The sequence below is a fragment of the Strongylocentrotus purpuratus genome, unplaced genomic scaffold (assembly GCF_000002235.5).
Source record: "Strongylocentrotus purpuratus isolate Spur 01 unplaced genomic scaffold, Spur_5.0 spur5_scaffold_14, whole genome shotgun sequence".
In the NCBI taxonomy this organism is placed as follows: domain Eukaryota; kingdom Metazoa; phylum Echinodermata; class Echinoidea; order Camarodonta; family Strongylocentrotidae; genus Strongylocentrotus; species Strongylocentrotus purpuratus.
Window position 1 is genome coordinate 20,257,235 of NW_022145599.1, and position 72,089 is coordinate 20,329,323.

Below are 72,089 nucleotides of genomic sequence, written 5' to 3' on the forward strand. Positions count from 1 at the left end.
AATATATATTTTTTTAAATAAAAACATTTAATCTCAGCAATGTGACAGTCACAAGCGTTATGTTTTCAGGAAAATATCATCAAATCGAGTCCATCGCAACGACTTCGGGGGGGGGGGCAAGGTCACTTTTTTTTTAAAATTAAAAAATAAAATTTAGAGAGGGGGGGGGGGGGGTTCCATCAAAAATCACACACATACAAAAATTTGACGGGGTGTTCGACCCCCCCCCCCCCCCCCCGCGGCGTATGCGCCTGGGTACGTGTATTGCGTTATTTAGTCTACATTACAGGCGAAGCAAATGAAAGTCTTAAAAATTGTTTTAAAAATTAACAAAAACTAAAATAGATCATTCTTTATTTACTGTATATCTGCATGATTAAACTGTTCATAATTATGTACAATGTAAATTCAACAGATCAAAAGTATAAGGAAAATTTGCAGTTATTAAGTGTATCAGATGCGAGCTATTATCAATTTCTGCATCCTCGTTGGGAATCCATTACCTTTGATGTAAGGATATGCAATTACTTTTGACGTATGTACAATGACCCGAGACCTTTGACATATATACAGTGTCAACTAAACAGAGCCTAAGACAAGAAATCACGTAATTTTGTGAGTGATGAGTGGGTATAAATGATTATGTATGAGGGGGTGCGGTAATAACATGTATTATATAATATATCAGATGCCGTATATTATCAAATTTCGCGTCCGCGTAATGACCTTTGACGCCCTGTCACCATCTGGAACTGCTGGAAGAAACTAGGTTTCGAATCCGGTACCTTTTGTAGGCAGACCAGAGACCAGACCATTGGACCAACTTATTTACCTACATGAAAAAATTTAGTCCTAAACCTACTTTAAATGAGGTAACCCGACTTCGTTTTTCGCTTACTTATCTAAAACATAAGATTTTTCTACCTTCTACCTTCAATTCCTTGGTGGTTTCTTATGATAATTCCTTGACAATGTTTACTAAGAACCTTTTGAATAATTCATGTTCAAAATTTTTCTCTTTGGGTTCAAGTCGCGCTTCTTCAAAGAAGAGTGTAAGTCGTGTCATATCTTCATCTCTCATTTCGATTTTGCCAGGGACCACCAGGCTTCCGCATATGATCACGGTGTCGACAAGTTCAAATGTCAAAGGTTGTGACCTCCTGAGCGATTCCATCCTGGCATCAAGGGTTTTAGTTTTGCAGTCGCTAAAATCGTGAACAATTACGGCCAGCTTCTTCTTTCCTAAAATTGTGAAGGAACAAAGAGGTAGATATGGATTATGATCCATGACCGTTTCACTGATAACTTTAATCTCTGGCCATTGATTTCTTTTCAGCCAATTTCGGTTTCCTGATAATTAAATTTGAGGTCTCCAGCAACTCTTAAACGAAGATAAGCTGATTAGAGTTTGGACAAATTAAATGAACGTTAAAGGTTACAGTATCAACTTTCATGAGTGAATGCAAATGAACATTATTTACAAGAAAGAATCCTAGAACTATAGGTAAACCAGTCCTGAGGGAAGTTCGTCTTTATTATTAGCATGGCCCCAATAGCACTCATGATAAAGTTTGAATTATCCATATCATGACTGCGTATCGAATGAAATTTAAATTGTAAAAAGAAAAGTTAACAGACAAGATAAGAAATTTTGATGAAACATGCATAAACATGGGAAAGAACAATCATGAAATCTGTCTAAATTGATGGAGCTAGAACTGATAACAAAATTACAACGTCATAATTTAAAAGTATTAACTTACCAACTACATCACGGCAATATTTCAGGTGTTTTTCGTAGAGAGCGTTCAGAACATTGGTGATTGAAAACCCTCGATTTTGGATCGAATGGCAGAGGACCATCACATCAACGGGGTCGTTTGACGGAAACTTGAATGAATCAATGTCGTTGTACGGTAGGCTACGGAAACGGACATCGGCGATCATATGAGGCTGTGCGGCTCGCAACTCGGTAAGCTTGGACATGAACCCTTCGACGTTGTACTCGTTTGCGGAAGAACAGACTGAGATTGAGATACGACGAGGCGATGGTGAACTATGGGTGTGTGCCGCTGCCGCCATGTTTGATGTGCCTGGTCTTTGCTGTCCTATGGGAGATGCTTCCCTCGATGAATTTAGTTTTCGCTCATCCACGCTAGCTTGTAGTGTCTGGTGAGAACCACCGAACGGGACTTTCTTCGTTAGACCTACACAACAGATATTAAGAAGAACAAAATCTAAATAGCTTGGTTCTATATTAGCATTTTAGGTAGCATAAAGCCCATCGCACACTCTGCAAAATGACTGTGATCCGACTTTGAAAGAACATGCAATAGTATTTGTGTTAACCAGTCAACCATGTACATTTTTAATCACTGAGAACGTAATACCCATATGCTTATTAGCGTTATGTACTGAATCCTTCAAGGTTATTCGAGGAGCGTATATACCATAACAACCAGCAGGAAAACAAAAGTCTTCTGAAATAATATGTATTATTATTTATCTATTTTACTGCGAAACATGATGATGATGATTATACGATAAGAGGACACAACTTTTACGCAGCTGTCTTATATCTAGAGGTAAATACGCAAAATATTATATGTATAACGTCACGTCACACAAATAACAACGTAAGAATATAACGTTTTGGTGTGTCTACTCACCCGTTACTTTTGCACGCTCAGTCGAATGAATCTAATGACGACTGTGGCCTCCCATTCTCCGCCTCGTATATAAAGATAAGTAAGAAAACCTATTTACCAGTTGCATGCACACACCTTAAACCATGCACATACACAATCGAGGGATGGCTTCGTGTGTGTGCCCGCTCTGCGCGAGAGTCATATCGATGACCTAATGTGGGATTCCCCTACGACGAAAGGTCACTGGGAATTCCCAAATACGCATAGCCTTCGTTCAGTCTGCAATGTTGTATTTCTCGCAGTTGTTGCTGTTTCATCACTGGCGTACTGGTGGTGGGGGGGGGGGGGGGGGGCTTGGAGGGGGCGCTTGTGCCCACAAATAACATTAAAACAATGACTTATTTTCAATTCCATACAAGTGATTTATAAATGTTCAACAAAATGCGCGCCATTTCTGTTGCAAACTGACACATTCCCAAATAGCCCGGAAGAGCATATTCTTTTTAAAGTCACTAATGGGCCAATTAGTGGCCACTATTAAACAGTAAAACTAGTAGAAAATTCCTTTCCAGAAGCTACTGCGACAAGTACTGCCGGGAGGCATTATTCTTTTCGGCGGCACAGATTGGGGTTAGGTGCGTGTTGAGTCTATGGGAAAGTTTAGGGTTGGGGTTAGGATTAGGGTCAAATCAAAACCTCTTTTTTTTAAAGCCCCAATCTGTGCTGCAGAAAAAAATGACGCCGGAGAAACAAGCTACCGGCTTATGCCGAACTGGTGGGTAGCGTCGCGTCGCGTTGATTTGGACGCGACCATTCGTCCAAAGCCCCCACCCCCCGGGTTTGGCCAAAAGGGTGCGTTGACTTGTCTTCCACATCAGTCGTTTATAAAAGAATTTAAGGAATATAAATTTAAGTCATTTAAATTCAAATAATCAATATACAATCAAATTAAAAATTAAATAAAACTATTTTCATATTTTATTGAATAATAATTTGCCAGTGTTTGTTTTGCGTGACTGCTAAAGCATGTGTATGCTACTACGCTTATTAACTAGGGTACCTACGCCATTAAGTCAATAAATGACAGTAATGAGGATTAATGCCCCACAAAAGGGCACTTATAAATCACATCGACACTGTCTTGCAGATCAGGCGTTTATAATAATTGAAATAATAAATAACAAGAAGCACAATCAAATAATTTACTTTGATATTTAAAAAGTCAAATGAAGGTGTTTACCCAGTCTTGCATATCAGTCGTTTATTTTTTAAATGAACAAACAAAAATATCCATTTCTTTCTATGTATGGAATTCAGAAAGCCCCCCCCCCCCCCTCCCCCAATTACGCCCGTTTATCCCGAAAGGGTGCATTAAGGCGGTAGGCTTGCTCCGTAATTTATTTATGTTATTTCATTTGTAAAGAATATTATGCATGACTAATTTAAATCAAAAAGTGGATTCTATACATAGAAAGAAATGGATATTATTTTTATTTGACAGTTTTAGATATTTATTGAATTTATTAATGATTTAATTCTTATTAATCTGCTTTGGACGAATGGTAGCGTTCAAGTCAACGCGACGCGACACTACCCATCCATTCGGCATAAGCCCATGCTACCCATCACCCGGGCTGTGCGTGCACAGATTTGCGAACGAACGTACATCATGTAACACTCCACGTGGACCGTTAAGTGGCCCAGTGGGGAAACTGAATTCAGACAAGGATTAACAGTAGAGAAGGTACAACGAATCGTCTTCTTTCTCTAATAATTTAATGAAAAGGCAAAGTTTACGCCCTTCGCGCGGGTTTGGGGCAACTGATTTCAGACTATATAAAGAGTAATAATTAAATGAAACGTCAATGCTTCCGCGTTTCGCGCGGTAGGGGGGGAAACTGAATTCAGACAAGGACACGATACAACGAATCGTCTTCTTTCTCTTATAGTTTAATGACACGTGAAAGCTTCCGCGCTTCGCGCGGGATGGGCGAAAATGAATTCAGAAAAGGATTAGGCCTAAGAAAATTAATTATTGAAACGTCAAAGCTTCCGGGGGGAACTGAATTCAGACAAAGATTAAGAGTCGAGAACGGTACAATGAATCATCTTCTTTCTCTAATAATTAAATGAACCGTCATAACTTCTGTGCTTCGCGCGGGAGGGGCGAAACAAGATATAAGAGTCGAGAACGGTACAACGGATCGTCTTCTTTCACTAATAATTTAATGAAGTGTCAATGCTTCCGCGCTTCGCGCGGGAGGGGAAAACTGAAAAAAAATAACTTACTTCCTGTCCCCGAGCTTATAGGGTTAAATTTGTGGACATTGGGACATTGGCATTAATATATTTGTCGGTAATTGGTGGCTAGTTTTGTCTGTAGTCAGTGGCCTCTACACCCCCTCCCCTAATAAAAAAAGGTCTAGCGACGCCCCTGATAACAACACAGTTTATACACTCGAGATAATTTTTAGAAGTACTACTGGTGAAGAACCGGACCACCGTCTTTGTACATTGTGCAGCAACAATGCATATACAACGTCTCACGATTTGACTGATCACTTTTGTATAACTTCTAACCAATCAAAAGGCCTCGTTTTTTTCCAGAAAGTGCCGGTAGACATTAAAGCGCCAAATGTGGTCATCAAATTGCAAAAGATCCCTACTCTTGGAGAAAGTAGGAGAAAGCAAGTTTACGTCATATTACTCTAGGAAGTGCCTGAAAATACGTCTAATGTGGTTCTAAAATTGAAGATGGTTCCTACACTGGGAGGGGGTCAGAACCCCCTCCCAGACCCACCCCGCTTGGTCGCTCTGCTCCCTCGACGCTAAAAGCCTCGCTCTGTCGCTTCATCGTTTTACATATATTTCACCCCCTGCCATTTTGTGTCCCCGGTAAGTTCCTGGATCCGCCACTGATCCCAATATCACATGAGCTTCGACGGCTCCGCCCCTTGACCCCCGCCGGGGCTTTGCCCTAGACCCCACTTTGAAAACGTTCAGCGGGGCCTGCATGTAAGAACGGTTTGCTCATTACGCCACTGTGTTTCATGTTTCATGTTTAATCTTAAATCTTAAATGGGAGACTACAGCTTGTTTTTCCAATATAAATGCAGGCTAAATATAGTATGATGATGATATAGGGGAGGGTGTTAGATAGGAATGTGTAGACAAATAGATGACCATGATATATATTCGTGTAATGAGTGTCATGTAAACTGAAAATTCCGTATGACGATCGTTGCACGAATATATCTGACTTCAAAAGCTAATTTCATATGAGCCTATTCTAATATTCAAACATCAACTTTACTATTCTGTACTTGTACTACTGAACATGATACTTCTACTTATACACTGTTGGTCATAATGGTGGAATAATTTTTTTACCCCAATTTATTGAATGATTTTGACATTGATTTATTCATAATAGATCTAGATAATAGTATACATTCTCAGATTTTATTGGATGACAATTGGGGAGTGTTTGTTTTGCGTGACTGCTAAAGCATGTGTGTGATACTATGCTAATCAACTAGGGGACCTACGTCCTCAAGTCATAACTGACAGTAATGGGGATTAATGCCTCATAAAAGGGCCCTAATATAGCACATCGACACGGTTTTGATCCTGGGGGCTCACAGTTACGAGGCCATTGCTTAGCCAATGAATCATGACTGTATGCAGCGGGCGCCAGGGTACGTCGAAGCCCCCACAAAAACAAAAAAAACAAAGAAAATGCAATAAATTTTCAATAATTCATTGCATTTTCCCCCAGTCCCCAACAGGAAGAATTCCTCTGTAGGGCCATGCATTATGGTTCAAGGCATGCCCACATAGAAGATTTTTTTATGTTGGGGGTCGGGGCAAAATGCAATGAATTATTGAAAGTTTATTGCATTTCCTTTGTTTTTTTGTTTATGTTGGGGCGTCGACGTACCCTAGCGCCCGCTGCGCACAGTCATGAATTATCGAGAAAAAAAGAAAGAATACAAATCAACGTGCAGCTACACGTTGATTTGTATTCTTTTTTTTAAAATACAATAAATGGCATTTATGATGTGAATATTTTAAAGTGAAAGTACAAATAACCTGTGCTGATACAATACTTGTAGTGATAAGATGTTTATAATCATATATGACAATGGATAAAGTAAGAATAAACCAATGTGAAAATCGAGATATTGCTAAAAATGTTATCATACCGCAAAAGCAAACTTCTTTCTCGTTCGATTTGAGTACAAGAGTGGTGCAGTATTTCATGTTGTAATTAAATTGTATTTAAATTTAACATAAATATATGCTCAACAAGCACATTTACGTTTTCTAGTTGGAATTTGTTTTACCTACCTAACATAAAAAAAACATTTACAAATAGGTATATAGGCCGACAAATACATAGTGCAAATTGAATGGAATGATTTCAGATAAAGTCTACACCCCAGTTCGGCATGGGACAGAATATGCTAATTAACGTTATTTAATGATTCCTTGAACATTCCAGTGACTGTCATCATACGCTAAATGAAATGACTGGCAATAAATCGTAACATCAAACTCTAGCTTGCTGAAAGTACCCAAACACGGTTTTTCAGGATTCGTTATGTCGTCGGTGGATGAGGGTTTAGGCTGAATAACGATTAAATTAGTTTTTATAAATCTTTGACATTTCATGGGCTATTTTTGTTAGCGTTCGTCTTTGAATTACATATACAGAACTAAAAGAAAATCACAGCAGAAAAATTGATTTTGTCCATAGTTTACTTACAGTAAGACGTCCTTTTTCCATAATTACCAATCCCTTTCCTTGTAGCTGTAGATAAGCTTGGATCGTCATTCAATTCTTCCATCGATTCTTCGGGAAATTTTGACGCATTCTTCAGGAACTCCCAGGCTGTTGCCTCCCTCCCCCCCCCCCCCAATCAAAAAATAAGAGAGAAGGAAGGAAATGGAAAGAAATAAGGAAAAGAGTGGATAAAGGGAAGGAAAATTGAGAAAGAAGAAAAGAAAAGAAGGGGGTATCAGTTGCAATTATGACGCCAAGAAGTTGTGGATCGGGGTGGGGTGGGACAAAAGTCCCTTGCATTCCCCGCCCCCGCTTAAAAAAAAGAGAGAAGGAAGGAAAAGGAAAAAAGGAGAGGTAAAATGGACCGAAAGAGAGGAAGAGGAAAAAAAGGGTAAAAAGAAGGGGAAATAGATCATTTGCGGTTAACAACAACGTATGGAGAAGGCTGGGGGCCTAAAGGACCTTGCCTCCCGCCCCCAGCAAACCTAAAAGAGACAGAGAAGGAAGGGAAGGGAAAGAGGAGAGAAAGGGAAAGAAAAAAGAGAAAGAAGCAAGGTAGAGGAGATCAGTTGCGATTTTTCCGCCAACAAAGTGTAGATCAGGGAGGGGGCGGGGCACTGGCGTACTGATCGGGGAGGGGGCTCGGGAGAAATAACATTTAAACATGGTTTATTTCTAATTCCTTAACGGTGGTTTACACATAATGCTGAAATGACATAATTTTCAGAGCTTTTTCCTCACTTTTTAGTAAATTATACTTTTTTATACGTTTGTTGTAAAATGAAAAATGCTTAAATTTACAGCCAGGCAAGAAATATGCTTCTTGAGATGCCTACATGTCAAGGACCGCGGAACGGCGGGGATCGGGAGCCTCCAGCTCCCTCCCCCCCCCCCACACTTTTTTGAAAAAGAAATATTAAAAGAGAAATAGAAAGAAAGAGAGCAAGAAAGAAAGAATAGTTAACTGCCCGTGTCACAACAAAAGAAGGTATCAAAAATGCTCATCTGACGGTAATTAAACGCCTAGAACCTGCCTCCGGGACCAAACCAAGGGCCCTAAGGCGGGCCCCTTGATACTCACCTGACCGTAACCCTCGAGCTTCTGGGGGCTCCGCCCGTTGGACCTTACGCCAATCAGTGTCCTGCTAGTGTCACAAATAAAGTATAAAAATATGTTCATCTGACCATAATCAAATGCCTAAACCCCTGAGCTTCTGTGGGCCCCGCCCGCTGGACCTCACGCCAATCAGTGTCCTGCCAGTGTCACAAATAAGGTATAAAAATATGTTCATCTGACCGTAATCAAATGCCTAAAACCCCTGAGATTCAGGGGTTTTCGCACCCTCGACCCAACCAGGGGTCCTAAGGCGGGCCCCTGAATGCTAATCTGACCGTAATTTATAGCCTTAAACCCCCGAGTTTCCGGGGGCGTCAAGGTATCAAAATATGTTCATCTGACCGCAGGCGCCTAGCCAGGGGGCGGTGGGGGCGGCCCCCCCCCCCAAAAAAAAACGCCGGCCAAAAAAAGAAAGGAAAGAAAAAGAAGAGGACGTAGGAAGAAAAAGAAGCAGACAAAAAAAGTTTGAAATTCAGACAAGGATTAAGAGTCAAAAACGGTACAACGAATCGTCTTCTTTCTCTGATAATTTAATGAAATATTAAAGCTTCCGCGCTTTGCGCGAGAGGGGGAAACTGAATTCAAACGAGGATAAAGAGTCTAGAACGGTACAACAAATCGTCATCTTTCTCTAATGATTTAATGAAAAGTAAAAACTTCCGCGCTTCGCGCGGGAGGGGTGGGTAAACCGAATTCAGATCTTATTTTCGAAATTATTTTCGAGAACGGTACAACGAACCGTCTTGTTTCTCTAATAATTAAATGAAATGTCAAAGCTTCCGTGCTTCGGGGAAAACTAATGCAGACGAGGATTAAGAGTCGAGAACGGTACAACAAATCGCTTTCTTTCCCCAATGATTTGATGTAAGGTAAAAGCTTTCGCACTTCGTGCGGGAGGGGGGAAACTGAAATCGAGGAGGATTATTTTCGAGAACGGTAAAACGAATCGTCTTGTTTCTCTAATAACTAAATGAAATGTCAAAGCTTTCGCGCTTCGCGCGGGAGGGGGTAGGGAACTGAATTCAGACGAGGATTAAGAGTCGAGAACGGTACAACGAATCGTCTTGTTTCTCTAATAACTAAATGAGGGTGTCAAAGCTACCGACGATTCAGACGAGGATTATTTTCGAGAATGGTACAACGAATCGTCTACTTTCTCTAATAATTTAATGAAACTTCAAAGCTTCGGCGCTTTGCGGAGGAGGGAGGGGGAAATCGCCCCTCCCTGCACCCCCTCCATTACGTCAATGCTGGTCACCATTACGTACCAATATTTGGTTCGCATAATTTCAAATTTGTCCCCCCCCCCCCCTAAGAAATCCTGGATCCGCGCCTGCCTGAATGAACCCATGCGAGATGGCTGAGCTGTTTTTCTCATATCATAAAAGTCATGGACGATTACCCGTATTTTGTTCTTTCCTAGAAATTCAGAAAACATTTTTTTGTTCTCTAATAAAGCATGAAATACTGCAGCATTAAACAAAATAGGATTGATTTTATTCAAATTATGTCGTAAATTTGCCCAATATTTGTAAACATGATCGTAAACAAAGCCCCTTTTCAGACCTATCGAATTACACAGAATCACAAAATGTCTTATCAATAAAGAACGAAGGCAAAACCACCAATGTCAAGGGTGTCGGCCGAAGGGTATATTGACATGTATACCTTCCCCCTCGCCCAGCCGCAAAATCTCTGTCGACAAGTTTTTGAGTTTGATATTTTCAGTAAATTAATCTGATGCCGGATTGGATGCACCATGGACTGACAGCTAATGGAGTGTTATGGAAAAAAATATCGCCCATGATTTGATTACATTTGGACGGTTAGAAAAGCAATATCACGATAGCTGGGAACTTTACACAAGAAGTAACTTGCCCCTACACCCCCACCCCCGCCCACACTAGAACCCCGTGGAGAATGATTTTACAATGATAGAATAACCCATTTTAAAACAATGTAATAAAATTGCCAACAATGAATTTAAAGACGAGACCATATTTCTATTGATTGGCTGAAATTTTGATTGATCCATTTGCCGATATCCACATCATTCACAGGGTGTGCAAGACGTAGAAGATATTACAGAAGGTTTTCTAAACAATGGGTCAACAAGCAGTAAACCCAAAAGGGTATGCTTTGATTAAACCGATATAAACCACAATGTGTATTTCACGAATTGAGAGCAGAATAAGTTGAACAAATTTAATTAGAAACTAGACTTGAATTTGTCACTTGACAAATAAGGTGATACGTATTCTAATTTATATAATGAAAAACATATTGACCATGATGGTCTATCTACAGAGTGAGTCACAAAAAAGTTTACACCTAGAAAATTGCTAATTATTCAAAAAATCATCGATGAACATTAAACTGTTATATGTCTTATGAAAGAGTGTTTTATCCCAAATCATTTGGATGAACAGGAGACAATGTTTGCGAGAGTGCAAAAATCGAATTGCGCCAAAGTTGCCTGTGTGATGTTTGAATAAAACAATTGGGATTTGGGTATTAATTCGGTCTTTGCAGATCCAAATAACACCCCTAACAAAATTAATCATGCCACACATATCAAATATCGAATATCAAATATCAATGAACATTTATGCGCGTGTGTGTGGGTGTGTGTGACTTTGCCCTTTGCAAAAAACATAAGCAATGCATTTCATTTGATACATTCAATCCATTCTCTCACTCCGCTAATCCCAACATAATACATACTGAAGGCATCACTTTGGCGCAAGTCGATTTTTGCACTCTCGCAAACAATGCCACCTGTTCATCCAAGCATGAACACATACCACACAAAAATGGTACCAAATGATTTGGGATTAAACACTCTTTCATAAGCTGTATAACAGTTTAATGTTCATCTATGATTTTTTAAATAATTCACAATTTTCTAGGTGTAAACTTTTTTTTGACTCACTCTGTATATGCCAAGTTTTGAAGCATTGATCATTATGGATCTAAGGAATATGGATTAAGACAACATAACCATTGATTCTGTACAATAGGCAGTTACACCTTTGACCCTAATTGACATAATAAAGAATGCATTTACACAATTTCATCTTATTTCATGAAATGCTCTACCCGTCATGTTCTACCTAATTTAAGGTAAATTAATAAAATGGATTTACCCTAAATATAAATCTTGACGAAATCAAGAAGTGATACGTACAGTTTGTATCACCTATCAACAAAACGCAAGTTAGAGGCACAACGTGCACCACTACAAATACCAAAGGCTGATCAAACTAAGCAACCTCAAACACATCCATGAACACATCATTTGATTATATTAAAATTAGGCGGTCAAGAATGGATTATTAAGCATTATCCTAACATCAAAGTATCTTTTATGGACAATGATAAAGTCTCGAAGTAAAATTACTGATATTTTTATAACACTTCTACTTACACTATTTCTTGTATTATTAATTGATATTGGCATTGAGGAAAAAAATTACTGATTAGTAATATGGAAGGAACAACAATTACAGTCGGATAATTCTCAACATCACTGTGATAATCAAACGTAAATGACTACTCTTTGCAGCAGCATTTGAAAGAATAATTTCCATGTAATAATTTAATTTTATGCTCCATATTTGATGACTAAAACGCGTTCTATGTTCTTACGGTATTGTATTGTATTTGTACACTGCAAAAACAAGGGTGTGAAATTTAACACCATGGGTGTTAATTTTAACACTTTCCTGGTATCTATATCGGAAAACACCAGCTGGTGTTATTTAACACCAAGGTTTGTAAGTAAACAGTTCAATTCCACTCTTGGTGTTGAAGTAATCCCGCTATTGGTGTTAAAATCTAACACCATTATTTCAACTTGGTGTTAAAGTTCAATCTTAGTTTTGGTGTTAAAAAATCCAACACCATTTCTTTCAACATCAGTGGTGTGTAGAATTTAATCCTGATTTTTTTTTGTTAAACTCAATACCAATGATATAAAACTCAATTCAAAAGTCTGAAGACTAAATAAGTCAGTTTACAATATAAAATGCATAACAAAAAAATATAACAAGGTAAAAAACACGTGGATAAATTAAATCATTAATAAGTAAAAAAAAAAAAAAAAAAAAAAAAAAAAAAAAAAAACAGAGACTTAATATATACCCTACTAAATCAAATTACAATGTTAAAAACATAAGAAGTTCAGCAAGAAATAGCACATTATATCCTTGACATCTAAACGTACTATAAATAACAATTACATATCAAAATCAACAGAGGTGAGTTAATAAATAATAAATAAACCGTCCAAAGTCTGAGCAAGAGCAAAATACTATGAAGAATATAACGTTTTTATAGAATACAGCAAAAATAATTATATATAATTCTATCATTGCTAGTGAAAACACAATAAGATTTAATTTAACACTAAATAATAATATATTAATGGATTCTAGTATAAAAGGTTATCACATGAAACGTGAAAGAGCTAATTGGTTGATGGACTTAAAATTCAAATTCAAAACAAATTAAATTAGTACTAAATAAAATAAACAGGGTTCTACCAATTCAAAGTGATAAAAGTATGTAAAGTAGTACAATGTATTTAAAGTTTAAACCATCAGTACTAACTGGGGTGAAGGGTATAATTATACATTAGTAATTACAAATCAAAAGCCAAAGAGGTGATTTCATGAAACATAAACCGTCCAAAATTTGAGCACGAACAAAATACTGAGAAGTACACAACGTTTTTAAAATATACCATAAATAATTATATACAATTACCATAATAATTACATATAATTCTATCACTGCTAGTGAAAGGACTTGGAATTCAAATTAAAAACAAATAAAAAACAGCTTTGAGAGATCACAATACTATTACTTGACATAATCATTATGTATTAATCAATTAACATTTAAAAATTCAAAATGGTATACAGGATACAAACGGTACAAGCAAGGGCAAACATATGAGGGCATAACTAAAGAAGTTGAATTCAGAAGTTGTATGAAGTAAGAATGGAGAAAGCATGCGTCTTTTCAGTTCGTATACGAGGTAATGTCATGTGTGTAGAGTTCCGAAGATTGCGACCAGTGATTGATTCTCTACTTTGTGGCAAGAGATGGCGATGGTCAGGAGAGGTTAAAACTGATTTGGCAAATTTAGTTGCTAGTTCGAGACGCCTATTACTAAGGGATTCTGGTTTTAAAGTTTTTAGGAGTTCACTATATGGCAGTAAATTTGGGTAAACGATTATCCTCAAGGCTCGCTTTTGAATACGTTCGATGGTTTCAGCCTGAGCCTTCGTTATACCAGTCCAAACGGGGGCCGCAAACTCCAGTACCGGGCGAATGTAGAGCTGATAGATTGTCACCAAATCTTGTGTGTTGACCCCATTCCTTTTTAACTAATTGATGATGAACAATCTCCTCGACGCGTTTGAGATGATGCGATCGAATTGTTGATCCCACTTGAGGTTAGATTGGATGATGACCTCGAACAACTTAATCGCGGAAACAATCTCCAGGCTAGCTGAGTCGATGAGCAGATCAGGAGGATGCTGTGGAGTTCGGAGAAAGGAGACTTGCATAGCCTTGCACATAGCGGCATTCGGGATAACATCATTTTCCTGACACCAACTAGTAAGGCAATCGACGTGACACTGTAATTGGGACGGTTGAAATTTGTTAATGACCTCCAACAAAGTTAGGTCATCTACGTACTTCCAGCAGTTCTCAGTCATCTGTGCAGCATCGTTGGCCAATACCAAAAAAAGTACCGGGCCCAAACGTGTTCCCTGCGGCACTCCACAAGTGATGGATCTCTCCTGGGAGGTTGTTCCATGGTAGCGGACAGTTTGCGTTCTCTAAAACAACAAGCTACATAAAGTAGGGATGATAGAGCGATCTACTCCTAACCCAATCAGCTTCTGGATCACAATCGCGTGATTAACGTGGTCAAACGCCTTACTGAAGTCTATTGTGAAAAAAGGTGAAAAAGGCAACGGAAAACCACTTCACTATTATTCCAAGAACAATCATGATGAACCACAACTCTAAAGCAAAAGGCAAAGGCGTGAAGGGGGCTCGTCTACCTCAAGGGACAAGCACCTCGCCCGGTAGGGTGTCCCATGGGCGACAGGTGGGCCCCGACCGTCAGCCAGCTACTGTTCGCAATAGGAATACCATCAGAGTTGGAACATGGAATGTGAGAACACCGTATCAGAGCGGCAAGCTGGAAAATGTTAAACAAGAGATGATGAGGCTAAATGTCAACATATTGGGACTAAATGAAGCAAGATGGCTGAATAACGGCGACTTTGTGATAGATGAGTACAGATTGATTTATGCAGGCGGTGAAAAGCATGAAAGAGATGTTGGGTTACTGATGGATCCAGATATCTCAAATAGTGTGTTGGGACACTGGTGTGTAAGTAATAGGGTGCTCCTTGTGAAATTACAGGGACACCTTTTTAACATCTCAATCATAGTGGTTTATGCACCAGCGGCAGATAGTGCTGACGAAGTTATTGAAACCTTTTATGATTCCTTAGATAAAGCTAAATCTCAGTGCAAATCGAATGACATTGTCATTGTCCTGGGAGACCCGAACGCTAAAGTCGGTCATGGTACAGAGGGCAAAGCAGTATGTCCGCATGGAATTGGTGAACGAAATGAACGAGGGGACAGATGGGTTCAATGGTGTGAGGGGAGAACATGGTCATCACTAATACTTGGTTCAAAGAATGAAAGAACACCCTAGACGAGTTAACACTTGGAAGAGTCCTGGCGACATCGTCAGAAACCAGATGGACTATATTACCATAAATAGTAGATTTAAAAGAGCAGTGAAACAATCAAAAACATATCCAGGGCCTGACTGCGGGAGTGATCATGTGCCGGTGATATATACACTTCAGTGCAAATTAAAGAAACTCAAGAGACCAAAAGTTGTGAAAATATTGGATTTTAAACAGCTGAGTAAACCGGACATACGTCAAGAATATACTGTACAAGTAAAGAATAGGTTTAAGTTGCTCATAGATGAAGGTGAAGAAAGCACGTGGGAGACGATGAGAAATATTCTGGTAGAAACAGCGGGAGAGTATGTGCCGAAAAAAGAAAGAAAAAGAAGGAACAAATGGATGACAGAGGAGATTCTTTTAATGATGGAAGTTAGACAGAAAATTGGAAATAGACAATGCAAGAAATATAGGGACACTTTTTCTGACTCACTCTGTATTTCAAGAAACGGGGAATTTCCGCGGTCAACCAGAGCGTTCCAAAATTAGTCTCCTACTCAGCCTGTGACTGTTATCATTGTTTCTAATAAGAAAATAAAAATTATCCGCCTATTATTAAAACTTTTGGTATAAATTGTTTTACATACTTTGAGATCATCATTATAGAAGCATAATAACATGGCTTTAGATGAAATGCATTTTTCATACATCATCTGATGTTATGCCTGGCTCGTCTCTGGCAAGACCTAGCCAGCTTGGCCCTGGAAACTGAGATTTTATCAATCATATGACTATCCAGATCCTCGCTAATTCAGATTTTACAAGCTTATATATTCATATCAAATGCTATTGCAAATTCTTCCCAAATCTGATCACATATCGTGTAGTGTGCGCCGGGCCTTCATTGTTTTTTGTTTATTGGTCTGTATGTTATGTAAGCAATTTTGCTGGTAAGCACTTTTGACACTGTACCCCCCCCCCCTCCCCCTCTTTAGCGGAGAACCTTTATTCGCCAGCATTTAAACTGTATTAGCCGCTCGTGATCATTTTTTTAAATTAAATTACAAAATTATATACACAAAGTGAGTCTGAACAAGAGAACAATGTTACCTGGACAACGTATGATGTTGACAACACAGTCACACATTTACTCCAGCAAAGCATCGTCTGGGCAGGCATGCATGACTCACAACTTCGCGGGGTACGAAATGTGCTATTCAGCACTTCTCATGTGAGCACATCCTATGGTACCAAGCAAGTACATGTTTATTTGTGCCATGTGTATATTTATGTTTTCCTTAAAAATACCTGAACAAAATAAATTGGTAAGTCCCATTTTGTGATACAGTTGGTCTGCACAGCCGATCCAAAGTGTTGTCTCGGAGACATCGATTTCTCTCTCGCTATCTCTATCTATCCCCTCACCTAAATATCTATTATATCAACCTATCTATCCACTTATCTATCCCTTTTTTTCTATCTCTCTCCCCCACTGTAACATGTTGTATTTTGTTTCATTTATCTTTATGTCTCAGCCTAGCGTATGTATATTCTTTTTCTTTTTTTCCTGTATATAAGTCAGTAGTGTAATTCAGTGAACCTACACGCATTAAGCCTTAAACTTTTAAGAAGGTTCACTTGCAATTTTTTATATTTAAAGATATAGACCGGTATTGTTAAAATTGCGGTTCAAGGGTTTTGGATGCAAAATATCCATTCAATATTGTTTTAATATTGCCTTCAGAGGTTTAGATGGCAATACTTCAACCTAAGTACGCAAAAAAAAATCAGAAATATATGCCCAAATGTTCAATGTGGAAGTGCATTCGCGATATCTATCCAGGTCGGATCGATATGATAATTTACCAAATATCTCAATTAGTAGGCGATTTCCCGGCAAAATATGTATCATCACGTATTAGTCAAAACATATTCTTTCACACGATTGGTAATAAGAGCTTCCATTTCATTTTTTGAGAGGGAAGCGTTTCCAAAACTGGTCTATACCTTTAATGATCTATAGAACGTTTTTTCATGTTATTAATTAATACGATTCAGTATTATTTATTTCTATATTACTTAAAGATATGTAAATGTTTTGTAAAATGTATTACGCTTTGTTATTTTTTCCTGAAATATGAATAAAAGCAACCACGCAATCAAATCAATCGATTGTGAGAATGGAATGTATCATGCGGTGTGTTGTCGGTCTCGTATCGGTCTCGTCGGTATCATTGCATGGGAATCTGCATTTTATTGCAAGCCTTAACCTTCGCATCTTCGGTAAATGTCAACAATCAGTGTTTACACTCACAACTTCAACAGCCACTGATATGTCAGACAGGTTCCAGTATCGGCCGACAAGAAATAGTGTTAGATGATATTGTATAAAAGCCTGTGACGTCGCTATTGCAAGTGCACCTATGTACGGTAAAATGCACAATCCTTTGAGTATTATGCTCATTTCAGCTTGCTGTGATATCAAAAGAGGCATGCACAAAAAGATTTGGGGATTTGTATAGGCGGGGCTTATCAGGCTGTGGTAAAATATGAGATAATTCTAAAATATATATATATTTATTTTGATCAAACAGTCGACAGTTTTGCTGATACAGATCTGCACAATGTACATGAGCATTGCATGGGTCACCTTTAAATAAACCTTGTGTCACCTTTCACATATATTTGATACTCCTACATCACGTTGGAAAGATAAACACGCTACAAGAATGAAGTGCGAGGGTTTTGTCACATTTTTATTTCACCAAAAAAGAGGAGCTGAAATCATGACTTTTGAAAGTACGCAATTGAATATTATCTAGAGAATAGAAACATGTGAATTTCAACAGAGTAACATTCGGCTGTTTTCACCGATAGCTGAGTGCTGATAGAGATAGTTGTACTGAACACATCGCTTTGTCATTCATGATACATGTACTCGTACTTTTTTCCTTGTATGATCATTGAGATTCCAATTTTCCGAGAACATGAAATTCCCGTCTTCCTATGAGGCGGAATAGACAAAAACATATTGATCCCTTATCACAGCGGTATACTGAATTTAAGCAATACATACAAGCCAAATAAGATAAAATGAACATTCTATGAGATAATAAAGTGACAACTCGTACCCTTTTATCCTTATATGAGCATTTAGATACAAACTTTCAGAGAACAAATCCCCGTTTGGCTATTATACGGCATTAACAGAAGATACACTAACTACCATCGCGGTATACCAAATTTAAGTACATGTAATATAAGCAAAATAAAGGCAACTTAACATTATATAAAACAATATCATATATAGCAACAACACCAAAAGAAAGAAAAACAATCCTGAATATATGTATTATTTATTGTATTGATATCGCATTATATGCATTTAAGCAGTTGAGTAGCTATAATTGTTCCCCCCCCCCCTCTTTATTTTTTAACACCACTCTTTTGATGAAGGACTTGTGATAAACATGTATATTCATCATATAACAATAATAATGAGATCTACGTGTAATTTTGTCACATTCGAAACAATAACCGGGAATCTGTACAATTGATAGACCACTTATTGACACAACATAATGTTAAATTGTTATACTTTTTATATACTTATACAGTAGAATGTACGCGTGTGTAGATTGAGTCATTACCATGGAAATCAACCACGGATAGAATTTAGATTAGTTCAATCGAAAGGAAGAATTTATAATCCATCCACTTTTTCTGAACTGAATGAAATGTACAATGCCGTTATAAAGTTACACATTTCTATACATCACAGGGAAATACCACTGTTTTTGCATACTCTTCATACGCCATTTACATCTACATATAACTCCGTCAACTTCAAGAAATAATGTAAATATTAAAAGGCACACAAGTTCTTTTTTTTTCCCTTTAGTGTAGTCAGTATAATCATAATGGTTAGTGATAAAATCCTGTTTCCCCAAAATGTATTCCATCAAGAGAGAAAGTATATTCCACTGTTTTTTTTTTAGCAACAGGACATGGAGAATCGATTCATTTATTGATCATGAAGTATACAAAAACGCGTAAAAGAAACGAGTTATTTCAACGCAAAGCATTCAATGAATCTTTTGGCACATTACGCTTACTAAATGCTTAGGTTTCAAATGGGCGAAATACAGTATCACTATTATTATAAAGTCGATATAAGTATGTCGTGAAAATGTTACATCATCGGTAGTTGTATGCTTTACGCTCACGGTACAGTTCTTATTGTAACGTTTCCATACTCTAATGAGAAGCCAATATACGCATTTTATGCAAAGCAGTTCCTAGTACACGATCAACAGTGAAATAATACACGAATATATATATATATTTACATTTACTCTCAGCAATGCGGCAGTCACAAGCGTTATGTTTTCAGGAAAATATCATCAAATCGAGTCAAGAGGTACATGTATTGAGTTTTATAGTCTACATTACACTAATTTATTGTAATGTAGACAAAAGCAAATGAAAGCCCTCCAAAAGTTGTTTAAAAAATGGAGGAAAAAGATTGCACTAGGCTGTTCTTTATAATGGCAAGGATAACGATTTGGTTAACCATAAGGATAAGACGTCACATAAAATAGTGTGTGTTGAGTGGGAAGGAAAAACGTTGATATATAAAGAATGACCTTAGGCGAAAGTAAAATGACCTTTGATGTATGCACGATGGCCTTTGATGTATTCACAATGACCTTTGACATATGTACAGTGTCATGTAAACAGGGTATAATGATAACAAATCACGTAATTTTGTGAGTGATGAGTGGGGAGAAATGATTATGTGTGCGTGGGGGGGGGGGTCAGGGGTTGCAGTAATTACTTGTAACAGATGTGAAATATTATCCATTTCTGCGCCCTCGTCGATTTTACCTCTTCTTCTCCTACTTTCGATTCCTTTTTAGTTTCTGCTGGTTATTACTTGAACATTCCTCGGAGGCTTTTCATTAATGACCGAACGTCGGCAGTATTGTTTTTGGGCTCAAACCGCGCTCTTTCGAAGAAGATGGCAAGTCGTGTCATATCTTCATCTCTCATTTCTATTTTTCCTGGGACCTCCAGGCTACCGCATCCGATCACGGTGTCAACGAGCTCAAATGTCAAAGGTTGTAACCTCCTGAACGATTCTATCCTGGCATTAAGGATCTTTGGTTTGCAGTCGCTAAAATCATGGACAATCAAAGCCAGCTTCTTCTTTCCTAAAATATTAAAGAAGAAGAAAAGGGTAGATTTTTTATTATCACCCACTATCGTTTCAAAGACAACTTCAAACTCTGAACATTGATTTGTGTTTATATTCAATCCAATTTCGGTGTCCTGATTATTAAATTTGACGTCTTCAGCGATTCGCGAACGAAGGTAAGTTGATTAGAGTGTGGAAAGATTATATGGAAGCTAAAGGTTACAGTATCAACTTTCATGAGCTAATGCATGAACCATATTCTGGAGAAAGATCCCTTGAACTGGTAAACTAGTCGTGAAAAAAGTTCGTCTCTATTATGTGCGCGGTCCCAACAACACTTATGTCAGAATTTGAATTATACATAATCATGACTGTGTACCAATTGAAATTGTCAAAATAAACATATACAGATTTTTAAAAAGATAACACTTTGCATAAAACAAGCTTAAACATTGGAAACAAGAAACAAGAAATCTATTACGACGTCATTTAAAAAAAGTATTAACTTACCAATTATATCATGGCAATATTGCAGATATTTTTCGTAGAGAGCATTCAGTACATTGGTGATTGAAAACTCTCGATTTTGTACCGAATGGCAGAGGACCATCACATCAACGGGGTCGTTTGACGGAAACCTGAATGAATCAATGTCTGCGTACGGTAGGCTCCGGAAACGGACGTCGGCGATCACATAAGGCTGTGCGGCTAGCAACTTGGTAAGCTGGGACATGAACCCTTTGACGTTCTGCTCGTAGGTGCAAGAACAGAGATTGAGATTGAGATACGACGTGGCGATGGTGTTGACATTAGTGGTGCAGATGTGACAGTCATTCTAGAAGCCTTGGGCTGCTGGCCAGGTGAACCTCGGTTGTTTGCCGCTGCCGCCGCGTCTGATGTGCCTGGTCTTTGCTGCCCTATGAGTGATGCTTCCCTCGGTGTATTTTGGTTCCTTTCATCCATGCTAGCTTGTGGTGTCTGGTGAAAACCGCCGGATGTGCCTTGCAGGCTTTTTATTAATGATTGATCGTCGGCATTGTTCTCGAAGAAGAAGGTTGTAAGTCGTGTCATATCTTCATCTCTTATTTCTATTTTGCCTGGTTTCCCCAGGCTACCGCATACGATCACGGTGTCAACGAGCTCAAATGTCAAAGGTTGTGACCTCCTGAACGATTCCATCCTGACATCAAGGGTCTGTGGTTTGCAGTCGCTAAAATCGTGAACAATCACGGCCAGCTTCTTTTTTCCTGAAATATTGTAGGAAAATGAAGAGGTAGATGTTGATTTGATCTACGATCGTTTCACCATCAAATTTAAACTCTCATCTGTAATATCTTTTTTTCGAGCCGATTTCTATGTCCTGATTAAAACATTTGATGTCTGCAGCGACTCTTGAACGACGATAAACTAATTAGAGTTTGGAAAAATTAAATGAAAGCTAAGGTTACAGTATAAACTTTCATGAGTGAAAGCATGATCATTATTTGGGAAAAAGGACCCTAAAGATGGTAGGTAAACTAGTCGTGAGGGAAGATCGTCTCTATTTTGAGTACGACTCCATAACACTCAAGTCAGAGTTTAAATGTAACTTATCATGAATATGTACCAAAGGGGAAAACAAATTGTAAAAATAAACAGATAAGATTAGGAATTTGATGAAACAATCTTGAACGTAAGAAAGAACGAACAAGAAATCTGTCAACATGGATGGAGCTATAACCGATATCAAAATTACAACGTCATCGTTTAAAAGGTATTAACTTACCAATCACATCATGGCAATATTGCAGATATTTTTCGTAGAGAGCATTCAGTACATTGGTGATTGAGAACCCTCGATTTTGGACTGAATGGCAGAGGACCATCACATCAACGGGGTCGTTTGACGGAAACCTGAATGAATCTATGTCGTTGTACGGTAGGCTCCGGAAACGGACGTCGGCGATCATATGAGGCTGTGCGGCTAGCAACTTGGTAAGCTTGGACATGAACCCTTCGACGTTGTGCTCGTAGGCGGAAGAACAGACTGAGATTGAGATACGACGAGGCGATGGTGAACTATGGGTGTGTGCCGCTGCCGCCAAGTTAGATGTGCCTGGTCTTTGCTGTCCTATGGGAGATGCTTCCCTCGATGGATTTAGTTCCCTTTCATCCACGCTAGCTTGAAGTGTCTGGTGAGAACCACCGGATGTAGCTTTCTTCGTTTGACCTACAAAACAGACATTATTAACGTTATATTTAGAAAATTATATTTACAAAATTATATTTCTTGGTTCTTGTTTAAGAATGTTTAGGTAGCCCATCGCACAGCTCTACAATCTGACTGTGATTTTGAAAGAACATGCAATAGCACGTGATGATCAGTCAAACATGTACATGTACATTTTTAATAACTGAAATTGTAATATTGATATGATTACACTTATCTCAATCTTAAAGGATTTCGTGCTTTCTTGCAGGATAAAAAAGAACAATCGGCTCAGAATCGCAGTGATGTCAGATCAGTACTGCGATTGTTTACGATTTGAGGCCGAGTCGGCTTCTTACTCGATCGAGGGCTTAAATGCAAATAAATTCTGGTTTTTGGTGTTCTCATTCTTATCTATAAATTATATCATGGAGGTGGGCTTAAGCAAGAGGCTATGAAGAATCTTTGGTGTGTCGAACGAACCTTCGTTCATGGACACTTGGACAGTTGGTTCACTGTGTCGGATGGCGGATTAATTATTTTCCGTTGAAAGAATCACGTTTAATCTCGAATCTTTTCGAGAGATAAGAATTCGACATACTGCCATATTGCGTACTGATACGTTCTGACATCGTTTTAATGATTTATAGCAGGAAAGCCCACTGACAGGCGTCTGTTGGTCGATATCTCGGGAAAATTGAGAGCTTTTTTTAATTTGGTGAATTACTGCGAAGGTGGGACAGTTTAATCGCTGTTACGTACATGCTCGCTTGGCTGGGTTGCGTTGAAGACTGCCTTTCATTCGCCAATCGCTTTTTATTGCCATTCTGAGCTTCGGCATTGCGAAACGTACCATGACCGTTTCGTTCAGCTTCACTTCGATGCACGCTAGATCCTTCGGATGTGCTATCTTGACTGCCCCCTACCTGCGCCTTAACTGATTCACAGAATAAGTAAAGAGCTTCACAGAGAAAAAGAGAGAGAAAAAGATACTGTATATATCATACATGACACACGTAATATACAGGACAAGATTACAGGTGGAACAAATCGGACATGTCAATACAGCTTCATGACATGCGACTTTTATCGGAAATTAAACTTTGCTCCCCCCCCCCCCCCTCCCCGAACAAGGGAACAACATTTCAGGCCTGACAAGCATCAACTACCAACAACAGATAGACAGGGCAATTGTCCAACCAGCTATCGATACTTTAAATATTTTTCGTCACATTCAACATCTTTTTCGCAAAGCTGTCGGAGCTTATTCTGGATTCCCCCGTTAATAAATGAATTAAAAAGATATTTATACTGGTATGGAGGTTTCTTTTATATATTTATATCTACATTTCATTCACTTTTAAATTCAATTCAATTCAACTAATTTGATTTCCATAACTCAATCAAAACATGAACAAAAATTGTCAACATAAAATGAATATCGATTGATGAATATTGAGACAAAAAATTCTAGTTTATTTTTTGAGGCAAAGGTTGGGGTAATATGTCAGGCAACCATAAAACTGTGGCAAGAAACGGACACAAGTTCAGGTAGAATTTGTATTGTGATTGTGTACCACGAGGGTCATAAAGGAATTGTGAGTTAAGATTAGTGTATGCATCAAAAGCATTCAAGCATCAATTTGCATCACTGTGAACTCTGCTGGCATGTATTTTGCCCAGTGAATGTCATCATTTGCTATATGAAGTGATTGTCAATAAATCGTCAGATCACATCATTGCTGGTAGCGCGGTTTTCCAGGACTCGTTTAGTCGTTAGTGGATGAGGGTTTAGAGCGGATAAAGACAACTTTAGTTTCATAAATCATTGACATTTTATGGGCTATGTTTGTTAGCCTTTGTTTATGAATTACATATAATGAAGAACTAAAAGAAAATCACAGCAGAAAAAAAAACAGATTTTGTCCATATGTAACTTACTGGAATACGCCTTTTTCAATAAGCTTGGATTCGCAACCATTTCTTCGGGACATTTTGACGCATTCTTCAGGAACTCAAGGAGCTTTTCTCGGTCTACTTCTTGCATCTGTTCTAGGACCTGCTCTTTCTCCTTGATGTGTCCACATGTTATCTGAAGGCTGGTAGTCTCGAAGGCCTTTGGTTGCTTGTACCTGAATGAACTCATGCGAGATGATTGAACTGTTTCTCTCATATCATCAAAGTCATGGACGATCACCCCCATCTTGTTCTTTCCTGGAATGTCAGAAAACAGGATTTTTCGAAAATAGAAAAAAATATTCCAGAATTTTACAACATAGAATTGATTATATGGACATTATGTTGTCGTGAACTTTTTAATAATCACAAATTATTTTGTTAACATGATCGTAAACAATGCCCCTTTTCAGACCTATCGAATTACACAGAATCGCACACACACAAAACATTATCAATAAAGAACAAATGCCACACTACGAACTTCTGGGGCGTCGTTCGAAGGATGTCTTGAAAATTGCACACCCCTCCCCCCAGGAAAATCTCTGTTTTCAATCTTTTACATTTTGCTCTTTATCGGCAAGTCCAAAAACTTTTTTTTTTTTGTTCGTTGAAAAAAATAATCTGTGAAGGGAAGAGTTGCATATATTTAGAGCCACTTCCACTTTTTACCTTTGCCCTTGTCGCCATTTGGAAAATAATTTGGAAATATGACGACCCTTTTGGGGGAATATTCAGCTAGCTTGTCTGCAAATGTGGTCAGACAAACCCTACAATCCAAATGATCTCGCGACATCCCTTAATTCACCATCTTACAAATCATGCAAACAGACTTTCCTGCAGTGCATCACCTGCAAGACGTTCTACTTAGGAAGGATCAGTGATTACCTACGACCCTCGCACAGTATGGAAGGTACTCATCGTACAGGGCATCCATGACGTCTGTGATTCTAAACCCTCTGTTGTTGATGGAGTGGCACAGAAGCATCACATCAACTGGGTTTTCCTTTGGAAATTTATAATGATCGAGATCGTTGTACGGTAGCGCATGGACCTTCACTTCTTTGATCAGTTCCGGATGATCTTTCATGATATCTCTCAAGAAGTACACAATGCCTTGTACGTTGAAGTCATACGCCGATGTACACACTGAGATGGATACAGGAATTTCTTTGATGACATACTCAAAGAGGTCCTCTCCATCTTTCTCGGTAGGAGTATCTAAAATGACATTTATTATGTGAATATTTTTGAATGAAAGTACGACTAACCTGTACTGATATGATACATGTAGTAATTAGATGTTAATAATCATGTGTGACAATGGATTAAGGAAGAATAAAAAACCCGGGAAAATCGAGATTTTGTGCGTATAAATCATATCGCTAAAAATGTTATCATACCGCAATAGCAAAGTTCTTTCTCGTTCGATAGTGCAAGAGTCATGCAGTATTTTATTTTGTAAATAAATTTTGTGGAAATTTAACATAAATTCATGCTCAACAATCACGCTTACATTTTCAAGTTGGAATTCGCTTCACTTAGCAGCCACGATAACTGACCTTTCATAAAAAAAAATTTAATACACCTTTAGTAAATATGTATATATATATATATATATATATATTTATATTTATTTATGTATAATCGGGAGCGCCAGGAGTGTCAAGTCTGACAGACATGAGCGCTATACTAGAACCCACTATTATTATTATTATAATAATAAACATTATTATGCCTGCTTCTAGATACATTTACTTCATTATGTTGCTGTATGAATTGGGGTCTTCATACTTGGTTTTTCGATTTCTGATTACAATAAAGTTATCAAGTATTGCTTAACAGACTTCTAGTGACTTCATTTTCATATAAATGTTTACGTCATGCCGTCTCTACAATCAATGAAAAGTAAAAACGGAAGAAGGAATGCACACGAGTACATGTCTACTTTGCAATATATTAAGGGGGTGACAACTTTAAATCGTTGGTTGCCTACACGCCACAGAGGTTTAACGCTGTTCACTATTAAGTGTGAGAATGTTGGTCAATTCAAACCTACCTGGATTCGACACAGGTTCCGCCTGCTCTGAGACTTCTGAATTCGAGGCATCTGTCTGGTCTGTCTTCCCTTGTGGAATATTGTTATCTTCAGTGGCATTCAGCTCCTCGAACTCTGTATCCAAAAAGTATCCAAGCAGAAGTTAGCAGACTTCTAGGGACTTGATATTTTTCTCCAGATTGTCGCATAGGCAACAATAATGTTTGAGTATTTTAAACTATTCTTAATAATTTTCCAAATGGAATAAATCACCACTAAATGAGAACTGTTCAGGGACTGATACTCACAGCAACATCACTTCAAAAGATTCAACAATATTTGAATATAATTGTAATTAAATGTGGTAAGAGATCGTCATGCAATTAGTCTACGCATAAGGGGGATATTTTGCCACGCTTAGACAAATACCCTCAAATTCGAAATATGATGAGAAATTCCTGACGTGTTTGGACTAAACTTATCAGGCCACATGTGTGAGTAGTCCCACATACCTATTTTTGCGTGAAGGGCCAGTGCCCTTTAACTAGACCGAGTCAACTTCGTATCATTTTGACGATTACAAAGTCCTACACTAAATACCTATTCTTATTTACTACATAACCAATCTGTCCCAATTATTGATTTCATAATACTGCATGTCTAGAGCTCTATTTTATCTTTAAACGGACAATAAAGTCACGTAACAACAAAAATGATGTTCATTCCTTTAAAAAAATACTTTTCATTTAAGGTGTAAACAAAAATACAAATATTTTGTTTAACTCAAAGTGATTTTCAGGAGAGTCGGTATCCGAATTGAAGCTCTCAATTTCTTCACTTAATGAAGGAAGAAATATACCACGAACAATAAAATGGCAGTTATATTTAGAGTTTAAGCAGATTAAATGATGGAAAGAAATACAATTAAAGTTGCTAATGTTATCGGTAAATTCTTATGAACAAAGAATTGAATAAACCGTCCATTCTTTTACTGCGAACAATAGTGACAGTTGCAAAAAAGAACATTTATGGTTATGTTTAATACTCAGATTATTGCAAAATGATGGAGAAATATGCAACTACTTAACTTGTCTGGTCGGTAAATCCTAATGAGCAAAGAATAGAATAAAGAGTCCTATTTTTCTTTACTATTTTGATTATGTTATATATCATTAAATATCGAGAAATAACACAACATTGATTGTCTTGATTATTCATTCTAATGTCGGGGTCGGGTCGGGGTACAATTTTCATTTTGAAATTATGCAAAAGTAATTGCACAGCTTATATTCACGTATGAATTCAACAAAGTTAACAATCGCAGATAACTCAAGCCGAATATGCCCACCTTCAGGACCTTCTGCCTTGATACCATCAGCCACATTTTGGACTACGCCATTCTCTGTATCTCCGCTGTCTGCAGCCCGCATATTTTCTTCCTCTTTGGTACCATCTGTTTCATTTCCTTCTCCGTTTCCCTGCATTTCCTCGCTGTTCTTCTCCATATCCGAATGAAATTACCACGTGTTCAAGGGAAGTAACTCTAGCTCTAGATATAAAGAAGAACGTATATTCATTTTTGGTAAAATTTGACTCTATTCACTAACATGTATAAAGGAAATTAAGCTTCAAATTTATCATAATTGGTATACGTGTACTCTGCAATCATTATCTAAAAGTAATTTATAGTCCAAAAGGAAATCTAAAATCAATCTAAAAGCAATATTTGTCAAATTCTGACGGGAAAATTGGATGAATGATTTCAGTGAGATTAAAAAACAAACAAAGAACAAAAAAATATCAATGAATTTATACGAAGATCTAATGACAATTGCTGAGCTTTGTTATCTTGCATACGAATTTTGATCAGTCGACACATTAAATTGTAATATTTATATGTCAACCGCTTAAAATCTAGACCCTTGTGTCCTTATTTCCTCTACGATCCACTTCTTATCACGTCTCTCTCCCTCTCTTTTTTTTATTCTCCCCCTTCTCTCTCTCCACCCCACCCCCTCTTCTCTCTTTCTCTCTTTCTATTTCTCTCTTTCTCTCTCTCTCTCTCTCTCTCTTTCTTTCAATGTCCTTCTATTTGAAGTTTGCGAGTATAAGTTTTTACCGGCGTTGTTTTCCTTCTGTAAAACCACAATATGAATATTCCTTTCCTTTTATACGATTCAGTAGCTTCAAAATGTCAACCATATATTTTGTTCATAATCACCCATAGGGAGGGAGCCCTGCTCGCCTAATAAGGTATACAGGGATGTGCTCCTACTTTCAGTCGCTTTTGGGGCCCCAAAAATAATCATAAACATGGGGAATGATTTCTACGCTTGAAGCTCTATAAGTATGGACCAACTTTTAGTACTCGGCCTTAATCATGGATCACTTTTTTTCTTCAGAATAAAAACACCTCACCCTAATTCTCGCTCAAGTGCAAATCCCAGATGCAAACATTGAAATCATTTCACTTTTCCATCGAAAGTCCTGACCATGGTTACACTTTTATTGATCCTTAATGAACCTTAGAATTAATGGGTACAGGTTTGGAGACTTCAGTTGTACACCCCAGTATAAACCAAGTCTGAACCCCCCCCCCCCCCAACCCCTCCACTCCTTCCCTTTTCCGGGAAAATGATAAAGAAATCAATGAATAAAATCAAATAATTTTTTTTTCTTTTACACGGTTATTTTCCGAAGCGTTTTCTCTGCACTAAACTATTTGACCACGTTGGCGAATACCTGCCATACAAAAGAGAGGAAGGTGCCTGGCAAATGCAAACAGAACAACAACAACAACAACAAGTGCAAAAAGTGAACGAGCCATAGTTACAAAGATTTTGTTTACATTCAAATAACAATATTAACATGGGATTGGTAAAATTGTACCAGAAAGAGACTGCCAAGCCCTTGAAAGATTACTTTTACATGCTCTGTGAACCTTGACTGAAACATTATGTTTATTTTTCAACCGGAAATATGTATGAGAATACTACCGGATATTCCAGGAGCGTATACCGTGGGACAACAAGCAAGAACAACAGAAATCCTTAAATGATGTACAGTATTATTCATTATTATTGATTTATCTATTTCACTGTGAAATATGATAATTATCTTGCGATAAGCGAACACAACGTCTAATATGCAGCTGTCTTATAATCATGACACAGCCAAAGAAGCTGAAAGTGAATATAAATAATATTATAACGTCCCACACATAACAAATGAAAAATACAACGTTTAATAAGTGTGTCTACTGTCTACTCACCCGTTACATTTCAACGGTCAGTTGAATGAATCTTTCGACGACTATGGCCTCCCGTTCTCCGCCTCGAATAAAAAAATAAGTACCAAAACCCATTTATCATTAATCGAGTCGGTGAATGTACACAACATGAACGTTTTGGTAGAGGTCTATGCACATTCACAATCGAGGGGTAGCTACGTGTGTACCTGTGTGTGCGCGTTCTGCGCGAGAGTCACCTCGATGACCTAATGGGGATTCCCCTACGACGAAAGGTTATCCTCTACCGTCATCTTACAGCATTCCAAAATTAGTCTTTCACTCACCCTGTGACCGTTAGCATCATTTCTAATAATGAAATGAACATTTCCAAATATTCACCTGTGGGTATAAATTGTATAACTTCACCTCATCATTAGAATTATGAAGTAAAATTTACAAGCCTACACCTGTTTACTGATGTATTTTATAAATATATACATATTTCTCTCCCGAACACCTGGTTACGATACTAATCGCTTGACTTTTGTGTTTCTTTGCCTTCTAAGCATAAAAACACGACTTTAAATGACATGCATTTTGCATACACTATCTGATGCTTTGTCTGGCAGGTCTCTGGAAGGATGTGGGGTTGTCAAGATGTTTCTTTTTTTAAATCGAAGCATGCATACATTAGTGTATCCGGGGGTATTAGACTACGTCGCGTTAACTACTCATGGTCATTAAGCGATAATATTTAACAAAAAAAGAATTACAGAAATTATATACACAAATTGGGTCTGAATAAGAAAAAAATGTTACCTGACCATTGTCTGGGCTGGCATGACTCTCAACGTAACGGGGTCCAAAAGGGGCTATACAGCCCGTTTCATGTGAGCACGTCCTTTTGTACCAAGCAAGTCAATGTAAATATGACGCAATCTGTGTCAATATGTGCCATGGGTATATTTATGTTTTCCATACAAATACCAAATTAATCGGTAGGCCCATTTTGGGGGTAAAGTTGGCCTATGAAGCCGATCAAAATTTTGTCTCGGAGACATCCATTTTCCTTTTTTTTCCCCCTGAAGAATTGATTTTCTCATGTCATTTCCCAGGTAGACACACCAACAAACCGACTCCAAACCGACTGATTCTTGGCTAATATCTATCGCCCCCATTCCTCTCTCTCTCTCTCTCTCTATCTTTATCCATCTGACCACCTTACTATCTATCTATCAACCTATCTATCCACTTATTTATTCCCTTTTCTCTCTCTACCTCACCTTTTTTTTCTCTCTCTCTCTCTCTCTACCACTCTTAGATGTAACATGTTGTATTTTGTTTCATTTATCTTTATGTCTCAGTCTGGTGTATGTGTTTTCTGTTGTTGAATTTTCCTGTATATCAAGTCAGTAGTTTAATTCAGGGAACCTACCCGCAGCAAGCCTATAGCTTTTAAAAGGTTCACTTGCGATTTTTAATACCAAATGACTTACATAACGTTCTTTCATGATTTTAATTAATATGATTCAGTATTTTTTATTTCCATATTACTTAAAGAAATGTAAATGTTTTGTAAAATGTATTATTCTTCGTTATTATTTGTATGAAATATGAATCAAAGCAACCAACTAATCAATCAATCAATTGGGATAATGCAATTTATCATGCGGTGTACTGTCGGTCTGAACCTTCATATCTTCAGTGAATGTCAACAATCATTTGTTTACACAATATCTCACAACCTCAACAGCCATTGAAATGTCAGACATGCAGGTTCCAGTTGTATCACAAACAAAATTAGTTTTAGATGGTATTCTGCGAAAACATTAGATGCTATTAAATTGCAAGTGCACCTACTTCGGCTTTTTTTTTTAGCTTGCTGTGATATCAAAAAGGGCACGAACGTGTTAGGGGATTTGTATAGGACGGGGCTTGGCAGACTGACGACAAATAGCAGATAATTGTTAATTGTATATTTATTTTTATCAAACAATCAAAAGTTTTGTTGATTTACAGACCTATACAGATCTGTAGAATGTACATGTGCATTGCATGGGTCACCTTTAAATAAAAATAATGTCACCTTTAACATATGTTTGATACTCCTTTACTTCGTTGGACAGATCAACACGCTACAAAAATTAAGTGCGGGGGTTTTATCACATTTAATTTCCACACACAAAAATGCAGCTAAAATCATGACTTTTCAAAGTACGCATTTGAATATAATCTAAAGAATAGAAACATGTGAATTTCAACAGAGTAAACTGGGCTGTTTTCATATTTACTTAAGTGCCGATATAGATAGTAGTTGTACAGAACACTTCACTTTGCCATTCATGATACATGTACTTGTACTTGTTTCCTTGTATGACCATTCAGATTCCAATTTTCCGAGAACATACAATTCCCGTCTTACTGTGAGGCGGAATAGACAAAACCTACTGATCCCTTAACACAGCGGTATACTGAATTTAAGCAATACATACAAGCCAAATAAAATAAAAGGAACATTCTATGAGATAATAAAGTGGCAACAGTTTACTTGTACTTTTTTTTCCTCGTATTAGCATTCAGAGAACATATCGCCGTCTTGCTAGATACACTAACTACCATCGCGGCATACCGACTTCAAGTATATACATGTCCTATAAGAAGAATAAGGGCAACTTAACATTCTATAAAACAATTTCATAGCAACAAAACCAAAAGAAAGAAAAACAATCCTGAATATATGTATTCTGTATTGTATTGATATCGCATTTATATATGCATATTACAAAAACATAATAAGACTTAAAGCAGTTGAGTAGCCATAATTGTTCCCTCCTCTTTATTATTAACGCCACCTTTTTGATAGAAGAATATTGTGGAATACATGTATATTCATCATCATAAAAGTGAGATCTACGTGTAGTTTTTCACATTCGAAACAATAACGGGGAACCTGTAAAATTGATGGACCACTTATTGACATAATGATATGTCCAACAACAATGGTAAATTGTTATACTTTTTTTAAATATATACAGTACGATATACGTGCGTGCAGACTGAGTAATTACCATGGAAATCTACAAAGGAACAACTACAAAGGAAACAATTTAGATAATTTCAACCGAAAAGATGAATTTAAATTCTATCTACTATTTCTGAAATGAATGTAATGTACAATGCAGCTATAAAGTTACACATTACTATAAATCACAGTGAAATAGCACTTTGTTTGCATACATTTCATACGCCATTTATATCTACTTATAACTCCGTCAACTTCAAGAAATAATGCAAATATTATTAGAGGGCACAAAAGTTATTTTTTCCCTTTAGTGTCGTCAGTATAATCATAATTGTTAGTGATAAAATCCTGTTTCCCCAAAATGTATTCCATCAAGAGAGAAAGTATATTCCACTGTTTTTTTTAGCAACAGGACATGGAGAATCGATTCATTTATTGATCATGAAGTATACAAAAACGCGTAAAAGAAACGAGTTATTTCAAGGAAAAGCATTAATTAATATTTTGGCACATTACGCTTACTAAATGCTTAGGTTCCACATGGGCGAAATACAGTATCACTATTATTATAAGGTCGATATAAGTATGTCGTGAAAATGTTGCTTCATCGGTAGTTGTATGCTTAATGCTCACGGTACACTCGTACAGTTCTAATTGTGAAGCTTCCCTACTCTAATGGGAAGCCAAGAAACGCATTTCATGCAAACCAGATCCGAGTACATGATCAGCAATAAAATAATACAGGAACTTAACAAAGATATCAATTATTTTATTAGTACATTTACTCTCAGCAATGCGGCTGTCACAAGCGTTACGTTTTCAGGACATTACCATCAAATCTAGTCGAGAGGTACATGTATTGAGTTCTATATAGTCTACATTACACGAGAAGCAAATGAAATTATCAAAAATGCCTTTAAAACTGAAGAAAGTCCTGTAAAAGACCCATTCATTATTCATTCAATACATGTTTGATGCAGCCAACTGGAATTATGTACTATGTAAAGTAAACAAACCATTAGTATAGGAAATTAGGTAGATTAGTGCGAGGTGAGTGGGTTGGATAAATTGTGTGTTATTGGGGTGTGCTGTAATCATGTGTATCAGATGTGGGATAATCCATTTCCGCATCCGCGTCGTTAAAGACCTTTGACGTATGTACAATGTCAATTAAACATAGCATGAGTATAATATAGGATTTCCCGGCCAAATTCGCGAGTTTGTCATTCGAATTCATTTACTTTGCATTTAAGTTAGCGCAGATCAGCTTTGCCATGCCAAATATCATTCAATTTTCCCGATTTTGTATTTAATTTAGGATTCTGGACGAAGCATTTCATAGATCTGTCATTCAATTAAAAAACTGCACGACTAGCATTCAAATTAATCGTCACTTGTCGAGGCGTCATTTTTATCATTCAAATTAACACCAGTCCTGTCATTCGTATTCGAATTATGTTTATTCAAGTTAGGAATGTTAGGGGGAAGAAATGCAAAACACGTTTATAGCTTTAAAAAAATGCAATTAAATACATGATTTGCTATTGGGGTCTTTTCTGTTATTCAATTCATTAATTTTGAGGACAAAGCATATGTTTGTAGTCAGACAATGGGTAAAGAAGGGGCGAAATCAAGGGATATGGCATCTCTGAACGGACATGTTCATATACCCCGGAAAAGTGGGAATACAAAAACACCTACCCCAGTCACAATATTGTACCCTTCCTCCATAATGAAATTGTGATAAATTTATGATGAAACACAAGACAAACAACTTCCTTACATGAAAATTTACACAAATATTGAGACCATCAAGTCCGTAGATGTACAGTAAGTCTTTTTTTAACAATCAAACTTAAAGGCTGATGAATATGTGATAAATCTAAAAGTATATAAAGAGTATAAATGCAAGAAAATAAAATAGGATAAAATGCACATGAAAAAACGATCTTGAAAGAAAAAGAATGAGCTATAAAAAGTGTTTAAAAAACGAGAAATGTATATTGACCATTAATTTTAGTGCACAAAGTGCTAAGTTGAATGCTACAAATGAATTAGAATGCTAAAAAGTACACCGTCGCGATGTCAGAAAATCGTGTTGCGCTAAATCGAATGACCAAATAGCGAAGCAATTTGTTCATTAATTGGAATGAAAAATACATAGATTCTAACGAAAACTTCATAGATTTGAAAACTAGAAAAGGAAATATAAACCCGAGATATACCCGACATCACTAAAACCGTCGAATTTGAACGCAAGACAAATGAATTTGAATGACAAACTCGCGAATTTGGCCGGGAAATCCTATACATCACGTAAATTAGTATGTGGTGAGTAGGTAGGACAAATTGATTTTGTGTGTGTGGGGAATGCAGTAATTACGTGTATCAGATAATTAGGGACTTTTAGATTTGCACGTCGACAGCTTTGACTGCAACGTGTGACGTCATTTTAAGGCACTGCGCACGCGTCACGTCATCTCAGTCGGCGATCGAGAATGCGTCAACCTTGATTTTCCTAAATCTAGTACGGTACTAGTATATGCCGCGTGTGCATAAAATATACAGTTCCTCAGGTAGACAAAGGAACATCCCTTCCCTGCTTTTATGTCAAAATGTGTAGAACAGGTGTCACATGCATATTCACCTGTTCTACACATTTTTACTTAAGAGCAGTGAAGGGATGTTCTACCACAGCAATTGTTGAGGGTAGAATGAGGAACTGTATATTTTGTCCTCTTTCTTTGTCCGTTATGTTCATAGTGTTACTTTCTGCATGCATGTATATCGTCGAGTGCCATCTAAAAAAAATTAAAATTGTAGTCAACATGGGGAGTTGAGTACGTTGACACGCATGATCAGTCGGCGTTCGTCGTGTTCTCGTTCACTCAATCTAAAAGTCCCTAATGTCCATCGCGTCCGCGCCGGTAATGACCTTACACCATCTGGACGTGCTGGAAGAAACTTCATGTCGGTTTCGAATCCCAGACCTCTTGTAGGCAGAGCAGAGACTAGACCACTAAACCAATACATGCTCACATGTAAAACTGTAGGACTAAACCTTTGTTAAAGTGATAACCCAGCTTCACTTTTCGATCACTAATCTGAAGATTTCATTTGTAATGAGTTAACCTTCGATTCTTTGGTGGTTTCTGCTGGTTATTAATCAATATAGGATTTCCCGGCCAAATTCGCGTGTTTGTCATTCGAATTCATTTACTTTGCATTTAAAAATAGCGCAGATCGGTTTTTGCCATGCCGATTATCATTCAATTTTCCAGTTTTTGTATTTAATTTAGGATTTTGGTCGAAGGGTTTCATAGATCTGTCATTCAATTTAGAAACTGCTCAACTAGCATTCAAGTTAATATTCACTTGTCGAAGCGTAATTTTTATCATTCAAATTAACACCTGTCATTCGTATTCGTAATATTTTTATTCAAGTTAGGAACTGGTCCCTCATAATGATGCGGCAGACACGTTTCTGGATTTTCTCAATATCATTGTACTGATTTGCAGTGATGCTTGGGGACCAAAGGGGAGATGAATACTCCAAAAGAGGACGTATGTAGGATGAGTAGATGTTGACTAGGTCACAAATTGGGACGGATGCCTTTAGGGGGGAGAATTGCAACAAACCTTTACAGTTTTTAAATAATGCAGTTAAAATACATGATTTACCATTGGGGTCTAAGCTGTTATTCCATTTATTCATTTTCAGGACAATGCAGATGGGTGTAGTCAGACATAAAGTAAAGAAGGGGGCGAAATCAAGGGATGTGGCATTTCTGCACGGACATGTTCCTATACCCGGGAAAGGTGGGGGTACCCTCAATCGCTCCTTTTTACTACAGACTCGGAATTTTACAAAAGTAATTCACATCGTCTCTTATACCCAGCACACCCCTCTGTTTTTCTTAAAGAGTTTCAAAGTTTACTTGCCCGCCAGCAGCTCGATGGCTAAAGACTTGGCTAAATAATGAATCATGTTCAAATTGTTGACTCTAGTCCCTACCCCTGTCACAATATTGTACCCTTCTTCCATAATGAAATTATGATGAAATTATGATAAAATTATAATGAAATTATGATAAATTTATGATGAAACATATTAAGACAAACAACTTCCTTACACGAACATTTACAAATATATTGAGACCATCAGGTCCGTAGATGCAAGTCGTTTTTTGCTTCTTAACAATCAAACTTAAATGCTGATGAACATCAGATAAATCTAATAAGGCGAGGCGTCAAAAATAAATATACCAGCCAGCGGCAGCTAACTGCACTTGTGCGTCCTGGCTGCATTTTTTAAATTAGCTCAGCCGGCTACCGCTGGCGGTAGGACCCTCAATTAACTCATGATGTCATCATAATGGTCTCCGAACAAAAGCATGCGCCGGCTGCCGCCTTTCGAAAGGAAACCGAGCCTCAGATCCCAGCCTGGCGCAAGCCGGCTGGGCTAATAAGTGAAAAATAATTGCCCCAGCCAGGCTTCGGCCGTAATTGCAGCCTCGATGCGCCAATACGTGAGGCGGCAGCCTGCTGGTATCGATATTTTTGACGCCTCGCCTAAGTATAAGTGTATAAATGCAAGAAAATGAAATATGACGAAATACACATGAAAAAACAATCTTGAAAGAAAATGAATGTGCTATAAAAAGTGTGTAATAAACGAGAAATGTATATTGACCATAAATTTAAGTGCACAAAGTGCTAATTTAAATGCTACAAATGAATTAGAATGCTAAAAGTACACTGTCGCTTTGTCAGAAAATCGTGTTACGTCAAATCGAATGACCAAATAGCGAAAGAAGCACATTGTTCATTAATTTGAATGAAACATACGTAGATTCAAACGAAAATTCCATAGATTTGAAAACTAGAAAAAGGAATATAAACCCGAGATATACCTGACTGCACTAAAACCGTCGAATTTGAACGCAAGGCAAATGAATTTGAATGTCAAACTCGCGAATTTGGCCGGGAAATCTTATAATAAACGAAGATTCCTCTCATTGCTTTTCGTTTTTTATTTCTTGTCGGCATTGTTGGCTTTAGGTTCAAATCTCGCTTTTTCGAAGAAGAATGTAAGTAGTGTGTCGTCTTCATCTCTCATTTCTATTTTGCCTGGGACCTCTAGGCTACCGCATACGATCACGGTGTCGACGAATTCAAATGTCGAAGGTTGTTTCGTCCTGAACAATTCCATCTTGACATCAAGGGACTTTGGTTTGCAGTCGCTAAAATCGTGAACAATCACGGCCAGCTTCTTCTTACCTGTAATATTGAAGAAAAATAAAGAGGTAGATGTTGCTTATGGCCCTCGATCGTTTCACCGATAACAACTATGATGTTTAATTTGTTTTAATCAAGCCAATTTCGGTGTCCTGATTATTAAATTTGATGACTCTATCGACTCTCGAACGACAATTGGCTGATAAAAGTTAGGACAAATCAGATGGAAGATATTAAAAGGCTACAGTACTAACTTGCATGAGTGAATGCATAAAAAATATTTAGGAAAAAGAACCAGTGGGTAAACTAGCCGTAAGGGAAGGTCGTCTCTATTATGAGCACGGCCCCAATAAAACTAATGCCAGGGTTTAAATTATACCTATTATCATGACTGTGTTCCGAATGGGATTCAATTTGTAAAAAGAAAAGTAAATAGATAAGATAAGGAATTTGGTTGAAACAAGAATAAACATTGGAAAGAGGAAACAAGAAATATGTGTATATGGATGGAGCTATATAGCTGATAACACAATTACAACGTCATCAATTTAAAGTATTAACTTGCCAATCAGATCACGGCAATATTCCAGGTGCTTTTTGTAAAGAGCGCCCAGTACATTGGTGATTGAAAACCCTCTATTTTTGATCGAATGGCACAGGACCATCACATCAACGGGGTCGTTTGACGGAAACTTGAATGAATCAATGTCGTTGTACGGTAGGCTCCAGAAACGGACGTCTGCGATCATATGAGGCTGTCTGGTTTGCAACTCGGTAAGCTTGGATATGAACCCTTTGATGTTTTCCTCGTTTGCGGAAGAACAGACTGAGATTGAGATACGACGAGGCGATGGTGAACTATGGGTGTGTGCCGCTGCCGCCAAGTTAGAGGTGCCTGGTCTTTGTTGTCCTATGAGAGATGCTTCCCTCGATGGATTTAGTTTCCCTTCATCCACGCTAGCTCGAGGTGTCTGGTGAGAACCACCGGATGTGCCGTTCTTCGTACCTACAAAACAGACAGGAGGAGGAAAAAAACACGATATTTCGTGGTTCATATTTAGCATGTTAATTAGGTAGCATAAAGCCAACCACACGCTCTACAATCTGACTACGAACCGATTTTGGAAGAGCATGCAATAGCATTTGTGATGATAAGTCAACTTTTAATGACTGAGAATGTAATATTCATATCATTATGAAAATCTTAATCTCATGGAATTTAAAGTTTCCTCGCAGGATAAAAAGGCACAATCGGCTAAGAATCGTAGTGACTTCAGATCAATAGTGCGATTGTTTTTGGTTTGATGGCGAGTCGCTTTTTTCTGACTAGAGGGCTTAAATGCACTTAAATTCTGGTGATTAGTATTCTCATTCTTATTTAGAACTTATAACATGAAGGAGATGTTGGTTTTCATTTCCATATCTCATAAAATAAAATTTCTTTGATCGCAGGAGGATTTAGTCGTGTGCATCGGGCTAAGGAAAGAAGCTGTGAAGAAACTTCGATTACAGGTGTTTCGAACGAATAATTGTTAAAGGTGAAATTCAAAGAAAATCACAAATATGTCAACTAAGGTATCACTACAAACTGATAAGCTAACAGATGGCCATCGTACAAGTTTTAGGTCAACTACATATCGGGTGATTTATCAAAATACAAATACAACCACCTCCATAGCATCTGGGATATACGAGAGATTCGCCAGCAAAATAACGATGTTTTAATGACGTCACATAATGGACCAATGCTGCCCAAGCAGACGACATCCCATAAAGAAAGAACATAATTGCAAAGCAATTATTTCTCAAATTATAATGAGTTTAAATGTGATGGCATTTCAAACCATTTAAAAGGGGATATGAAACCGATTCTGATAACTAAAATATGTTGTTTGTAATTACATAGGATAGAGGTTAATTAGCAATCAAAGAAACCAGACTTTCAAATTGAAAACCCCCCGGAATGATATTAAGGACGGCATTTGTTCCCTCTTGAAACGCCGAACATACCGCGGTGTGTGCAGCTGAATTTACAACGGCGTCTTATTTTGTTTACAAGCGACAGATTCCTTTATTTTTGTATCGCTGCATTTGTCATCAAAATACAACCATGCGCGGGGTTTAGAGTAAGGCAATAGATTATTCATTTAGCCTGACGGTACTGGAGTAAGAGAAGATGAAAAAACAGGCACTGAAAATGTGTGAGATGTCATGGGACATCGTCTGCTGGTGCAAATCATGTCCATCCTGTGATCTCACACGTCTCAGCAGCGTTCGGAGAGCCCTTCAGTTACTATGCCGGGCTGTATTTAAGCGTTTTGTAATTTATAATAATCATTATTTCGAATGTTTCCAAGCATTGAATTTTGACAACCTTGTCGAATCAAAGTTTCAACTGTGCAATAATGAAAATAAAGTAAGTTTTTTTAAATCAATTAATATCTACTTTAAGTCAGGGACATGCTTTTATCCTTCGTTCATGGACACTTATAAAATGATTTATATCAGGAAAGCCCCACTGCCTGTCTGTTGGTCGAGATCTCGTGAAAGTTGAGGTGGGACAGTTTAATATATATTACGTACATGCTCGCTTAGACGGTTGAGGTGGAGACTGCCTTTCATTCGCCGATCGCTTTGTCTTGTCATCATGAGCTTTAGCATTGCGAATCGTATCATGATCGTTTCCATCATCTTCACTTGGATCCACGCTAGATCCTACGGATGTGCCATCTTGACTGCGCCCTCCCGAGGTAACTGATTCCCATAAGAATTTAACAGCTTCGTGAAGAGAGAGAGAGAGAGAGAGAGGCAGAGAGACAGAGAGAGATACAGTACTTATCCTCCATGACACAAGTAATATATACATGTAGGACAAGACTACAGGAGCAAATCGGACTTTCTAATACAGCTTCATGACATTATACATGGGGCTTATATCCGAAATAAAACTTTGTTTTTACCCTGAACAAGGACAATTTGAAAAATCGCACCCCCCCCGCCTTGAGCACCAGGGGAGGGGCCCATCTCCAATTGACACGTTCCCCCCCCCCCCCCCCCCCCCGGATCCGTCACTGCGTGGAAGGTCGCGTTAACTCACTCGTTGCAAGTTGGTCCAAGTAAGAGCGTGTGGACAACTATTGGTGTAAGTAAAATACACATAAGGTATTTACTGGTGCCGGGACTAACTTACACCGACTAGCAAAACCCCGTCCGAAAAAGACTACTATCGGATCATGAAATAAATGCGAACATAAAAAGAATCAATTGATGGATTTTGAGACACAAAGTTTCTACGTTATTGTTTGATGCAAAGTTTAGGGTAATATGTCAGGCATCCATAAAACTGTGGCAAGTTACGGACACAAGTTCAGGTAGAATTTGTATTGTTATTACGTACCAAGAAGGTCATAAAGGGATTGTGAGTTCAAATGCATTCAAGAATCAATTTGCATCCGATTGTGAACTCTGCTGTCATGTATTTTGCCCAGTAACTGTCATCATTTGCTATATGAAATGACTGTCAATGAATCGTCACATCACACGTTTCATGGGCTATGTTTGATTATAGTATTTGTCTTTAAATAACATATGATACAAAACTAAAAGGAAAATCACAGAAAAAAACACTGATGTTGTCCATACTTTACTTACCGGAAGAAATCCCTTGCGTTGCGACTTTCAATAAACTAGGATCAACATTAATTTCTTCGGGAAATTTTGACGCATTCTTCAGGAACTCAAGGAGCTTTTCTCGGTCAACTTTTTGCATCTGTTTTAGGACCTGCTCTTTCTTCTCGATGTGTCCGCATGTTATCTGAAGGCTGGTAGTCTTGAAGGCCGTTGGTTGCTTGTAACAGAATGAACCCATGCGAGATGATTGAACTATGTCTCTCATATCATCAAAGTCATGGACTATCACCCCCATCTTGTTCTTTCCTAAAAATTTAGAAAACATAATTGTTTTCCAAAATAGCATGAATTATTCCAGCATTATACAACATGGGATTGATTTTATTCAAATTATTATGTCGTGAATTTGAAGAGATAGATTGGTTTACATGGTTGTGAACAATGCCCCTTTTCAGACCTATATCGATTACACAGAACCACACATGTTAGAGAGTTAAAAAAGAAAATTTGTCAATTTAAAAACGAACTGCAAACTAAAATAAAAGACAAAAGGTTGTTATGGGATTTTTTAAAAATGAAAATTCGGAGCTTTACACAAAAATTTTCAAAAAAATTGGCTGATCAAAGAAGAACAATAAGAACAGATTTAGAAAAAGAAATACAATGTTTAGAACAACAATTGACGGAAAGCACTAATGCAGATACTTTAGAAAAATTGGAAAATACAAAAAAGAAATTAAAGGAAGTTTATAGCTATGTAAATGAAGGAATTAGGATTCGATCACGAGCCTCGTGGTACGAAAGCGGAGAAAGGGATTCGCGTTATTTCAATCAATTAATGCAAAATAACAAAAGAAAGAGTACTATTAAAAAAATTAAAACCTCAGATGGTGCTATTTGCTGCGATGAAAAAAGGATAACTGAAGAAATCCGGAAGTTTTACAGCATGTTGTACAGTAAAGTAGAGTACGAGTGCTCGGATAATTGTTATAATAGTTTCTTTCAAGGTTTACCGAAATTGACTGAAAAATCTCGAGAATACTGTGAAGGATCTATAAGTAATAAAGAATGCCTAGAAATCTTAAAAGAATTAAAACAGAACAAATCACCTGGAAATGACGGTTTTTCTTCAGAATTTTATCGTACCTTTTGGCCGAATATTGGAGATTTAGTTAAAGATGCCTTGAATGAAGCATATAGATTAGGAGAATTAGCATCGTCTCAAAAACAAGCTGTAATTACGTTAATCGCTAAAGATGGGAAAGATCCCTTTTCACTGAAAAATTATAGACCCATTTCCCTTCTTAATGTCGATTATAAAATCTTAACTAAAATTTTGGCTAAGCGAATCAAGAAAGTATTAAATGAGATCATTATGGGAGATCAGGTGGGCTACATGAAAGGGAGGAATATTGGTGAGGCCATTCGCATTATAGATGATATTATTTTTCATACATCCCGTTACAATTTATCTGGTTTTTTGTTAGCTGTAGACTTCGAAAAAGCTTTTGACTCAATTTCACATCAATTTCTTCAAAAAGTTCTGTCATCATTTGGTTTTGGTCCGTCTTTTCAAAAGTGGGTTAAAGTTTTATACATGAACACTCTAAGTTGTGTATTAAATGAAGGAGGGTCCACTGGTTATTTCAAAGTAGAAAGGGGAGTAAGACAGGGAGACCCTCTTTCTCCGTACCTCTTTATCTTGTGTATTGAAGTAATGGCACACAAATTACGAATAGATAAATTGGTGGACGGAATTAATTTTGGAGATAAGGAAACTAAACTAGTACTTTATGCGGATGATATGACAATTTTTGTTCGCAATAAAAAATCAATTAATAGGTTAAAAGTATTATTTGCAGATTTCGAAAAAATTTCTGGACTGAAAATAAACAACGACAAGACTAAAATATTAAGGTTAGGTTCATGTCAACGTTTAGATTGTGATTTTGCTTTTGGCGAAATAGTTGACTTTCTTAAGGTTTTAGGGATTTTCTTTTCCCTCGATGAACACAAGAAAGAAGATCTAAATTATAAAGAAATCTTAAGTAAAATAAAAACACTTTTAAATTTTTGGAAGCAAAGGGATTTAACACTTATGGGTAAGATTCAACTATTGAAAGTGCACATTTATTCTAAAGTTCTTTATCGGGCGTCACTTACTCCTGTTCCAAAATGGGTTTATGATTCACTGGATGAATTAACTTTTGATTTCATATGGAAAGGAAAAACAGATAAAATCAATAGAAACACCATGTTCTTAGACTATAACCAAGGGGGGTTAAAGATGTTAAATTTTTCTGCACAAGTTAAATCGCAGCGAATTATGTGGATTCAAAAACTTCTAAACAAAGATGAAGACATGAAATGGAAACAATATTTTAACTTTGTCACTGAACACGTGGGTGGAGATTTGATATTTTCATGTGACTATATACCAAGTTTATTAAAAGTGACAGCTCCACAATTTTATATGGATTTATTAGAAGATTGGGTGAATACGAGACATATAAGGAGTATAGACATTGGTGATGTGGTAATTTTTAATAATAAACTTATTCGATATAAAGGAAGTTGTATATACGATAAGAGGTTGTATGACAAAGGAATTTACAAATTAAAACATATTCTGGAAAACGATGGTAAACTAAAAAGTGACAAGCATTTTATCGATTTAGGTGTTGAAGTAAATGAAATTGAAAAGATCAAGCACTTTTATGCCTGTTTACCAGTTTGTTGGAAAAATAATTTTAGAAAGGGAGAAGAAAAAAATAATTCTGGAACTGATTTCACTTTGGGGAAGAAAACAACTAATATAGCTGATTTAAAATCAAAACAAATTTATGTACAATTAATAAAGAAAGATGATTTTAAACGTTTGGTTTTTGAGACAATTGGAAGGAACTATGGTTTTTCCTGTAAGGAAATAGAAAACATATTTTTAAGACTAAGACAGTGTACACTTAACAGTCGATTAAGAGAGTTTCAGTTCAAACTTATACATAATATATTATATACAAACCATCACCTCTTCCGTTTTGGTCTTGTCTCGACTAACTTATGCTCATTTTGCGAAAAAGATGAAGAAACATATAAACATTTATTCTATACTTGTGAATTTGCACAATCAGTGTGGGAAATGTGCACGAGATTTTTAGACTTTGAAATACATAACTGTAGTTTGGAGGAAATTCTGTATGGGAAAGAGGAGAGAAATAAAGGAAAATATCAATTAATGAATCATGTTTTAAATCTTGTTAAATATCTGATTTATAGAAATAGAGAACTTAAAAAATCACCCTCTTTTAATGAAATAAAGAATAGTATAATAGGGGATAAAGTAGAAGAAAGGAAATTGGCAGCAATGAGGGGAACTCTCACTATTCATTTTTCTAAATGGGAAAACCTGAGTATTAGACAAACAATTGGAACCCAGAGCCAGTCGTCCACCGGTTAAGAGGGGGGGGGGGGTGGGGGGTGGGGATAAGGGAGAGGTCGGGTAGGGTAGGGTTAACAAAAAGAGAAAACTTTTCTCTCAGGACAACAGTATAAAAAGAAGTATAAGTTGCTACATTGTTAAAACAACAAAAAATTGGATTATACAACTGTATATGTTTTCTTTGAAAATATGAATTTTTGTTTCAAATATGATGTATAGGAACTAACTATGTAAGTTTCTTTTGAAGCCGTTTGTAAGACAAAAATTTATACTGATTTATAATGTCATCACATTTGCAGTGAGAGTTACATATGATGATTGTAATTTGTACTATGATTATAATATGTTTCAAGAGAGAAAAGAATAAAAACTGACCTTAAAAAAAAAAAAAAACACACACACAGACACAAAAATATCAATAAAGATCAAAGACCGCACTACGATAGTGGGGGGGGGGGGGGGCGGGTGGTGCAACATCAACTATCACCCCCATCTTGTTCTTTCCTAAAAATTATTATGTCGTGAATTTGAAGAGATAGATTGGTTTACATGGTTGTAAACAATGCCCCTTTTCAGACCTATATCGATTACACAGAATCACACACACACAAAAAAAAATATCAATAAAGAACAAAGACCGCACTACGATAGTGGGGGGGGGGGGGGTTCAACATCAACCATCGTAGTGCGGTCTTTGTTCTTTATTGATATATTTTTGTGTGTGTGTGTGTGATTCTGTGTAATCGATATAGGTCTGAAAAGTCATGGACTATCACCCCCATCTTGTTCTTTCCTAAAAATTTAGAAAACATAATTGTTTTCCAAAATAGCATGAATTATTCTAGCATTATACATCATGGGATTGATTTTATTGAAATTATTATGTCGTGAATTTGAAGAGATTGGTTTACATGGCTGTGAACAATGCCCCTTTTCAGACCTATATCGATTACACAGAATCACACACACACACACACACACAAAATATAAATAAAGGACAAAGACCGCACTACGATAGTTAATGTTGCACCCCCCCCCCCCCCCCCCCCTCTAGCGAAATCTCTTTTGACAAGTTTTTTACGTTTTGCTGCTTATCGGCAATCCCAAAACTTAATCATTTGGTGTTGTTCGTTGAAAAATAAACCCCAAAAAATCTCTGAAGGAAAGAGTTGCATATATTTAGAGCATGGACCCTATAGGGTCCATGTTTAGAGCCACTTCCACTTTTTACCTTTGCCCTTGTCGCCATTTGGAAATTTGGAAATATGACCTTTATGGGGGAAGGGGATCTTCAGCTAACTGGCCTGCAATGTGGATAAATTTTTTAAAAATCGCGACACCCCTTTATTCACCATCTTACATCACCTGGAAGCCGTTTTACTTAAGAAGGAGCAGTAATTACCTACGACCCTCGCACAATATGGAAGATACTCATTGTACAGGGCATCCATGACGTCTGTGATGGCAAACCTTCTGTTGTTTATGGAGTGGCACAGAAGCATCACATCGACCGGGGTATCCTTTGGAAATTTATAATTATCGAGATCGTTGTACGGCAGCGCATGGACCTTTACTTCTTTGATCAGTTCTGGATGATCCTTCATAAGATCTTCCAAAAAGGATAAAAGGCCTTTTACGTTGAATTCTTAAGCCGATGTACACACTGAGATGGATACAGGACGTTCTTTGCTGACGTGCTCAACTTTCTCTTCAATATCTCTCTGCTTCGTGGTTTCATCTCCTTTGGTACACTCTTTGATAGCAGATAGCTGCAGCGTCCTCCTTGCTCTCTTTCTGTTCATTAGCTTTATTTTCTGTAGCTCTCTTTTCTTCTTCTGTCTTTTCTTTAGTCTTCCTTTCCCTAGCTCCCTCTTTGTCTTTCGGGTCTTTGGACTCTGAATTTCGATCTGGAGTTGTTGGGTTCGTCGTGCTACTACGGGGTACTGTGTGCAGAATACAGTTTTATAAAAGCATTTAAAGCAATGGTTTTTAATGTCACAGATTCTTATTAAGGTAAACATTATTTGAAATAATGGAAACAATATTGTCTCTATTAAAAAGCCATTATTTACTAATGGATATTTTCTAACAGTTGTAGTAGTCTTCGAATACATCAAACACAATGGGTGGTATTCCGGTAGCGCGTACTAAGTTAGCGCGTACTTAGTTAGTTCACACTTCTATGGAGTGCCTGTTGCAAACTAATTTACCCTGTACAGATTATTCTAATCCTTCAATGAAAAGTGTTCAAAAAATTAATTTTACAATGAAATGGGAGGAAAAAGATAATATGAGTATGAACTGAATTTCAACAAAGTTTTTGGTAGATTATCTTTGTCATGAATATTGAAGGAGGAAGATGAAACCTAGCATTCCATAGAAGTGTGAACTAAAATTCTTCTTTAGTCTGGACTTAGTCCCGGCTTAACTTATGAGAATACCACCCAATATCGATAACAATATTCAAGACAATGTACAATTTCTGAAAACGACCCCTTCAAATTTCAACAATAGGGGTTTAAGCGGGATTAGTTTTAGTGTATATTCAAAAGATTTTAACACGTTCAAAATTTGTGGCGAATAGAGAGATGGTGGCGATCCAAGACGTCTTCATGTGAGATTGGGGTATAATCGACCGCCCCAAGATTACCATAATATGATGATTGTATAAGAAAGAAATGAAATGTCATTACTCGGGCATGGAATGCATGTTAGCAAATCCTTGGGCACAGCTCGAATGTTTGATATATCCTTATGGAGATGTAAGGATACGTCTTTATAGTGTATCAAGTATTTAACCCTATAGTGTTACGAATATGCAAATTAGATGATTTATGAATATGCTAATTCCAAGATGTTGCTCGAGTTGTGTAAATAAACCACGAATTCGGATAAAAAAAAAGTAACCAAATCGTCTCGGTTTTCATATTATATAAATGTAATTCTAAGTTGTGAAAGGGCAAAATATGAGTTAATTGCCCCGACCCAACAATAGCTCGGATCAGGAAAAAAGTGAAGTGAAATGACACATACTATGTAAATTTAGGACTTGGTAACGTACAGAACATCAAATACTTTGGACTTGCCCACTAATAATTTTCAAACTAATCCCTATTCCTTCATTGCATCGCACCTGTCTTTGGTTTGGTTTCTTTGAGTTCGGAAGAGAAATCAGTTATCTGTGGTTCTCCACTTTCCTCTTTATCTGTCTTTCTCGAAGTGTCAACAGCAGCATCTTCAGTATGGGGGTCAAGTCCCGCTCCTGGCAGCACTGAAATAAAAAATAATAAAAGGTCGATTTAAGGGGGATATCACAGCAGAATCGTTTTATAGCGAAACGAGGATATTATCGATCACCTCTAAGATTACCATAATCCCGTTATTGTATTATGAAGAAGTGATAAGTCATTACTCAGGCATGCAATGTATTTAAGGAAATCCTTGTTCCTACCTCGAATGTTTGTATATATCATATGGAGATATAAGGAAACGTATTCGTATTGTTACAAGTATTTAGCCCTACTATAGAGCTCGGATCAGAAAAGGTGAAGTGAAATGACACATACAATCTGGATTTATGACCTGGCAACGTACGGGACATCAAATGTCTTGGACCTACCCACTAATAATCTTTCCCAAGTAATGATTTCATAATATTACATGCCTAGTACTCAACTTTATCTTTAAACGGACAATGAATTCACGTAAAAGAAATTGATGTTCGTTCCTTTAAAAATCCCTTTCAATAAAGGTCTGTTATATGAAAATTAAAAAAATTAATAAGTGACGAAGCTTGTATTTTAAACTCAGATGGATTTGCAGGAGAGTCAGTATCCATTTTGAAGCTCTCATTATCTTCACTTAATTAAGAAAGAAATTTAAAACGAAAATAATAATGGCAGTTTCAGAATTATTTAGGGTTTAAGCAGATTATTTCAAATGATGGGGAGAAATAAAACTACATCGCTTGTTTCGTCGGTCGGTCAATTCTTATGAAAAGATAGAGTTGAGTAAACACTCCAATTTTTAATTGAAAACAATAGCAGTAATGTAAATATCAAGAGTATTGTTATTCCTTGGATTATTGCCAATAATGGTAAATCCTAATGAGCAAATAATTGAATGAACATTCCAATCATTCATTGCTATTTTATTTATGTTTACTTATCTATCATTACACATTGAGAAATGTCTCTATATTGCTTGTCGTGATTATACATTCTTTAGGTCTATCCAAAAGAAAATAGGCCTATTTAAACTTAAGACAATCTGAACAGCGATGGGGCCAGGTCGGGGTACAATTTTCATTTTAGAATTATGCAAAATTAATTGAACAGCTTATATACATGAATAAGTTGCACCAAATTTAACATTCGCAGAGAATTCAAGCTGTAGCACTGATTATGCCTACCTTCAGAACCTTGGCATGCGTCTATCTTAATACCATCAGCCACATTTTGGTCTACGCCATTCCCTATATCGCATTCTACTCCACACTTCTCTGCTTTTTCGTTGTCTGCTGTCCGAGTATTTTCTCCCTCTTTGGTGTTTTTTGTGCCATTTTCTTCTCCATTTTCCCTTCCTTCCTTGCCCTCCTTCTCCATATCCGAATGAAGTTACCATGTGTTCAAGGGGGACATATTGAGCTCTAGATGTAAAGAAGAAGGTTTAAGTTTTGAGCTCATTTGGCAGAGTATATATGTTCATCTTTGGCGAAATTGACTTCATTCAAGTATAAAGTCAAGCTACAAAAGTAATCATAACTGGTATACATGTATTCTGCAAGCATTTTCTTAAAATATTTTATTATCTAAAAGTATATGATTTTAAAGAATGAATTTAGGTTTTGAGACTTAAGTATATAGAAATTAAAAACAATATTTAGAGAGAGCGGGAAAAGATTTCTATTAATCCTGTGCTCTAAAATCCGATTCCATTATTTACTTGGCAAAATCAATATTGCAACCAATTCTGACAGGATAATTGGATGAATGATTTTTTAATTTATTGAGACTTAAAAAACAGTGAACGACGGAAATTAATGATAAATTTAAAAGTAGATCTGAGCTATGGTATCTAGCTTACGATTTTTCTTTATCATTCGACACATTTAATTGTTATATTTATATGTAGACCCTCCATGTCATCCGCTTATTTGATCGCCGACATCACAAACTCTAGACCAGGCCTTCTCAACTAGTTTGTTAGAAGTGCCAAAACGAAATGTAATTGAAGTTGAAGTGCTAACCTGTATGTTTGATGACTGTGCTGCGAGGGAGCGTAGCGACCAAGCCGACAACGCGTGGGTTCCAGGGGTCCACAATAAGGGATTTTAGGGCTTTTTAAAGGCCCAGGTATGGCACTTTTAACACCTTTTTATTCCAAAATATATCAATCATAATTTCATATTGATGTGAAAAAGTTAGTACAATGCCTGGGTACACACTGGAAGTAAATTTGTATGTAGTTATTGTGGTGTAATAAACACGGGAAATGCCAACATTAACATGGTTATTGCGACATATCACTTTCGCCGACCAGTTTTTCCACTTAAAATGTCGCAATGCAGTATTGTTTTGCTCGATGTATCCCGGAAACCCGCGTGCGGACCAATCTAAAAATAGATACACGGTGTTTCCTCAGACCGGGAATGATAAACATTGTAATGTAGATGAACATCTGCACAACATCATACAATAGTCCTGTAGAAATTTTTCAGACTTGGAAAAGTTGATAAGTACAAGGTTTTTTTGTTGGTTCATGTTCTAGATGGGTATTGAAGTAAATTCAGCTTGGTTGCCAGCTCGGCAACCTCGAGCAACTTTTTTTATAGGCTTATTAGCATAATCATCTAATTATCATATGTGCAATATGTAATAATGTTGCTAATCTCAATCCAGGAAGCCTGAAAACATGGATATTACGACTTTTCAAGAGTTCTCTATGACAAGGAATTCATTTATGACACCAATTTTTATTTGTAAGTAATACAATAGTCTTAAATATCATAATTAGCATATTATGTACAATATATGGACTCCATTGTCATTGTTTATCTATAAAGCCTAAAAATGGTGCAATGCAACATTGTAAATCACTTTAGAAAGATTAATCATCAATTAATGAGAAGATATTTCAGGTATATGTAGTATAATTAGCCTAATTAGCATAATATTCTAATTAGCATATTATGTGCAATATGTAATAATGTTGCTAATCTCAATCCAGGAAGCCTGAAAACATGGATAACACAACTGTTCAAGGGCTTTATATGACAAGGAATTCATGTATGACACTAATCTTTATTTCTAAGTAATGCAATTGTCTTAAATAGCATAATTAGCATATGTACAATACATGGACTTCATTGTCATTGTTTATCTATAAAGCCTAAAAATGGTGCAATGCAACATTGTAAATCACTTCTAAAAGATTAATCATTATTCATGAGGAGATATTCCATGTATATGTAGTATAATTAGCCTAATTAGCATAATAATCTAATTAGCATATAATATGCAGTATGTAATATTGTTGTTAATCTTAATCCAGGAAGCCTGGAAACATGGATAGTGTGATTTTTCAAGGATTTTCCATGACGAGGAATTCATTTATGACACCAATATTTATTTTGGAGTAATGCAATTGTCTTAAATAGCATGATGAGCTAATTAGCATTATGTACGATATACATGTATGGACTTTATTGTCATTGTTTATCTATAAAGCCTAAAAATGCTGCAATGCAACATTGTAAATCACTTTTGAAAGACTACACATTAACTCATTAGAAGATATTCCATGTAGATGTCGTATAATTAGCCTAATTAGCATATACACTGTATGTGCCATATGTAATAATGTTGCTAATCTTAATACAGGAAAACTGAAAACATGGATAATATGACTTTTCCGGGGTTTTCCATGACGAGAGATTCAGTTGTGACACCAGTTTTTATTTTTAAGTAATGCAATTGGCTTAATATGTAATTATTGTACTAATGCCTAATATAGCATATATGTAGAATATCAATTATTTGGGACTCTACTTAGCTTCACAAATTCGTCCTTGTTTTCACGAAGTGACGGTAGTGAGGAAAATCGTCACGCAAAGTGAATGCAATTTTTTTTCACTACCGTCACTTCGTGAAAACAGCGACGAATTGTATGTCCAATGTGGTGGTTATCTTGGTCTTATGGCAATGTTGTTGAACCTCATGAAATGTCTAGGAAATGACGGGGTCACCATACGCATTGGTGGTCGGGCTTCAGTCATTGGATTTAGAGAGACTGTCGAAAACACACTGAAGATGGTTAAAGCAGATGATAATGATGAAATTGATGATGTGGTAAGACAGGTACGTACATGGGCCAGGGATGTTGAATACAACAGTGCGAACTATGATCTGTCTATGTTTACCAAAGCCAGAACCATTGAGAGGACAAGCCCGACGTTGCTCGAGCTGGTGGCAGAATTCCCGGAAAAGTCATATTATCCATGTTTTCAGACTTCCTGGATTGAGATTTATTTAGCAACATTATTACATATTGCGCATATTTGCTAATTGGGCTAATTATACTACATCTATAATGAAATATCTTCTCATGAATTAATAATTAGTCTTTCAAAAGTGATTAACAATGTTGCATTGCACCATTTTTAGGCTTTATAGATAAACAGTGACAATGGAGTCTATATATTGTACATAATATGCTAATTGTGATATTTAAGACTATTTACATGAAAATAAAAATTGGTGTCATAAATGAATTCCTTGTCATCATAGGGAACTCTTGAAAATTCGTATTATCCATGTTTTCAGGCTTCCTGGATTGAGATTGGCAACATTATTACATATTGCACATATGCTAATTAGATGATTATGCTAATTATGGCTATTAAAAAAGTTGCCCAAGGTTGCCAAGCTGGCAACCAAGCTAAAATTACTTCAATACCCATCTAGAACACAAATCAACAAAAAACCTTGTATTTAACAACTTTTCCAGGTCTGAAAACCTTCTACATGACTATTTAGGCTTCCTAGATTTAGGTTGATAAGTGATGTTCTACAAATATGCCAATTAGGCTTATTATATAGTACAATAATTACATACACATCAATTGCATTACTTAAAAATAAAAAACTGGTGTCATAAATCATCACTCGTCATGAAATACCCTGGAAAAGTCATATTATTCATGTTTTCAGGCTTTTTTTATTAAGATAAGCAACATTATAACATATTGCACATAATAATTAGATTATTATGCTAATTAGGCTAATTATACTGTATCTACATGAAATATCTTCTCATGAATTAATGTGTCGTCTTTCAAAAGTGATTTCCAATGTTGCATTGCACCATTTTCAGGGTTTATAGATAAACAATGACAATGAAGTCCATATTTTGAACATATCCTAATTAGCTCATTATGCTAATTATGCTTTTTAAGACAATTGCATTACTTAAAAATAAAAACTGATGTCATAAATGAAATCCTCGTCATAGAAAACCCTTGAAAAGTAGTATTATCCATGTTTTTAGGCTTCCTGGATTGAGATTAGCAACATTATTACATATTGCACATATGATAATTAGATGATTATGCTAATTAGGCTATAAAAAAGTTGCTCAAGGTTGCCAAGCTGGCAACCAAGCTGAATTTACTTCAATACCCATCTAGAACACGAATCAACAAAATAAACCTTGTACTTAACAACTTTTCCAGGTCTGAAAACCTTAACAACTACAACCCAAACTTCAGGCAGATAGGTCTGAGGAAACACCGTGTATCTATTTTTAGATTGGTCCGCGCACGGGTTTCTGGGATACATCGAGCAAAACAATACTGCATTGCGACATTTTAAGTAGAAAAACGGGTCGGCGAAAGTGATATGTCGCAATAACCATGTTAATTTTGGCATTTCCCGTGTTTATTGCCCCACAATAACTACATACAAATTTACTTCCAGTGTGTACCCAGGCAATGTACTAACTTTTTCACATCAATATGAAATTATGATTGATATATTTTTGAATTAAAAGGTGTTAAAAATGCCACACGTTGGCATTTAAAAAGCCCCCTCGCAGCACAGTCATCAAACATACAGGTTAGCACTACAACTTCAATTACATTTGGTTTTGGCACTTCTAACAAACTAGCTGAGAAGGCCTGGCTTAGACTTTCACATGCCCTGTGCACCTTGACTGAAACATATGTTTATATTTTAACCGGGAATATGTATGAGAATACTATCTCTCTATCGCCGCACCAATTATTCGAGGCGTGTATACCATGGAACAACAATCAGCAGGAAATAGACTCCAAAAATAATGGATATTATCATTTGTCTATTTTACTGTGAAACATGATAATCGATAAACATATACGATAAGCGAACACAACGTCTATGCAGCTGTCTTATAATCATGACATAGCCCAAGAAGCTGAAAGTGAATATGAATGATATTATAACGTCCCACACATAACAAATGAAAAATACAACGTTTAGGTGTGTCTACTGTCTATTCACCCGTTACATTTGCACGGTCAGTTGAAAGAATCCATTGACGTCTATGGCCTCCCGTTCTCCGCCTCGTATAAAATAATAAGTAACACAATTTTGTTACCATAAATCGAGTCGGTGAATGCACACGACCATAAACGTTTTATGGTGCACATATGCAATTGAGGAATGGTTACGTGTGTACGTGTGTGTGCACGCTGTGCGCGAGAGTGACCTCGATGACCTAATGTGGATTCCCCTACGACGAAAGGTTATCCTCTACCGCCATCTTACAGCATTCCAAAATTAGTCTTTCACTCACCCTGTGACCGTTAACATATTAAACTGTGGGTATAAATTGTTTTACATAACTTCAGCTCATCATAGCGGAACGGGTTGCACAGATGAAGCCTGGCCCTTGTTTATGAAACGGCCATTGCAGCAATCGGGCGATGGAAGAACTTAATTTAATTTAATTTAATTTTAATTAAAGAACTTTACATAACTACCTTGATCTAAGGAGACACGAACGAACGATCATTAAAATTATGAAGTAAAATTTACAAGCCTACACCCGTTTACTGATGTATTTTTAAAAATAAATATATACATATTTCTCTCCCGAACACCTGGTTACGATACTAATCACTTGACTTTTGTATTTCTTCGCCTTCTAAGCATAATAACATGGCTTTAAATGAAATGCATTTTCCATACACTATCTGATGCTTTTTCTGGCAAGTCTGTGGCAGGATGTGGGATTGTCAAGGATTTTTTTTCTTCAAAATCGAAGCATGCATACATTAGTGGATCCGGGGGGTATTAGACTACGTCGCATTAACTGCTCATGGTCATTAAGCAATAATATTTAAAACAAGAATTACAGAAATTATATAAATAAATTGAGTCTGAATAAGAGAAAAATGTTACCTGACCATTGTCTTGGCTGGCATGACTCTCAACTTAACGGGTCCAAAAGGTGCTGTACAGGCCGTTTCATGACTGTGAGCAAGTCCTATTGTACTAACCACCTCAATGTAAATATGATGCAATCTGTGCCAATATATGACATGGGTATACTTATGTTTTCCATACAAATACCAAATAAATCGGGAGGCCCATTTTGGGGGTAGAGTTGGCCTATACAGCCGATCAAAGTGTTGTCTCGGAGACATCAATTTTCTTTTTTTTTTCCTGAAGAATTGATTTTCTCATGTCATTTCCCAGGTAGACAAACCAACAAACCGACTCCAAACCGACTCCAAACCCACTCCAAACCGACTGATTCTTGGCTAATATCTATCGCCCCCATTTCTCTCTCTCTCTCTCTCTCTATCTTTATCCATCTGACCTCTTTACTATCTATCCATCAATCAACCTATCTATCCACTTATTTATTCCCTTTTCTCTCTCTACCTCACCTTTCTCTCTCTCTCTCTCTACCACTTTTAGATGTAACATGTTGTATTTTGTTTCATTTATCTTTATGTCTCAGTCTGGTGTATGTGTTTTCTGTTGTTGAATTTTCCTGCATAATTAAGTCAGTAGTTTAATTCAGTGAACCTACCCGCAGCAAGCCTATATAGCTTTTAAAAAGTTCACTCGCGATTTTTAATATCAAATGACTTACATAATGTTATTTAATGTTATTAATTAATATGATTCAGTATTATTAATTTACATATTACTTAAAGAAATGTAAATGTTTTGTAAAATGTATTATGCTTCGTTATTATTTGTATGGAATATGAATCAAAGCAACCAACTAATCAATCAATCAATTGGGATAATGCAATTTATCATGCGGTGTGCTGTCGGTCTGAACCTTCATATCTTCAGTGAATGTCAACAATCATTTGTTTACACAATATCTCACAACCTCAACAGCCATTGAAATGTCAGACATGCAGGTTCCAGTTTTATCACAAACAAAATTAGTTTTAGATGGTATTCTGCGAAAACATTAGATGCTATTAAATTGCAAGTGCACCTACTTCGGTTTTTTTTTAGCTTGCTGTGATATCAAAAAGGGCACGAACGTGTTTGGGGATTTGTATAGGACGGGGCTTGGCAGACTGACGACAAATAGTAGATAATTGTTAAATGTATATTTATTTTTATCAAACAATCAAAAGTTTTATTGATTTACAGACCTATACAGATCTGTAGAATGTACATGTGCATTGCATGGGTCACCTTTAAATAAAACTAATGTCACCTTTAACATATGTTTGATACTCCTTTACTTCGTTGGACAGATCAACACGCTACAAAAATGAAGTGCGGGGGTTTTATCACATTTAATTTCCACACACAAAAATGCAGCTAAAATCATGACTTTTCAAAGTACGCAATTGAATATAATCTAAAGAATAGAAACATGTGAATTTCAACAGAGTAAACTGGGCTGTTTTCATATTTACTTAAGTGCCAATATAGATAGTAGTTGTACAGAACACTTCACTTTGCCATTCATGATACATGTACTTGTACTTGTTTCCTTGTATGACCATTCAGATTCCAATTTTCCGAGAACATACAATTCCCGTCTTACTGTGAGGCGGAATAGACAAAACCTACTGATCCCTTAACACAGCGGTATACCGAATTCAAGTAATACATACAAGCCAAATTAAAAAATTAAAAAAATTCTATGAGATAATATGTCAACAATTAACTTGTACTTTTTCCCTCGTATGAGCATTTAGATAAAAACTTTCAGAGAACATATCGCCGTCTGGCTATTATACGGCATTGACAGAAGATACACCAACTACCATCGCGGCATACCAAATTCAAGAACATGTAATATAAGCAAAATAAAGACAACTTAACATTATATAAAACATTATATACCTCACTTAAGAAATCCAGCGATCTGATTGGTCGAAATTGCATTCATAAACTTCAACTATTTCTGTAAAATTCCCAGTAACCATGGTTATTGGGAAAATAGTTCAGTCTCCATGGTTACCCCATAGGTTTACATGTTAAAAAATGGTCTGAGCGATCGAGGATACCGTACGTGCGCGAAGAATTGGTCGCTATATTTTACCAATTTTGTAATGCAACTAGCAGCGAATCCGGGCTAACTCGCCCCACAGACGACCGACTGTACTAGGCCAAAATGGCTGAATTAGAAACGCTCCCAGGATTTTGACTTCTGGATAAGGATCAAATGCGAGACATGCTGACAGCAAGAACACCAAAAAGGGTACGTGAAATCTTCCATAATTTTTTCAGTAGCCCTAGATCTAGATCTAGATTCTAGTACGCGACAACCAGATGCTGGTGATTGTAGTGATTTGTACGTCACGGACATATGCAGATCCTTCCCGTAGAGATTACACACATCCCTACGCTCTCGGGAAGGTATAAAAACAACTATTTCTCTCAAAGCAGTCATTAATACTATAATATCATAGCAACAAAACCAAAAGAAAGAAAAACAATCCTGAATATATGTATTCTTTATTGTAATGATATCGCATTGATATATGCATATTACGAAAACATAATGACATTAAAGCAGTTGAGTAGCCATGATTGTTTCCCCCTCTTTATTTTTAACACCACTTTTTTGATAAAGGACTTGTAATATACATGAATATTTGATTTGATTTTTTAAATTTTATTTCTGCATTTTTTCAAATTTTAATAACAAAATAACGAAAGAACATATGAACAAAATATACATACAATGATAACTTCATGTCAATTATATTTTTTTTTTTTTTTTTTTTTACATATGTACATATTAATAACGAAACTTAATATTTCTATAACATATAATTATACATTTAAAGTATTATCCGAACTATCAGTTGAAAAAGTGCAGGAGACCGCAATCATAAGCGAAGCTTGACTAGGATGGCGGCCTCAAAAAGAAAAAATAATAATCTTAAGGTAAAACTTAAAATGAAAAAGTGTTTTAACGTTCTTTGTGTATGAGTTTGTGAGTGTGCTGTGCGAGTGTGTGTATTGTGTGTGTGTGTGTCTATGCGCGCACGCGTGCGTGTTGGTATGTGTAGCGAATGGAGAATGTGCACGTAACTCTCTGTTGGATGGTGGAGTGGAAACAAAATGTAGCCTTTTCAATAAAGGAAACCAAGAATACGAAATAGAATACGAAATTTGCAAACATGAGTTGCAATTAATGTGACCAATATTTGAGATATGTATGATAATTGCCTACTGCATGTTGAAATCAATTATGTAGGTACTCCGATATGAGAGAATGTTTAAGAGATGCTTTAAAATAATAGAGAGATGAACAATGCCTTATTGAATTTGGTAAGGAGTTCCAAACATCTGGTCCATGATGTCTTACTGACTTTAGGATTTTCTAAGTGATAATTTGTTGAACAACGGGTGGGATATGTGTGAATGTTTGAGTTTAAACTGTAAATGTTGTGAAATATGGATGGTAGTTGATTATGAGAATATTTATACATGAAAATGCTTGTCTGAAAAATGTGAATATCTTGTATTTTTAATGTTTTTAAACGATGAAATAAAGGTTTCGTGTGTGATATATAACTTGAGTTAGTAATTATGCGAATCGCTCTCTTTTAAAGCAAAAAATATTCATCAAACAACAATAATAATGAGATCTATGTGTATTTTTTCACATTCGAAACAATAACAGGATACCTGTACAATAATGATGAACCAATTATTGAAATAAATGATATGCCCCCCCCCCCCCAAACAAACAAAGTAAAAAACAACAAAAATTAAAACAAATGGTATATTGTTATACCTTTTATATATACAGTATGATGTGCGTGTGTAAAGACTTAGTCATTACCATGTGAATCAACAACTACAAAGGAAGGAATTTAGATCAGTTCAATCGAAAGGAAGAATTTACAATCTATCTACGATTTCTGAACTGAATGAAATGTACAATGCCTTTGTAAAGTTATATATTTCTATAAATCACAGGGAACTACCAATGTATATGCATACACTTCATACACCATTTATATTTACTTTTAACTCTGTCAAAATCAAAAAATAATGCAGATATTAAAGGGCACAACAGCGCTTCATCCCTGTAGTATTGTTAGTATAATCATATTTTTTTCTTTCTTTTGTGGTGTATTGCTCTTTAAAACCCGAACTTTCCTAGGACAGTATCCACAAATGATTTCTTGTCGGCAGTGTTCTCTTTGGGTTCATATCTCGCTTGTTTGAAGAAGGTTGTAAGTCGTGTAATATCTTCATCTCTCATTTCTATTTTGCCTGGGACCTCCAGGCTACCGCATACGATCACGGTGTCAACGAGCTCAAATGCCAAAGGTTGTGACCTCCTGAACGATTCCATCCTGACTTCAAGAGTCTTTGGTTTGCAGTCGCTAAAATCATGGACAATCACAGCCAGCTTCTTCTTTCCTGAAATATTGAAGAAGAAAAAAAAGGTAGATATTGATTATGACCCATGTAGTTTCAAAGACAACTTTAAAATCTGGTCATTAATATACAAATAATACACAGCAGTGAGGGCATTAGTAAGAATTACCCACGCGAGGTACCTTTGGAACAGTCTAACACGCCCGGGGCGATAGCCAAGGGTATTTAGACTGGTTCAAAGGTACCGAGCGTGGGTAAACTTACTAATGCCCGAACAAAATAATGTGTATCATTTGTTGTATAAGATGTTGTTTGATGTGTTATGTAGAATTATGTTTTATAACATAATGTGTTAATGACCGGTCATTAACAAAATTACGTGTTAGGCAAAAATAAAATGCCCGGTCATGTGTACGCTCTCAACCAATCATTGGATTAGGATCCGCTTCATCATCTTATAATTTGTTTTATTCTACCCAATTCCGGTTTCCTGATTATCAAATTTGATGTCTCCAGCGACTCGTGAACGAAGATAAGCTGATTAGAGTTAGGAATAATCATATGAAAGCTGAAGGTTACAGTATTAACTTTTATGAGTTAATGCATGAACATTATTTTGGAGAAAGATCCCTAAAACTGGTAGGTTACCTAGTCGTGAGGAAAGTTCGTCTCTACTATGAGTACGGTCCCAATGACACTCATGTCATAATTTAGATTATACATACCATGACTGCGTATCGAATATGATTCAATGTTTGTTTAAAATAACCGATAAGGTAAGGAATTTGGATGAAACATGCTTGAACATTGAAAAGAACGAACACAAAATCTGTCAACACGGATGGAGCTATAACTGATAACAAAATTACAACGTCATCGTTTAAAAGGTACTAACTTACCAATCACATCATGGCAATATTGCAGATGTTTTTCGTAGAGAGCATTCAGTACATTGGTGATTGAAAACCCTCGATTTTGGACTGAATGGCAGAGGACCATCACATCAACGGGGTCGCTTGACGGAAACTTGAATGAATCAATGTCGTTGTACGGTAGGCTCCGGAAACGGACATCGGCGATCAAACGAGGCTGTCTGGTTTGCAACTCGGTAAGCTTGGACACGAACCCTTTGACGTTGTGCTCGTAGGCGGAAGAACAGACTGAGACTGAGATACGACGAGGCGATGGTGTTGTGTGTGACGTTTGTGGTGCAGATGTGACAGTCCTTCTAGAAGCCATGGGCGGCTGGCTAGGTGAACCACTGTTGTGTGCCGCTGCTGCCGCGTTAGATGTGCCTGGTCTTTGTTGTCCTACGGGTGATGCTTCCATCGGTGGATTTAGGTTGCTTTCATCCCTGCTAGCTTGAAGTGTCGGGTGAGAACCACCGGATGTGCCCTTCTTCGGTAGACCTAAAAAACAGACATTGTAAAAAACATTCTTGTTATGGCCAAAATTAAACTGATTGAGTCTTTGCGCAGCACAAAACGTACGACCATTCTGTACAAGGGTTTGAAAATCAGACTATTTACTTAGTGATTGCAATCACTTATGTCGATTTGACAACTAGTCGTCGTTATTTTCCCACAAAAAAGCTTTTTCAAGCCCTTTCGATTTGACAGAAGTTCTAAATCAGTATTATCTTTCAAATGCCAATGGAATTTAACCTTTTCATTTTTTGGGCCTGCAAATGGGACATACTACCTTGAAGTCAGGGAAATGACCTACGTTCAAATACACTTGGATCATTGTGTCGGATGGCAGATTAATTATATTCCTTTTAAGGAATGAACGTCAAATTTACTCTTTCGTGAGATAACAATTGAAAATACTGTCGAATCCCCCGAATTGCTTATGATACGTTCCGACATCGTCTAACATGATTTATATCAAGAAAGCCCCACTGCCTGCCTGCTGGTCAAGATCTCGGGAAAGTTGACAGTTTAAAATTTAGTGAATTACTGTGAGGACTAGCAAACCCGTGAGATGGGACAGTTTAAAAGGTATTACGTACGTGCTCGCTTAGCCTGTTGAGATGTAGGCTGCATTTTATTTGCTACTCGCTTTGTCTTGCCATCCTGAGCTTTAGCATTGCGAAATGTTTCATGATCGTTTCGTTCACCGTCACTTGGATCCACGCTAGATTTTTCGAATGTATCTTGACTCCGTCCTATCGACGGCATCGATTCTCTGATGGAGCTTATAGCTTTATAAAGAGGGGGGGGGGGGGGAGAGAGAGAGATAATTTACATATCATCAATGACACACGCAAGATACAGGACAAGACTACAGGAGCAAATCGGATATGTCAATACAGCTTCATGACATTTTACATGGGGCTTATATCCGAAATCAAACTTTGTTTCTCCCCTGAGCAAGGAAGGGTTTTCCAGGTGTGACAAGCAACAGCTAGCAATAATACATAGGAAAGGTAATCGTCCAACCAGTTATTGATATTTTAGATACTTAATCATCACATTCAACATCTTGTTTGCAAATCTGTCGGCGCGTTAATAGCCTGGACTGCCCAGCCAATAAATACATTAAAAAGAAACTTAAGTTGATACAGAGGTCGTTTCAATACAGTAATTTTTGTGATAATGTGCTTCTTTAATAGGACAGAATACTTTTTGAGTTTGAAAAGCCTTAATCACACCTTCCTTTTTCTTTGAATAATTTTATAATTTTAGAAATTTTGGACACTTCATGGGCTATGTTTGTTAGTGTTTATGTTTATTAATTACATAAGCATGTACTTTTTTAAATCACAGCAGGAAAAAAAACACTGATGTTGTCATGCATTACTTACAGGAAGACATTTTTTTTCCCGCCGTAACAATCCCATCTTTCACCATTTTTGTATAGCCTTGTTTCTCTGTCTTTTGCTCCATCATTTGTTCGGGAAATTTTGACGCATTCTTCAGGAACTCCGGGAGCTTTTCTCGGTCTGCTTTTAGCATCTGAGTTAGGTCCTTCTCTTCCTTCCCGATATGTCCGCATATTATCTGAAGGCTGGTAGTCTCGAAGGCCTTTGGTTGCTTGTACTTGAATGAACTCATGCGAGATGATTGAACTGTTTCTCTCATATCTTCAAAGTCATGGACTATCACCCCCATCTTGTTCTTTCCTGGAAAAATTCAGAAAACAGGATTTTTCGAAAATAGCATGAAATATTCCAGCATTATACAAGATAGGATTCATTTCAAATTATATTTTCATGAATTTTCCAAAGATTTGTTAACATGATCTTGAACATTGCCCCTTTTCAGATTTATTGAATCACACAGAATCACATCAAAAAAGGACAAAGGCCACACTACAAATGTCCGGGGTGTCGTTCGAATGATATATTGGAAATTACACTCCATCCTCCCACCCCCATCCCCCGCGAAATCTCAGCTAAAGTATTTTAGTTTGTGTTCCTTATCGGCACATCCCGAAACTTACTTTGTTCGTTAACAAACAAAAAATCTCTGAAAGCGAGAGTCGAATATATTCAGAGCCACTTCCATTTTTTTTTTACATTTGCCCTTGTCGCCATTTTGGAAACATATTTGGAAATATGACGACATTCTTTTTTTGGGGGGAGGGGTGGGGACCTTCAGCTAACTTGTCTGCCAATGTGATCAGACAAAGCCTACAATCAGAATGATCTCGCGATACCCCTTGATTCATAATCTTACAGATCATGGAAACATTACTTTCTCGCAGTGCATCCCGTGCAAGCCGTTTTACTGAGAAGGAGCAGTACTTACCTACGACTCTCGCACAGTATGGAAGATACTCATCGTACAGGGCATCCATGACGTCTGTAATGGCAAACCTTCTGTTGTTGATAGAGTGGCACAGAAGCATCACATCAACCGGGTGATCTTTTGGAAATGTATAATGATCAAGATCGTTGTACGGGAGCGCATGGACCTTGACTTCTTCGATCAGTTTCGGATGATCCTTCGTAATATCTTTCAGGAAGGATACAAGGCCTTGTACGTTGTAGTCATACGCCGATGTACACACTGAGATGGATACAGGACGGTCTTTGCTGACATGCTCAAGGGATTCCTCTGCATCCACAGCAGGGAGTGCAGTACCCCCTGCTTCAACTCCCTCTTCCTTAGCTTTCTGCTTCGGGGTCCCATCTTCTTTGGTACCATTTCCGGCAGCTGCAGCGCCCTCCTTGCTAAGTTTCAGTTCATTAGCTTTATTTTCTGTAGCTCTCTTTTCTTCTTCTGACAATTCTTTAGTCTTCCTTTCCCTAGCTCCCTCTTCGTCTTTCGGATCTTTGGACCCTGAATTTGGAGTTGTTGGGTTCGGTGGGGGATTGCAGGGTACTGTGTGCAGAATATAGTTTATACAAGCATTTAAAGTAATGGTTTTTAATGTCACATATTCGTATGAAGGTAAAAATTATTTGAAATAATGGAAACAATATTGTCTCAAAAGCCATTGTTTACGATTGGATATTTTCCAGCAGGTTTTTGAATACATCTAACACAATATCGACAAATACCAATTTAGATCTGAAGAAAGGGGGTTTAAGGGGAATTAGGTATGGTGTATATTAAAAAAAATTGAATGCAATGAAAATTTGTGTTGACCAGAGAAATGGCGGCGACCCTAAAAGATTCAGAAAGGCTCGAGATATGAAGAAGATTTAAAAGATGAAGCCACGATCCACCACGTTTTGTCGATTTTTTTTGGCCTAGGGGGGGGGGGGGGTCACAGCAGTCTCGTCTTTATGTGAGATTGGGGTATCATCGACCAACCCAAGTTTACTATAATCTAATGATTGCATTAGGAAGAAATGATAAGTGATTACTCAGATATGTAATGTATTTTAGCAAATCCTTGTTCCAGCTCGAAAATTCGATATATCCTAATGGAGATGTAAGGATATGTCTTTATATTGTATCAAGTACTTAATGCTTCTAGAGCTCATATCAGAAAAAAGTGAAGTGAAATGACACATACAATGAACATCTATGCCTTGACAACGTACGGTACGTCAAATACCTTGGACTTGTCCACTAATAATTATCAAACTAATCTCTATTCTTTTATTGCATTGCACCTTTTGGGGGTTTCGTTTCTTTGGGTTTTGAAGAGGAACCAGTTGTCTGTGGATCTCCCTTTTCCTCTTTATCTGTCTGTCCAGAATAATTACCAGGAGCCCCTTTGGTGTCAGTGCCAGGTCCTGCTACTGACTCCGCTGAAAGAAAGAAAATAATGTAAAGTCGATTTCAGGGGATTACAGCAGAATCGTCTTGTAGTGAGATAGGGATATTATCAAACACCTCTAAGATTACCATAATCCGATTATTGTATTATAGAAAATTGATAAGTCATTACCCAGGTAAGTAAAGTAATTACACAATCCTTGTTCACAGCTCGATGTTTTGGTGAATTCTTATGGAAATGTAAGGATACGTCTTCATGTTGTATCATGTATTTAACCCTACAAGAGATTTTAGGGGATCACAGCAGAATCGTCATGTAATTAGATGGGGATACTACCGATAGCCTCTAAGATTGCCATAATTCGATGACTGTATCATAAAGATATGATAAGTCATTACACAGGTAAGTAAAGTATTTCAGCAAATCCTTCACAGCTCGCATTTTTTAGATATGTTCATGGATAAAATAGGATACGTCTTGATATTGTATCAAATATATAACCCTACTAGAGCCCGATTAAAAAAAGTGAAGTGAAAAGACACATACAATTTAAATTTAGGACTTGGTAATGTACAGAACATCAAATATCTTTGGCCACTAGTTATTATCAAACTAAACCCTATTATTTCCTTGCATCGCACCCTTTTTTGAGTTAGTTCCTTTTGGTTTGGAAGAGGAATCAGTTTTCTGCAGATCTCCCTTTTCCTCTCTATCTGTCTGTCCAGAATAATTACCAGGAGCCCCTTTGGTGTCAGTGCCAGGTCCTGCTACTGACTCTACTGAAAGAAAGAAAATAATGTAAAGTCGCTTTTTAGGGGGATCTCAGCAGAGTATAGTTTTCTAGTGAGATGGGGAAACTACCGACCACCTCTAAGATTATCATAATCTGATAATTGTATCGTAAAGAAATGATAAGACTCAGGTATGTAATGTATTACAGCAAATCCTTGTTCACAGCTCGCATTTGTTAAACATATTTATGGAGATGATTGGAAAAGTTTTCATATTAATAATAATATTTTTGCTTATATAGCGCTAAATACGAAGGGCATATCCGAGTTTCTAAGCGCTTTACATTATTACCCGGTCATCGGATTCTGGCTTCCCGCACACAATGTATGCACTTTCTCTATTTCCTTGGGAGCATTCTAACAAAAGCGACTAGGCTCGAACTGCTAAGCATACCACATTGGCTTTCGCATCATACCGGGTACCCATTTACCACCTGGGTGAAGAGTGGCAAAATGTAAAATAATAATAATAATAATAATAATATGTCTTGTTTACCCAGTATTCATACTGTTCTCCCCGAGGGCCCTGCAATCATATTATTACCCCGACTTTAACCGAGCTACCATTAAACGGTGCTCAAGCATTCAAGGAATTTCTTCCTACCGGGTACCCATTAACCTCGCCTGGGTAGAGTATAGCAAATGTAGATCAATGTCTTGCCAAAGGACATATGTTTTACGGCGGCACTCGAACCGCGGACCTTGTGATCGACAGTCCGGTGACGTATGAATTCGACCACAACACCTCGACCTATTGCATCAAGTATATAACCCTACTAGAGCTTGTTTCAGAAAAAGTGAAGTGACACATACAATGCAAATTGAAGACTTGGTAACGTACGGAACATCAAATATCTTTGGCCTGGCCACCAATAATTATCAAACTCAACCGTATTCTTTCCTTTCATCGCACCTTTTTTTGAGCTAGTTCCTTTTGGTTTTGAAGAGGAATCAGTTTTCTGCAGATCTCCCTTTTCCTCTTTATCTGTCTGTCCAGAATAATTACCAGGAGCCCCTTTGGTGTCAGTGCCAGGTCCTGCTACTGACTCCACTGAAAGAAAGAAAATAATGTAAAGTCGATTTCAGGGGATTACAGCAGAATCGTCTTGTAGTGAGATAGGGATATTATCAAACACCTCTAAGATTACCATAATCCGATTATTGTATTATAGAAAATTGATAAGTCATTACCCAGGTAAGTAAAGTAATTACACAATCCTTGTTCACAGCTCGATGTTTTGGTGAATTCTTATGGAAATGTAAGGATACGTCTTCATGTTGTATCATGTATTTAACCCTACAAGAGATTTTAGGGGATCACAGCAGAATCGTCTTGTAATTAGATGGGGATACTACCGATAGCCTCTAAGATTGCCATAATTCGATGACTGTATCATAAAGAAATGATAAGTCACAGGTAAGTAAAGTATTTCAGCAAATCCTTCACAGCTCGCATTTTTTAGATATGTTCATGGATAAAATAGGATACGTCTTGATATTGTATCAAATATATAACCCTACTAGAGCCCGATTAAAAAAAGTAAAGTGAAAAGACACATACAATTTAAATTTAGGACTTGGTAATGTACAGAACATCAAATATCTTTGGCCACTAGTTATTATCAAACTAAACCCTATTATTTCCTTGCATCGCACCTTTTTTTGAGTTAGTTCCTTTTGGTTTGGAAGAGGAATCAGTTTTCTGCAGATCTCCCTTTTCCTCTCTATCTGTCTGTCCAGAATAATTACCAGGAGCCCCTTTGGTGTCAGTGCCAGGTCCTGCTACTGACTCCACTGAAAGAAAGAAAATAATGTAAAGTCGCTTTTTAGGGGGATCTCAGCAGAGTATAGTTTTCTAGTGAGATGGGGAAACTACCGACCACCTCTAAGATTATCATAATCTGATAATTGTATCGTAAAGAAATGATAAGACTCAGGTATGTAATGTATTACAGCAAATCCTTGTTCACAGCTCGCATTTGTTAAACATATTTATGGAGATGATTGGAAAAGTTTTCATATTAATAATAATATTTTTGCTTATATAGCGCTAAATACGAAGGGCATATCCGAGTTTCTAAGCGCTTTACATTATTACCCGGTCATCGGATTCTGGCTTGCCCGCACACAATGTATGCACTTTCCTTTATTTCCTTGGGAGCATTCCAACAAAAGCGACTAGGCTCGAACTGCTAAGCATACCACATTGGCTTTCGCATCATACAGGGTACCCATTTAACACCTGGGTGGAGAGTGGCAAAATGTAAAATAATAATAATAATAATAATAATATGTCTTGTTTACCCAGTATTCATACTGTTCTCCCCGAGGGCCCTGCAATCATATTATTACCCCGACTTTAACCGAGCTACCATTAAACGGTGCTCAAGCATTCAAGGTATTTCTTCCTACCGGGTACCCATTAACCTCGCCTGGGTAGAGTATAGCAAAATGTAGATCAATGTCTTGCCAAAGGACATATGTGTTACGGCGGCACTCGAACCGCGGACCTTGTGATCGACAGTCCGGTGACGTATGAATTCGACCACAACACCTCGACCTATTGCATCAAGTATATAACCCTACTAGAGCTTGTTTCAGAAAAAGTGAAGTGACACATACAATGTAAATTGAAGACTTGGTAACGTACGGAACATCAAATATCTTTGGCCTGGCCACCAATAATTATCAAACTCAACCGTATTCTTTCCTTTCATCGCACCTTTTTTTGAGCTAGTTCCTTTTGGTTTGGAAGAGGAATCAGTTTTCTGCAGATCTCCCTTTTCCTCTTTATCTGTCTGTCCAGAATAATTACCAGGAGCCCCTTTGGTGTCAGTGCCAGGTCCCGCTACTGGCACCACTGAACGAAAGAAAATAATGTAAAGTCGATTTCAGGAGAATTACTCAGAATCGTCTTGTAGTGAGATAGGAATATTATTTAACACCTCTCTAAAATTACCATAATCTGATAATGTATCGTAAAGAAATTATAAGACTCAGGTATGTAATGTATTACAGCAAATCCTTGTTCACAGCTCGCATTTGTTAAACATATTTATGGAGATGATTGGATACGTTTTCATATTAATAATGATATTTGTGCTTATATAGCGCTAAATACGAAGGGCATATCCGAGTTTCTAAGCGCTTTACATTATTACCCGATCATCGGATTATGGCTTTCCCGCACACAATGTATGCACTTTCTCTATTTCCTTGGGAGCATTCTAACAAAAGCGACCAGGCTCGAACTGCTAAGCATACCACATTGGCTTTCGCATCATACCGGGTACCCATTTACCACCTGGGTGAAGAGTGGCAAAATGTAAAATAATAATAATAATAATAATAATATGTCTTGTTTACCCAGTATTCATACTGTTCTCCCCGAGGGCCCTGCAATCATATTATTACCCCGACTTTAACCGAGCTACCATTAAACGGTGCTCAAGCATTCAAGGAATTTCTTCCTACCGGGTACCCATTAACCTCGCCTGGGTAGAGTATAGCAAATGTAGATCAATGTCTTGCCAAAGGACATATGTGTTACGGCGGCACTCGAACCGCGGACCTTGTGATCGACAGTCCGGTGACGTATGAATTCGACCACAACACCTCGACCTATTGCATCAAGTATATAACCCTACTAGAGCTTGTTTCAGAAAAAGTGAAGTGACACATACAATGTAAATTGAAGACTTGGTAACGTACGGAACATCAAATATCTTTGGCCTGGCCACCAATAATTATCAAACTCAACCCTATTCTTTCCTTTCATCGCACCTTTTTTTGAGCTAGTTCCTTTTGGTTTTGAAGAGGAATCAGTTTTCTGCAGATCTCCCTTTTCCTCTTTATCTGTCTGTCCAGAATAATTACCAGGAGCCCCTTTGGTGTCAGTGCCAGGTCCCGCTTCTGGCACCACTGAACGAAAGAAAATAAGGTAAAGTCGATTTCAGGGGATTACAGCAGAATCGTCTTGTAGTGAGATAGGGATATTATTTAACACCTCTCTAAGATTACCATAATCTGATAATTGTATCGTAAATAAATTATAAGACTCAGGTATGTAATGTATTACAGCAAATCCTTGTTCACAGCTCGCATTTGTTAAACATATTTATGGAGATGATTAGATACGTTTTCATAATAATAATAATATTTTTGCTTATATAGCGCTAAATACGAAGGGCATATCCAAGTTTCTAAGCGCTTTACATTATTACCCGGTCATCGGATTCTGGCTTGCCCGCACACAATGTATGCACTTTCTCTATTTCCTTGGGAGCATTCTAACAAAAGCGACTAGGCTCGAACTGCTAAGCATACCACATTGGCTTTCGCATCCTACCGGGTACCCATTTACCACCTGGGTGAAGAGTGGCAAAATGTAAAATAATAATAATATGTCTTGTTTACCCAGTATTCATACTGTTCTCCCTGAGGGCCCTGCAATCATATTATTACCCCGACTTTAACCGAGCTACCATTAAACGGTGCTCAAGCATTCAAGGTATTTTTTCCTACCGGGTACCCATACCTGATTTAAGTATTTTAAAGGCAAAACAAGAATAACCTGTTCTGATAGCCTGATATGATACATATAGTAATTATATGTGACAATGGATAAAGTAAGGACAAAACAACGCGAATGCCGAGAGTTTGTTCATATAGATCATACCGCAAAAAAATTATTATTACGCAAAAGGAAAGTTCTTTTTCGTTCGATTCGAGTCCAGGAGTCGTGCATTATTTTGTTTTGATGTCAATTTTGTATCGAAATTTAACATGCAAGAAGGTGGAAGTCAAATTGTCTGTGGAATGATGAATCATTGTTTAGACAAATTACCTGAAGGAGAAGATTTTGGGTTTTCTGTCAATGGGTCGGATCTGATGGTGGTGGGTTGAACTGACTTGGATGGCGATGTAACACTATCACCATCGCTAGTTTGGACCGCTTCCCGTTGCTCCTCAGCTCCTAATGGGTAAAGTAAAGTTCAGAGTTCTTATCATCAGACGCAATAGAACTGTTTACCATAATGTTGTCTCCGGGACCCCCATAGTTAAACCGAAGTGACATGGTCCAGTTTTCTTCGAAGTGTAAGTGCTAGGAGCAGAGACATCTTTTCGGTCGAAATGGATATCCGGTAAAATTCGAATTTAAAAAAAAAAAGGTTATTGACTTCGGAGTTTGAGCTACTTAAAAATAACTTAATATGCAACTTATCAATAATCATCGATTACTCTGTGTTGCCTATAGAAATCATGTTCTAATGATATATGTGATTGTCATCCTTGTACATTAAGTTCAATAGGTGACGCACAAGGATGTTGAAATTGCCTTGGGTAGATTTGTTTAATGACCTATTCGATCACTTTGATGATTATCTAATCAGTAGAAAGAAGATAACTAATGAAACTTCATACCTTCTTGTGAACGCAAGTCGCCTGCCAGGTGTTTCAGGTTTGCTTTCTTTAGCGCCTCCAGCAAACCAGATATCTGCTTTGCATCAGGGGTCCTGTATTTCCAGGCCCGTAACATGCGCAAGATTCGAATACTATCTTTAGGTTTACCATATCCACAATACCGATAGACTTCTGTGGGGATGAATCCGAGAGTCTGACCTAGCGAACGAGCACTATATTTATCAACCATAAGAGACTTGGTCAGCTTTTCAAGGTTGCTGTCGGGTATTCCACCTTAAATGTTAAGAAAAAATGACGACTTGTAAAATAGTATACATTAATGTTTACTGCTTACAAATACACGAGGAATAAGCAGGCGCGCCGGAAGCAGTTTGGGATTGGGGTGGCAAACATTCCAGGGGGCTCACCTTCCAGGGGCAGTGATGTAATGAGCCAAAAAGTTTGGAAGGGGGGGGGGGGGGGCAGAAGAAAAATCTGCATTACCACCACTCTTACACGTTACATGCAGGCCCTGCGGAACGTTTTTCAAAGTGGAGTATGGTTCATTGAAATGTGGAAAATGGGCAAATTACACCTCTACAGATTGCTGAGAGCATTAACAAAATGAGCAAAGTACTTT

The 72,089-nt window shown here is 37.2% G+C and overlaps 4 protein-coding genes across 5 annotated transcripts in view; all 4 read right to left on the minus strand.

Annotated features, from left to right (window-relative positions):
• Positions 1-230: 230 nt before the first annotated feature.
• LOC115923530 lies at positions 231-2,826 on the minus strand. Its single transcript, XM_030984425.1, has 3 exons — positions 2,670-2,826; positions 1,764-2,207; positions 231-1,242 (listed from the first exon to the last, which is right to left on the minus strand). The coding sequence occupies exons 2-3, from the start codon at positions 2,080-2,082 to the stop codon at positions 953-955; spliced, it is 609 nt and encodes a 202-aa protein (XP_030840285.1). The 5' UTR covers positions 2,083-2,207; positions 2,670-2,826; the 3' UTR covers positions 231-952.
• Positions 2,827-19,834: 17,008 nt separating this feature from the next.
• On the minus strand, positions 19,835-30,149 carry LOC100888337. Of its 2 annotated transcripts, XM_030984426.1 has the most exons (9): positions 29,930-30,149; positions 28,007-28,207; positions 26,680-26,793; positions 25,509-25,841; positions 24,606-24,878; positions 23,518-23,625; positions 22,242-22,685; positions 20,987-21,723; positions 20,440-20,492 (listed from the first exon to the last, which is right to left on the minus strand). In XM_030984426.1, the coding sequence occupies exons 2-8, from the start codon at positions 28,161-28,163 to the stop codon at positions 21,185-21,187; spliced, it is 1,968 nt and encodes a 655-aa protein (XP_030840286.1). In that variant the 5' UTR covers positions 28,164-28,207; positions 29,930-30,149; the 3' UTR covers positions 20,440-20,492; positions 20,987-21,184. The 2 variants fall into 2 exon arrangements, with proteins under 2 accessions (XP_030840287.1, XP_030840286.1); XM_030984427.1 differs by lacking the exon at positions 20,987-21,723 and having other exon boundaries at positions 19,835-20,492.
• Positions 30,150-59,659: 29,510 nt separating this feature from the next.
• LOC115923752 lies at positions 59,660-62,277 on the minus strand. Its single transcript, XM_030985047.1, has 3 exons — positions 62,092-62,277; positions 60,980-61,489; positions 59,660-60,122 (listed from the first exon to the last, which is right to left on the minus strand). The coding sequence occupies exons 1-3, from the start codon at positions 62,258-62,260 to the stop codon at positions 59,839-59,841; spliced, it is 963 nt and encodes a 320-aa protein (XP_030840907.1). The 5' UTR covers positions 62,261-62,277; the 3' UTR covers positions 59,660-59,838.
• A 601-nt stretch (positions 62,278-62,878) lies between these two features.
• The window catches only part of LOC105442140 (nucleolar and coiled-body phosphoprotein 1-like), a 19,661-nt gene continuing 10,450 nt past the window's right edge, over positions 62,879-72,089 (minus strand). The window contains exons 7-14 of the mRNA XM_030985137.1: positions 71,471-71,743; positions 70,893-71,021; positions 67,703-67,840; positions 66,960-67,097; positions 65,897-66,031; positions 65,149-65,286; positions 63,833-64,408; positions 62,879-63,204 (exon numbers count right to left, since the gene is read on the minus strand). Coding sequence (XP_030840997.1) covers positions 62,879-63,204; positions 63,833-64,408; positions 65,149-65,286; positions 65,897-66,031; positions 66,960-67,097; positions 67,703-67,840; positions 70,893-71,021; positions 71,471-71,743 — 1,853 coding nt within the window. The remainder of the gene's footprint in view (positions 63,205-63,832; positions 64,409-65,148; positions 65,287-65,896; positions 66,032-66,959; positions 67,098-67,702; positions 67,841-70,892; positions 71,022-71,470; positions 71,744-72,089) is intronic.

What these genes read in the sequence shown, in the direction of transcription:
- LOC115923530 (XM_030984425.1), bottom strand. Translation starts at nt 2,082, where the DNA reads ATGGCGGCAGCGGCACACACCCATAGTTCACCATCGCCTCGTCGTATC. An exon ending in ATATTGCCGTGATGTAGTTG is followed by an intron (nt 1,243 to 1,763) that starts GTAAGTTAATAC and finishes TCACAATTTTAG; the next exon opens with GAAAGAAGAAGCTGGCCGTA.
- LOC115923752 (XM_030985047.1), bottom strand. Translation starts at nt 62,260, where the DNA reads ATGCCGTCGATAGGACGGAGTCAAGATACATTCGAAAAATCTAGCGTG. An exon ending in TCAACAGGCTAAGCGAGCAC is followed by an intron (nt 61,490 to 62,091) that starts GTACGTAATACC and finishes TCTGTTTTTTAG; the next exon opens with GTCTACCGAAGAAGGGCACA. An exon ending in ATATTGCCATGATGTGATTG is followed by an intron (nt 60,123 to 60,979) that starts GTAAGTTAGTAC and finishes TCAATATTTCAG; the next exon opens with GAAAGAAGAAGCTGGCTGTG.
- LOC100888337 (XM_030984426.1), bottom strand. Translation starts at nt 28,163, where the DNA reads ATGGAGAAGAACAGCGAGGAAATGCAGGGAAACGGAGAAGGAAATGAA. An exon ending in CAAGGCAGAAGGTCCTGAAG is followed by an intron (nt 26,794 to 28,006) that starts GTGGGCATATTC and finishes TTTTGGATACAG; the next exon opens with AGTTCGAGGAGCTGAATGCC. An exon ending in GGAACCTGTGTCGAATCCAG is followed by an intron (nt 25,842 to 26,679) that starts GTAGGTTTGAAT and finishes ATGTCATTTTAG; the next exon opens with ATACTCCTACCGAGAAAGAT.